The sequence below is a fragment of the Dermacentor variabilis genome, chromosome 2 (assembly GCF_050947875.1).
Source record: "Dermacentor variabilis isolate Ectoservices chromosome 2, ASM5094787v1, whole genome shotgun sequence".
Classification (NCBI taxonomy): domain Eukaryota; kingdom Metazoa; phylum Arthropoda; class Arachnida; order Ixodida; family Ixodidae; genus Dermacentor; species Dermacentor variabilis.
Window position 1 is genome coordinate 247,442,999 of NC_134569.1, and position 72,089 is coordinate 247,515,087.

Below are 72,089 nucleotides of genomic sequence, written 5' to 3' on the forward strand. Positions count from 1 at the left end.
CAGATGGTACGTCCGTCGTCTGCGACACTTCTAACGACGCACCTAGACCATACATTCCGGCATCCCTTCGCAGACGTCTATTCGAAACCGTGCACAACCTGTCGCACCCTGGCATACGCGCTACACAGAAGCTTCTTTCCAGCCGTTTCATTTGGCCTCGGCTAAACGCGCAAGTTCGCGATTGGGTTCGCTGCTGTTTGTCGTGTCAACGTTCGAAGATCCAGCGTCACCCCATTCCACCTGCGAAGTCTTTTCTTCCACCGGATGCTCGTTTTGACACCGTACACCTGGACCTCGTCGGCCCTCTCCCACTTTCGAAAGGTTACTGCTACATACTGACATGCATCGACTGTTATACACGGTGGCCAGAAGCTACACCTATACCTGACATCTCAGCGCCCACTGTTGCAGCAGCTTTCGTGTCTACGTGGATCGCAAGGTTCGGCTGCCCGTCCACAATAATCACCGATCGCGGTCGGCAGTTTGACTCAGCTCTCTTTAACGAGCCACTCAAACTACTCGGAACGACACGTTTTCGCACAACTGCTTACCACCCGCAGTCCAATGGAGTAGTTGAACGTTTTCACCGGCATCTCAAGACCTCCTTTATGGCGCATTAATCGCCGGAGAAGTGGGTCCTGCATTTGCCCCTCGTCTCACTTGGCATCAGAGCCGCACTCAAGAGCGACCGAGGTTGCTCCTGTGCTGAGCTACTTTACGACACTTACCTACGCCTTCCGTGCGAGTTCGTTGTCGCCACCCCCAAAACGCCTATGCCATCACCTGCCGAATACGTTGCCGAACTGCAAGCCTTCTTCAGCCAGATACGCCCCGTGCGTACACGTTCACAAGAAGCAAGGTCCCCGTACGTTTCTCCCGCACTCACCTCTGCTACCCACGTTTTCGTGCGTAAATGTGCCGTGCGGAAGCCTTTGCAACCACACTACTCCGGGCCATCTTGTGTTCTAGAGCGTCGTCCGATGACGTTTGTTGTGAATGTCAACGCCCGATCCGACACAATTGCACTGGAACGTCTCAAACCCGCCTACATCGAAGCACCCGCGCTATCAGCTCCACCAGTATGCGACGCGACCCTGCTCAAAGCCACCTAGAAAAAAATTTAAGGCCTCCGCACGCCGGTGGGACGTCACGCTAGTAGGATGGGCCGGACAGTCGACGCCGTCGGCGTCTCCGTGCCTAGGTTCGTTGCGCTTGCAGTGTGTCTCTTTGCGCGTCGCGGATACTATGGCATGAGAAAATTAGTGCTGTCCTTAAAGTGACAGCAACATATAAATTCAGACGCTTCGTTTCCAAAGCAAGACACGTATAGCTGACGCAAAAAATAAGGGGGAGCCGCTGGTTCACCGCAGTCAACACCACCATAGAAAGCAGCATTCTTTCATACCTTCCTTAGATTACTTGATTGGCAACATTTTTGTTTTTTGCGTGTATCGCAACACGACCTGCCTTATTGTGCTTGTGATGTTTGGTCGGGACTAAGACAAGCAAACTGCATGCTGCTTAGTCACTCAACTTTAGACGGAACGAAAGAAAGAGGAAAACTGCATATTGAAGACACAGAATATACTTAATTCACAAATGATAAGAACTGCATTCAGAAACAAACATTTTAAATCTTCCATATACAATTATCATTCTCACTCTTGCATCGCGTAAAACAGTCCTCGCTAGACACACGAATATCGAGGTTAATTTTATTGTGAAAATTTTATCATTCTAGGGTCACGCACAAGTAATTCTCAAATAGAATAAGCTTCCGTCTTTGTTGTACCATTTCTTGTGGTTATTTTATTTCCACCCGCCTTATTGGTCTTCATAAAATACTGAGATAATGGTGAAAAGTAAGTAAAAAACGAGAGGCCTACTCTCAGTCCTAAAGGAAAACATGAAATTAATGGATTGCGGTAGCATGGAGAGTTCGAATCATAAACAGGTAGCACAATACACTCAAATAACATTTGAATTGGCCAAAATGCACGGTTTAAATTTTGATAATGTAGGCAAATAAGTCCTAGTTACGCCACAGGTTTCTTTTTACAAGGGTTCTGTCAAGACAAACATGCGCAGATGTTCAAAAAAACAGAGCTTCATGAATAAAAAATAAATAATGAGAAACATCTCAGGCCTTCAAGGTCTGCAATTTTCGGTCGTTCTTGGCGTTGCGTAATTTGTCGTTTCCTGTGCGGCACAAGTTGTTCAGCAGTGTATTCGCTGCAGCACTTACAACCTGCCCCATTACCTCCTGTGCAGGATGACCGAATTCACACACATCGACATCCTCAAAGTCATGAAGGGTAGCGAACACAAGGCCGACAAGAGTATCTTTCTGCCTAGGAAGGCTGAAAAATCGTACGGCATATTCTGGTGTCCTGAGCTTGTCCAATATAATTTCAGTAAAGAGTACAGCATTAACTACAACTGCTCGTGGAAACTTCCGGCCACCCCTTGTCATCTTCGTGATTAATGCATTCTCAGGGTCATCTAGATCGACGTCTTGCATCACAAGGCTTTCACTGCAAGATGCGCATGTCAGCTTTTTTAGAGCTGCATGGGCACAATAGCCGGCAACATAGGTTAGTGCCGGTAGCCTTGACGTTTTTTTCTCAATGTCGGAGTCGGTCACAGTGACTTGAAACTGGCCGTTTCCTGAATGTACACTTGTCTCCAACGTGTTCGCGCTCGGTGGTAGTAGAATGTCCAAATCTGGCAGGTCCAGAACCTTCTGCAAACGCAATTTGTTTTCAGATTCACATATCTGCCTTATAGACACGTGTTAATTGGCACCAGACAATTGCCGGTACTTTCCAAAGCGATCCTCTAAGCTATCAGTTTGAAATTTGCCCGAAAGAACATACTCGAAATGAAGCTCTTTGAGACAGTATATGGCAAGTTCGTGCAAGGCATGGGCAGTGTGGCTGAAGGCTATGTGCGTTTCACGTGTCAAGCGGCCATTGTCATGTTCGAGGCTTCTCCAGTGATCAAGCCATTGAACTATTCTCTCTAAGAATTCTAGTTGAGGACATGACGATGAAACTATTGGACCTTGCAATTGATCTCGCAACCGCTGTCCTTTTCTTGGCGTCTTGACGTTAACAATGTTCCACCAAGTCAAAATGGCGTCGACATATTGAGAGGTTTCCTTTGCATGCTGGAACGTTGCAACACTGAGAGCAGCAACAGTAGATGAGTTAAAAATCTTTAAGGCCAGTTTAACGTTCTGCCGTTCCATGTTTGAGGGATTCAGTGCCTTCAAAGTGAGCGTTGGTGCTAGCTTCAAGAGCTCATGCTTTTCAGCTTCGTGCAGCTGGCATAATACCTTGAGAGATGCTGTAAGTATCTTTGGTTCAGCCTCATCACTCTTCGGTTCAGGAAAGTACATGCATTTGCCAATGTTTCTTTGATTCAGCCAGTTATTTCTTATACACTTTAGTATGTGAACTGGGTCCACCACAAAAAACAGGGGTCGTGATGGGTCAGCAGGATGCTGGTAAACAATGCTGACACTTGCCGGCTTAGCGAAGTAGGACATGGCTTTTCTGTTTATGGAGTTATTGTCCGAGATAACTGCGATTATTCTAAAACCAGATGCCTCTAGATCAAGAACAATCTTCCGAAGGAAGTCGTGCAGCGCCTTAGCATCGATTTGTGCCACAGGAAGGATGTGTACAACATCCTTGTTTGAAGAAAGCAGGCTCTGTATCATAAATACGTGGGCAGTTTTTGCTGCAGTCGATGAATTTACCGCAGTACCAGTAACTAACCCAGCATTGTAATCAAAAAATGATTGAAGGTGAATCTCATCAATCATTAACGTTACAGTCTTTTCATGCTCTTTATATGTGCTTACAATACGCTTTGCATAGGAAAGAAAGCTACATTCTTGCTGCTCCGTTTCAGGGCGTACATCGTACGATGAACACAGTCTTCTGATCGTATCAGGATGCGGCATCTTAAGCTTCATCGAACTTCTCAGGAATCTATATGCATGAGGTGAAATTGTGAACAAAAGGCTAGCAAAAACCAATAAATCGGGGGGATATCGGCCAGCATCATTCAAAACAAGATCAACTTGACTCTTCAAGAATTTCAGCACTTCCAAATGCCATTCTTGCAACTCGCATGCGAAATGTTTTCCACTTACTTCCTCTAGCAATGTCGAAACCAATGTCAGTAGATGACGGGCCTTTTCAGAACGCTCAGTGCTGATATCCTTACGTGTCTGTTCGATCATGTGTAACACACTTTTCAAATCTCTCAAGTCGCACAGCTTTTCAGGAACTAAAACATCACCACACTTCCTCACACCCGTTTCACCAAAAAATACTTCGACGCGCAGGTCTGTGGACACGATCACCGAAGTACGGACTGCAGGAGCAGATTGAAGTGACAAGTCCAAAAAGAAAACCTTGGAGCCCTTGTTCAAAACTGTCCAGAAGTCCGAGCACTGAAAGCTTGGCAAGGCCTTCAGCAAGTCCGCAAAGCTACCAACCAGATTTTTGGCGTCCTCTTCTGCTTGGGTTTGCTGAGAAAGCATTATTGCTTTTTGCAAATATGTGGCTTCCAAGCGCGCTCTTTTGGGAGCCGGCGCTTCTCAAACGCACACTTGCGGACGCGATAAATAGGCAGGGCAATTGGGAAACAAGCTCGGAACTGCAGTTTTCTTCAGACGGATGTTTTTCATGGCAACTTCGACCACTTTTCCTGTCTTGACGTCCGTGTAAGATGTCGTCTTCAAGTAATCCGATGGCAAGAAATGCTTTTCACAGAGCTGAAATTAAAAAAAAGCCGTTACAGGTATGAAGCTCGACGAAAATGTTGAATTTACAAGCGCGTCGACAGGTGCAGAGACCCATCTATTGTGCACGCGGGCACGAATGCATTGCGCACTATGCTGATGAAACCTATTCGTCTGGAAACCCAGAATAACAATAGAGAGAAGAAATACTTACCACTGTGTACTTCGTTGGCGAGAAGTCCTTCCGAGGAACTGCTCTCGTCCATGCTTCCCGAGTGGCTCGGTCCGATGGGAACTTGTGCACTCGGACACTTTGTCCTCCGTCATAATTGGACTTGCAGTTTGGTGCGCAACAACAGCCAGGCATCGTTGCGCTTCCGTGTACGACGAACCACGCACAATCGAAGAAAAGCAATCGCGTTTACGGTGCAGCATGCCCCACCAAAGCTACCAAGCAAATGCTCCACGCGTTGCCGCTCTAGCGTTGCCGCCACGGAGAAAATTTGTTTTAAGAACGCGCGCCGCGTTCTAGAAACACAGCGCTCCCCCATCCACTGCTACCATCCGACTCTCGTGACTTATTGACAGGGGAGAGGAGGTCATGCAGTGGCCTTAGTTTTTTCTAGGTGGCTTTGCCCTGCTGCATCCTTCGCCGCCGCCTGTGCACGTGACACGCAAGATCAACGCGTAGACACGCCGCGTCACGTGGACTTTCCATCGTTCGTCGAACTTTCCTCCTCTCTAGGGGGGGGGGGGGAGCCCTCTGTAGCGGCAGCAGCATCGGCGTCGCGCGAGAGATGACGTAGACGCCCGTGTCTACACGAGTCACGAACGGCTGGCACACTCCGGCACGGGCTAGCGTTCCGAAGGAGATTAAAAAAAGAATGCTACAAGAGATCAAGTGTCGGTTCTTCCTCTCCTGCGAGAGCCCGAGACTTTACCGGTCTACGTGGTCGCTCGTCGCCACAAATCCATCCCGATATGCTGAAATGGTCGGCAACGAGGTTTGATTGGCTGTATTAATCCTGCTGGCCTTGTCGGTGGTGTCTTGCGTCGCTGACAGTCTCGGCATGTCTTGACGTAACGGGCGACGTCGGCGGTCAGACGCGGCCAGTAATACCTTTCTTGTATCCTCGACGGCGTTCGGGAGAATCAGAGGTTCCCAGCGGTTCGATCGTCATGTAGGGCGTACAGTACATCTGGGACGCAGCGCTGACGGAACAACAAGAAGGTGCGGACTGGTGAGAAGTTCTTCTTTACGAATTCTTTACGAGCAGGTTGTTTTGTAATGTGAACGAAGACAATCCGCACTTAAATGCCTAGGTACTACGTCGGTGTTCCCTTCCAAATACTGGACGAGGCCTTTTAGCTTCGGGTCTGCTCGTTGCTGTTTAGTGAAGTCTTCTCCGCTTATTATTCCGAGGAAGGCGTCGTCATCCTCGTCGTCTTCCGGCGGGGGATCGATGGGGGCGCGTGATAGGCAGTCGGCGTCTGAGTGTTTTCGTCCGGACTTGTAGATTACCGTGACGTCATATTCTTGCAGTCTGAGGCTCTACCTCGCCAGCCGTCCTTAAGGTTCCTTTAAGTTAGCTAGCCAACACAACGCGTGATGGCCGCTGACGACTATGAATGGCCTGCCATAGAGGTAAGGGCGGAATTTTACTGTGGCCCTAATGTTGGCGAGGTATTCCTTTTCAGTCGTAGAATAATTGCCTTCCGCTTTTGACAGTGACCGGCTAGCATAAGATATCACCCGTTCATGTCCGTCTTTCTTCTGGACTAGGACGGCACCGGGGCACCGAGTAGGGGCGTAGCCAGGGGGGGGGGGGGCGCTTATGGGGCTTCAGCCCCCCCGCGAAATTTTTTCGTGTTGTCCATGCGCCGCTGGCCAAAACAACCCCCGGCGCCGGAAATCATGCTCAATTTTGTCTAGAATGTCCTTTCCACACTCGAAAAAACATTTTAGCGCGAACATCGCGAAATCGGGCTGGATTTCGCGGCAACGCCCATACACCGGGAGTCGCATATCGTAACGCAAGGAGCTACATCCGAGCACAAAGTTCCAACGCCGTGGCGGGCGGGCTCGTCGCGGCATCTCGCTGAGGCCGCGGAAACGGGAGCGCTTGGATTTAAATTCTGACACTTTATGGGTATAAAGTTCTAATAAACTTTTGATGCGAAAGGTGCATTGATATTTCCAAAGTCGTGCTTTATATTTTCAACGCCAGAACTTTGTGGGCTTAATGTTGTTATAAACATGTGACGCCAAAGGTGCATTGACTTTTCTAAAGTCTTAGATCGGCACATACAACGAGACAAGCCAAATCAACACACTATCAGACAAGTTGACAAAACACGCACAGATATACGAACAAACGAAGCGTTGTGGTGGTTCATTTGTGCCGTCATGTCGCATGAAAAAAATATCAACATTTTTTTTTTCACGTACGCCAAAGCATCCATGTCAAGACACTAAAAAAACCAGCCAGGGTAACTACGTTCTTATTTATTTTTTCTACTCTGACTTTTATTCGTGAGGACGCATTGAGCCTTTTATATTTTTTTTTATTCTCGCTACCTATACCCGCTGGCTGCCAGAGCCAGCCAGAGCGCATGCGTTTTTCTTGTGTTGCCCCGACCACCACGCGGCGTACTTCGGTGCGCGTGTAGTTTTCTCTGGCCGAGTGAATATTTGCCTAGCAGAGCTTTGGACGCCTTCTGGCTAGCAGACGAGAAAAAGAAACAATGGTCGCTCACCGCCATCACTGTGAAGACTTGACGGAATACACCATGTTCGCTTGAGCACAACGTCTCCGGAAAGTCTTGTCTCGCCGGTGTAAAATACCGAGCGTATGCGTATGGTTCCCGGTGGACCAATCGTCTCATGTTTTTTTCGATATGCATTCGGTAGCCACATTAGGTGCCCAAAGTAGGCATTGGATTGTGGCCAACATGCATTCCTCCGGCTTTTCTTTTTCATTTCGGTGCCCCCGCCCCACAAAAGGAAAAAAAATACATTGTTGCGGCGCAGCGAATTGTCGCATGGGGACAGTTTGTTACTTCTTTTGCGGAAAGTTCTCGGCCACGGCACGCTTCGGTTGCCGGATACTATTATTATATTATTTTGATAGCAATTATATGAAGACTCCAGGCGCATTCTTGTTGTCGCCGTCGCCCTCATGTTTCGTATGAAGTCTCAGGGCAATAACGTCGTGACCGCGCGCCACATGCTGTATGTGCGAGTCAAATAGTAGGGGGGGGGGGGGGAATGGGTGAGCCGATGATGGTGGCTCAGTCTTGCGTGCGCAAAGGAGAAAAGTGGGGAGCAAGCGCGCCGCCTTCCGTCGCGCGCGATACATCGGATGGAGTGGATGAAATGGGGGCGGGATCTAGGATTCTGTGAATCTGTGATTGCGCTACATGTTTATTTGCCTTGTTTCACGGATTATATACAGTGACTTTTTCTTAGATACCTAGATTTATTGGAGACTTATACGTATAGTTAAATATCTTGTTGCGAGGTTTTGCGTATACGTGCAGTGAACTTTCTTTCCAGTGACACTTTTTTGCCCTTTATAAAGCACTTGTATATTCCATTGTATCTTCGCATTTGTAATGAACGAGCGCGAGTTAAATGAAAGTGAGCCTACCCACCCCGCGCAATAGTGGTTCGGTTCATTATCTGCGAGGCATGCGCGCAGCACACAGGCATCTTTCATTTACAAAAGTGACACGCAGATGTGAGGGTAAATTTTCTTTATCGCTCTCATACACTGGATTGAACATGGTTGTGTGACGTAATGGACACTTCAGAAGTTGAGTAGCGGGGTGCCGTGAATGGTTTGACAGCTGAAGGTGTTTCCCAAAAGGAAATTATTCGCGTATAGCTGCCGTGTACGTTGAACATTGCATTTCATTGGCCACTGTGAAGCATTGGAGCAAATGGTTGAAAGAGGACGTGAAAGTTGCAAACACGATCGAAGGCCGGGCCAAAGCTATCGTGCAATCACCCCCTACACAATTGCAAAAGTTGATGAGCTGATGAGACAAGAACAGAGGATTAACATCGATGAACTGGCAGAGCATGTGAACATCAGTCGTGCTTCGGTTCACACCATAATTCATGAACATCTGGGTTATCGGCTCTTGTCTGCGAAATGGATGCCCAAGATATTGAACCACCGCCAGAAGAAGGTTCTGCGCTGCCTTGACTCATCTGATCCGGTATCACAATGAGGGTGACGACTTCTTGTCTGCAAATGTGATCGGGGACGAACCATGGTGCCACTACTACGAGCCTGAAACACGACGGCAAAGCTTACGGTGGAAACATTCGAATTCGCCGCCCCCAAAGAAAGCAAAGGCCGTCATTTCCGTCGGAAAGGTGTGGTTTACTATTTTTTTTTTCGATCGTCAGGGGCCGTTACTGATAGAATTTTCTAAAGCCGGAGAGACTATTAATCGTTTCCGATATTGTGAAACGCCGGATCGGCTGCGTGTCGCAGTCAACTACAAACGACGTGGAAAATTGACGAATGGGGTGATCTTGTTCCACGACCTGGCTATGGTGCGGGGCTGCTGAGCACGACGTCGCGGAATCGAATCCCGGCCACGGCGACTGCATTTCGATGGGGCGAAAGGCGAAAACACCCGTGTTTTTAGATTTAGGTGCACGTTAAAGAACCCCAAGTGGTCGAAATTTGCGGAGTCCTCCACTACGGCGTCCGTCATAATCAGAAAGGGGTTTTGACACGTAAAACCCCATAAATTAATATTAATTTTTGCACAATGGCCAAAGTGCAGAGTTAAGTGGCCACGTGACCACCTTTCAATGGGTGCCTAGTCATTGTGGTGTTTTTGGCAATGAACTCACTGACAGTGAGGCAAGATCGGCCTCCTCTTCCTCTGATGAAGTACGGATTGCCTACTCGCGACCTGACAACTCCATGATCAAGGCACTCATGCAGGACCTTACAAAGGCTTACAGAGCCCTATGACAACATTCACAGACGTCTACATATGATTGACCCAGACGGTAAATTCTGTTTGCCCCCGAAGCTTACACGGAGCAAAACATCATTGCTACATAGGATTCGGCTCGGGGTTGCTTTTACCCGTCGCTACGCGCACCTCATCGGCCAATCGAACAGCCCTGATTGTGAACACTGCCAGATGCCTGAAACACTGCAACACGTACTGTGCGACTGCCCAGCATATATGCTGGAGCGAAGGACGTTAGAAAGTTTCCTAGCCAGCGCTGGCAGGCAACCACTGTCGGAGGAAGCTATCCTCGGCCCATGGCCTGACACTGCAATTTCACTGCGTGCAACAAAAGTGTTGAAGTTTCTGCTGGATTCCAAGCTCGACGAGCAGCTCTAGCAAGACAACTGTCTCATGTACATAAGCACTCACCACTTCTCTTATCATCATCATCTATCCCAGTACTTTCACTCCCCTTCCCTCTTCCCCAGTGCAGAGTAGCAGACAAGAGCGCACTAGCTCAGGTCAACCTCTCTGTCTTTTCTATCAAGAAATTCTATTTTATATCCACAATGCCCGTCCCCACGTCGCTGATGTGGTTAATGCTCAATGCTCAATGCTGGTTAATGATGTGGTTAATGATCAAAACTGGTAAAGTTCAAATGGGAAATGCTGCAACATCCGACATACAGCTAAGACCTGTCGCCTTGCGACTTCCACATTTCGGGGCAAATGAAAAAACAGCTTAAGCGAAACAGATTCATGTCGAACGATAACGTGAAAGAGTCAGTTGCAGATTTGTTGAAGCAGCAACCTAAGGAGTTTTATGAGACGGGAATCACCCGACTCGTTAGTCAATGGGATAAATGTCTAAATGCTCATGGAGACTACTTTTAAATCAAGTACCCCTTTGTCATATATTTGCATTGACTCACTTTCATTTGACTCGCCCTCGTATATTTCGGAGAACGGCTTTATATAGGCGCTCTCTGTTGGGACAATAATTTCGGTGCAATTACTCACGATACACGACCGGTGACAGCTGCTCCTGCCTAATACATTAGAATATATGACAGCGTCATTGAGATTTTTCACTGGCCGTTTAATATGTACAAAAATGTAAACAACGTTGTTGAATGACAAAGTTTCATTTACATATTTGTGCTCAATTTGTTGATTTCATGGCCTTTAAATTTTTCATATCAGTGGCATGCACTGTTATGCTTGTTTCGAACTGATATAGTTCTAAGGATCGTGTGATATTTTCTTTACTTAATAAATAGACAAAAACATGGAAGCATTGATATCAGTTATTTGAGCGCAATTTCTTGCACATACGAGTATATCTTTTTATTAAAAATATATATATTACTTGTTTCGACAGTGCGTACGTTCAAGAATTCGTTCGTAGCATCTTTGGCAACGGCAATGCAGTTATTATTCATGTATTTGATCTCTCGACAAATTGTTTAAGAGGAAGCGTTATTTCGGGCCCAACTCCGAAGCGGCCTATTCAAATAAATGTAAAACGCAGAAACGCTTTTCTGAGATAACCTCTGGATCACTTTAATGGAATTTGTTGAATTTGAGAAAGTGAACTTCTAGTATCTGTTGGAAGCGGAAGTTCGATTTAGGGCCTGAAATTTGTTTAAAATATATAGAAAAATTTGAAAGTGCGAAATAAATAGAAGCACGACGTTTACAAACTGAAAGTTCTTCATCAAAAACAGATATCGCGGTTCTTCAAACAGCATCTATTATAAAAGTCTAAGCGGACAAATTTGGTATGTCAATTTGTATCTTACGTGAATTAGTTGCGTGGTGCACAAGGGTTCTGCAAAAGCCGTATTTCGATAATGCTAAATTGTTTGAGATTCATTTGTAACATATCAATTTTCTCCGCTGTAAATGTACTATTAGATGCGATTCACAGAATTATGATATTATTTTTCATTGTGCAGTTACAGAGTTTTAAACGTGATAGTTTCGGTTTCTGAAAATTTGAGATTTGTGCCAATTTTTAATAAAAGATTTACAACCTAAATGAAAAATTCGAAACCAGAAGCCAATAGAATTTCAGTTTTTCTTTTAAATGCAACAAAGAATCAAATTTTGCGCAGTGGTTACCGAGAAAAACTAATTCACCTTCTACATGTACTTAGATAGGCGCATTCCAGATGAAGGTTCCTTTTAAGGAGGAGGCCAAGCTGCAACTTTGCGATGGCAGCTGTCTTCTGTGGGTCGGGGCGTACTCCTGATTTGCTGATGACGTGGCCAAGAAACAAAAGCTCATCGTAAGCGAATCGGCACTTTTCCTGCTTCAGAGTGAGCCCTGATGACTTGATGGCCTCTAGTACTGTCGCAAGCCGCCTCAGGTGATCGTCGAAATTTCCGGCGAAGACGACGACGTCATCCAAGTAAATGAGACAGGTCTGCCACTTCAATCCTGCTAACACCGTGTCCATGACACGCTGGAACGTTGCAGGCGCCGAGCACAGTCCGAAGGGCATGACCATGAACTCGTAGAGGCCGTCTGGCGTGATGAAGGCAGTCTTTTCGCGATCTCTCTCGTCGACTTATATTTGCCAGTAGCCAGACTTGAGGTCCATCGACGAGAAGTATTTAGCGTTGCGGAGCCGATCCGATGCGTCGTCTATCCGTGAAAAGGGGTATACGTTTTTCTTAGTGATCTTGTTAAGTCGACGATAATGGACACAGAAACGTAGGGCTCCGTCCTTATTCTTCACCAGGACAACAGGAGATGGCCACGGGCTTCTTGACGGCTGGATGAAGTCGTCGCGGAGCATTTCGTCGACTTGTTGCCTAATAGCTTCACGTTCTCGCGTCGAAACTCGGTAAGGGCTCTGGCGGAGTGGTCGAGCGCACTCTTCGATTATGATGCGATGCTTTGCCACTGGTGTTTGTCGAATCCTCGATGACGTCGAAAAGCAGTCCTTGTATCGTCGGAGAAGGCTCCTGCGCTGTTGCTGCTTGCTCATCGGGAGACTTGGATTTACGTCGAAGTCTGGTTCGGGAAATATTGTCGTCGGGGTAGATGTGGCAGAACAGGAGAGAACAAACGCATTGCCAGGTTCCAGAATTTCCTCGATGTACGCGATCATAGTGCCCTTGTTGATGTGTTTGAACTTCTGGCTGAAATTTGTCAGCAACACTTTAGTTTTTCCTTCTTGCGGTCGAGCGACCCCTCTTGCGACGCAAATTTCACGGTCTAGCAGTAAACGTTGGTCACCCTCGATGGTCACCCTCGCCTTGTATTTCGGCAGGTGGTTCGGTGCTGACGGAAATGACAATGCCGGAGCGAGGCGGGATGCTTACTTGACTTGACTGCCACCACCACTGAGCATTTTTTCAGTGGTGGTGGCAACGGACGGAACGGCTCTACAGAAATCGCTATCCTCTGCTTTTGCAGTTACTGCGTTGGAACACTTCACTGTCTTCAAATCACCGCTTGCCTGCTTGAGCTTCCCGATAGCGGCCGCTACCACGTGTCAGCTACAGCTCTACGTCATGAGCCACGTCACCGCCATGCTGACTTAAAGACGACGAGAAGCCTTTGACGAGAGCATTTGCTCAGCGGTGGTGGCAACCGACGGAACGGCTCTACAGTGATCGCTATCCTCTGCTTTTGCAGGTTGGTTTAATTTCTCACTACCTTAACGTACTATATTGCTTCTGCCACCACCACTGCTCCGTATTGTTCCTTTACATTTTGGCGCTGAAGTGCTTTGTAGCTTCTGTTCTTTGAACCGAAATGTCGGAGTTGTGTTTGGTCTGTAATGAGCGACTCCCAGATAATTGTGTGAATCCAACGCGTTCTGAACGTAACTATAGTTACCATTTGGGTACATGCTCGGGCATAAGCAAAACTGCCTGCAAAGCCAAAGATGATACGTCAAAAAGAGCATAGAAATGCCAAACATGTCTTGTCTTAGCTGCCCGTGGCACTCAATGCGCAAGTGGTAACTTGCGGGATGAAAATGCAGTGCAGAAGGTTCTCATTGAAGTTAATCGAAAATTGACTCAGTTAGCTGCAATTCAGAGTACGGTGGATGCTCTTTTTTCAATTAAGGAAACGGTCGACGAAATGGAACACTCGATTGAGCATCTGTCTGAACAGTACAACATGGTACTTGCAGAAATGAAAAAATCTGCAGAAATCCTAAGCTTTCGGAAAAGTTTGAAGAGGTAGCTTAGCGCAAATAAAACCACGGACACAAGGAAGACAGACAAGGACAAGCGCTACTCACAACTGTTTAATGGAAGGAAGGATGGTGCATAAATATATATATCCTCTTGTCACGCATGCGCCTACCTGCGCCTAAAGAATCGATATGCTGGAATCCTCTAACAACAATCAGGAAATGTCTGAATTAAAAAGACAGGTCGCCGCCCTCGAACAGTACAGTAGAAGACAGAATCTAGATATTCAGGGACTGCCAGATGTTGAAAACGAGAATCTGCTCGCTAGGGTGAATGAACTAGCAAATAAACTTCACCTTCCTCAGTTGACCCGTACCGACTTTGAGGTCCTACACAGACTGCCTGCCAAGCCTGGCAAAGCCTTGGTAATATTAGTTCGTTTCACATCACGTGTCATGCACGATGAATGGATGACAAAGAAAAACGAGCTTACAGCTCCTCAATTGGCGATACATTTCAGAGACAATTTGACATCGCAGAATAAGAAACTTCTGCGGACGATGAAGACAAAGGCGCGGGAAATGCACTACGATTTCGCATGGCAAAAGGATGGAAAGCTTTTCATGCGTAGGGCATCTGGCCAGCGGGCAGAGCGCATCAATTGCGAAGCTGATCTTGATAAGGTTCGTTGAGCGGCCACAAGATTGCACCGCTTATAATTTTCCTTGTTATGATTTCTGCTTTCGATGGCTGACTTCACTAAAGTTATGTATCACGATGTTTCTTCCTTTAAATCCCTAGTACATACCCTGCGCAGAAAAAGCGATAACATGCCAGCTTTCCACGCAAATATAAGAAGCTTGAGGAACAAGCAACTTGAAAAAGAGGCATTTTTTGAATCCCTTGATTACATTTTTAACTTCATAGCATTTACGGAAACTTGGTTTCAGAATGTTCAAGATGTTGTACACTTTTCCGGCTATAGGTCTGAGGATGTTCATAGATCAGGCCGTAGAGGTGGAGAGACTTCATTGTGTATTAAAGATGACATTGCCTATAATGTCTTGTCGCAGTTTTTGGTATTACCGCGCATTATGAATCAATCGTTGTTAAGAGTGCTGGAACAGTCATTGCTTCAATTTATCGCCCGCCTTCTGATGAAGCTAAAGCATTCTCTGAATATAAAACGTCTGTTTTTGAATGTGTGCCCTCTGCAATGCTTCCCATTGTCCTGGTTAGCGATATTAATATTGGCTTACTAACAGACACATCACAGTCTGGACAATTTTTAGACATAATTGAGTCATTCTCTTGCACAAATATTATACGCTCACCGACAAGAATAACAGGATTAAGTGAAACTGATTGATATGTGCCAATGAAAAATCATGATTAAATCAATGAAAAGTCACGATGAAAGTGATTTTATACCTGGCATTTTTTCAGTCTATCTGAGTGATCACTTACCTCTATTCTGTATCTTTCCTGTTCCAAAAAACAAAATACATCCCGCTCGCATTCCCCCAGTACCTTATCGTAGTTTTAATCACATGAGTCTCTCTGCTTTTCACTCGATCATCGAGTGTGTTGACTGGTCGGATGTTTATGAGGAAGAAAACGCAAGCATTTCATACGACATCTTCCTACAAAAAGTTAAAGGTTGCTATGAAGAAGCTTTTCCTTCGCGTTATGCGAAAAAAGCACATAAAGATGTAGAAAACCATGGGTAACAAAAGAGTTATTTCAGAAAATAAAAGCCCGTGATATTATGTACCGCCAATTTATTAATCTAAAAGATATCTCTCTTCTAATTGGATATAAGAAAATTCAAAACAAGTTAAGCTTTGATGTCAAGAAAGCTCGATGTGAATATAACAAGAATAGGTTTATTGCTGTTTCTCATGACCCCAAAAAAATTTGGAACACATTACGATTGCTTATTGGTCAACAACAGAACAGCATCCCTGGTACACTAATTACTGATGGTGTCGAATACAGCAAAGAGACTTTGTCAGATAAATTCAATTCCCACTTTTTATCTTCAGGCGCATATTCATCTTCCAGCACTCAGCTAGGTGCAAAGAAATATATATCCTCTCGCATTACGAATTCTATATTTATGTCCCCTTCCAGTGAATTAGAGATAAACTCTTTTCATAAGACGCTAAATAAAAACACTGCTGCCGGTAATCATGACATTAAAGCTACCCCAAATATTCTCGTTGCTAACCTTTTATCAGCACCTTTGCAACATATTTGCAACAGAGCATATATATATGTCAATAGGCATTTTTCAGTTAATATGAAAATAGCTAGGGTTGCGGTCTTGCACAAAGGTGGTCCATTCAATAATCTTAACAATTATCGACTGATTTAGTTGTTACCCTTATTCTCAAAGGTTTTAGAGCACATAATAAAAACACGACTAAGCAAGTTTCTTGATGAACATGAATTGCTTATCAAGGAACAATTCGGCTTTCGCGAAAAAAAATCTACAGAAACAGCTTTACTTGGTATCAAAGAAAAATTAGCTAAGAATATTGATAGCAAGGTGTTCACCCTAGGAATTTTGTTAGACTTCCGAAAAGGATTTGACTCGGTCAAGCATAATATACTGTTTGAAAAATGACCACTTTACGGCATTCGAGGGGTAGCTCTACAATTATTACGCAGTTACTTAACAGACAGGCTGCAGTATACGTTTCTTCACGGGTATAACTCTCAGCTACAGCCATTGAAATTCGGTGTACAACAAGTTTCTAGACTCGGCCAACTATTTTTTTATTATCTACATAAATGATAGCGTGGCCGGTACCACAAACTTCCTCTATAGTTCTGTATGCGGATGGTACCAGCTTGTTTTTCTCTGGCAGCTGTTTAAGAGATTTACAAATCGCGGCGAACGAGTGGTTGATATCGCTTTCATACTGGCTTCAGTGTAACCAGCTGGAATTCAACGTTAGTAAAACTAAATATATTTTATTCAAAGGCAGAAATAAACGCGAAGATTACACCCTTTCTGTTAGATATCAATCTAATGACATCGACCGTGTCCCGTTGTTTAAATTCTTAGGTGTACTTTTTCATGAAAACCTCAGTTGGACACCGCAAATCAAGAAAGTTCATGCCACTATGTCTAGATCAAATTCTGTCTTATATAAACTTAGGTCTCTAGGTCTCTAGTACCAAACTGGCTAAAGCTCCAGTTATATTATTCACTAGTTCATTCTCATCTCAATCTGGGGTACGACTTCAGGAATGAACCTTGAACGGTCAAAAATTGTACAGAAGAGAGCTGATCGCTGCATAGAAAATCTGGAACTAACTGAACACACTGCGCCATTTTTTAACAAGCTTAAATTGCTTACTGTTAAACAACTTCTTAAATTGAAGTTCGCCTTGTATATTCGCAAGCAAATTCGAAATGAATTGAGTAGTTATATGGCTCAGTGCTACCCCACTAATGTTCCCTATGATCTCTGACACGAGCGATTTAGAATACCGTTATTCAGAACCGTTTACGGTAAATCAAACATTGTTCTACCTTTTACCTAACCTTCTCCGCAACAATAGTTATATCCACGAACTTATTGAAAAATGTACTTCTATCCACAGTTTAAGGCAAAATGTTACAATGTACTGACTATCTGGTACTGTGCCCTAAATAAGTTCTTGAGTTTAAAAAAAAACCTTTTGTTTGTCCTATAACTTCTGTGTTCTGCTGCGTTTTCTAACAGTTATACATCGCTAGGAATGGTTATGCTACATTTTGTATAACGTTTGCACGAACATTGTATTTTTAATATGTTGCCATTTATGTACGCGTTTGTTCTTGTTATGGGTGATTGCTGTTGCATTATTGTGTGATTCCGTTACTCAATTTAAGATGCCTAATCGCGATGTTACTTCTGTTCATGAAAATCTTTTTGTGGTGCTTTAATGTACAAAACCATTATTTTTCGTTTTTTTATTCTCACTGCTTCTGAGCAAATGTATGGGGGGAGGGACTTGGTCAGGCAGAGTTCATCTGCCTTTAGTCCTTTCAACCCAGGCAATGTATGTCTGAATAAACAAACTGAAACTGAACTTTCGAGCACACTTAAGGCATGGTGACTACGAGAGCCCTCCGGCGGTATCGCCGAATTCAGGTCTATGATTCCGCCGTGTTGGTGCAGGAAGTCCATGCCGAGAATGACGTGTCGTGAACACTGTTGGAGGATAACGAAGGTGGCAGGGTAAGTCCGGTCATGAACGGTAATTCTTGCCGTGCAGATTCCAGCCGGCGTAATGAGGTGTCCTTCACCGGTCCGAATTTGAGGGCCCTCCCATGCAGTCTTAACCTTCATCAACTGAGCGGCGATGTGTCCACTCATGACGGAGTAATCGGCCCCTGTGTCGTCTAAGGCGGTGACTGCGTGGCCGTCGAGAAGCACGTCAAGGTCTGTGGTTCTTTGTCTTGCGTTACAGTTAGGTCTTGGCGTCGGATCACGGCTGTGTCGCGTTGACCTGTGGCTGGTATGGGACGTCGTCAGGTCGTCTTTCGTCGTCGTATTCTTTGCTTCCACACTTCGTCGGGACGGCGGCGTGTCGTCATGTCATCGAGGTAGTTTCTTCGGCGTCTTCGTCGGCGACGGAAAATCTTCGCCAGTTCGACGAACAGCAACCGCACCTCCATCCGTTGCTGCTTTTAGTTTTCCGTATATGGGCTCGCTGACCGGCCCCGGGCAGGGCCAGTGTATGTTCGGCGCGTCGGCGACAGGTAGCGGCCTGGTGACGGTGAACGGGACGGTCGTCGAGGGCTCCACTGAGTAGCGGCGAGGTAGTCGGCGATGTCACGAGGGCGTTCACCTTCCCTCGGGCGCTGTGCGTTGACGGAGAAGCCTCCCAATCCCAGGTCGCGGTATGGGCATCGGCGGTACACATGGCCGGCTTCGCCGCAGTGGTACCAGAGTCCGTCTTCCTCGCGTAGGTGCGCTGGGCGACGGGTGGTCGCGATCGCGGCGGCGGACGACGGAATTGCGGCGTTACAGGGCCGTGAGCGGTAGCAGAGGGGGACCTTGACGGCGTGCGTCGGTGGCGTAGGTCATCGCTTCTGGCTGGGGATTCGGCAATTGAGGTTGCACCTCAGGAACTTCCAGCGATCGCTGAACCTCATCTTTCACGATGTTAGCGATCAAAGCTACTTGAGGCTGCGACGAAGGCAAGACCTTGCGCAGTTCGTCGCGCACAATGGCCATGATGGTCTCTTGAAGATCAACGGAACCCAGCGCTTGGATGGCGCACTGACGCGTCAGCACTTCACGGTTGTATTGCCTAGTGCGCCTTTCTAAAGTTTTCTGAATCATCGTAGCCTCTGTCAGGAACTCAGCTACAGTCTTCGGGGGGTTTCGGATTAGTCCGGCGAAAAGTCCTTACTTTGCGCCTCGCATCAAGAAACCTACTTTTTTCTCTTCGGACATTTCCGGGCTGGCGTGCCGGAAAAGACGGGTCATCTCTTCTGTGAAGATGGCGATGGTATCATTGGGCAGTTGGCCTCGGGTTTCCAGCAGAACTTCGGCCCTTTCTTTTTGGACAACGCTCGTGAACGTCCTCAGGAAGTTACTGCAGAACACGTCCCATGTTGCAAGGGTGGACTCCCGGTTCTCGAACCAAGTCCTCGCGGCATCTTCCAAGGAGAAGTACACATGTCGTAGCGTATCCTCGGATGTCCGTTGTTAAAGGTCGAGATCCTTTCGAAGGTTTCGAGCCAGGTTTCCGAATCCTCCGACGTAGCTCCACGGAAGGTAGGGAATTCTCTGGGTTGAAGTACGACGGGTGATACTGGGGCCGCCATTGTGGTTGTCTTGGCCACAATCTTTTTGGTCTTCTCAGGTAGAAGTCCGTGCTCCGGGGGCAGCTGTTTTAGACGACGGCTTGCTCGATGGTCCGGGAATACGTTGGTGCTCTCTTTGCGGTCCGGGCTTCGATCACGGCTTGTCGGGGGCGTCCAGTACATGGAGGAAAAGCACCTCCACCAGATGCCACGTGGTAGTGACGGTAAAGAACACAGTAGCAATACTGTGAAAGACAAAACTAGCTTTTATTGGGTGAACCTGTGCCCACAGCACAAGCAGCCCAGGGAGCGTCCGACTTTCCGCGGTTCAACATTCGAGGACCCGGAAACCTGGCTCGAGACGTATGAGAGGGTCGCTACGTTTACAGCTGGGCAAGCGACGACAAGCTAAGACAGGTCTTCTTCGCATTGGAAGACGCTGCCAGGACGTTGTTCGAGAACCGAGAAGCCACTTTAGTGACATGGTACCTTTTCCGGAGCAGCTTCCTGCAGACATTCTTAAGCGTCGTACGCCGAGAACGAGCCCAAGCACTACTAGAAACCCGAGTGCAGCTGCCTAATGAGACCACCGCTTTTTTTTACAGAAGAAATGAGCTGCCTATTCCGTAACGCCGACCCGGAAATGTCCGAGGAAAAGAAAGTCCGCCTACTGATGCTTGGTGTAAAGGAGGAACTTTTCGCCGGAATGGAACGGACCCCACCGAAGACCGTCGACGAGTTTCTTTGCGAAGTCACCAGCATCGAGAAGACACTGGAAAGGCAGAAGCGGCCATTAAACGGCCGCACTAACTCGACAAATTACGCCGGAGATCAGTCACTGGTCACCGACGACCTGCGCGAGACTATCCGAGCAGTCGTACGGGAGGAGCTACAAAAGCTCTTCCCTTCATCACAGCCACAAGTGGCTTCAATTGCCGGCGCCGTCCGTGAGGAGCTCCAACAACGACTCGGAGTAACCCCTGAATCGCCGCAGCCTCAGCCGCAAGCGATGACATACGCCGCTGTAGCCACCGTCACATACCCATGGCAGGGCCCAGTGACGACCCAATTCCGTCGTCCGCCACCACCCCCGCCGCCAGCACGCCAACACACCGCCCACGCAGCATTACAAAGAAGACTGATGTTTGGCGCGCCGGCAACCACCGTCCATTTGCTACCACTGCGAAGAAACCGGGCACATCTACCATCGATGCCTATACCGGGAAGGTGGGATTCCGAGGGTTTGCCGTTAACGCGCCCCGACCACAGATTGGCGAACGACCTTGCGATATCGCCGACTACCTCGCCGCCACTCAGTAGAGACCTCGACGACCGTGCCGTTCACCGTCATCAGGCCGCTACCTGTCGCCGCAGCGCCGACCATACGCCAGCCTAGCGCGGGGCCGCTGTGCCAGCCCATATCCGGAAAACTAAAAGCAGCAACTGATGGAGGTGCGGTTGCTGTTCATCGAACTGACGAAGGTCCACCGCCGCCGACGAAGACGGCGAAAAGACCATCTCGACGACATAATAACGAGACGCCACCATCCCGATGACGTCGGGAAGCCAAGACTACACCGACGAAAGACGACTTGACGCGACGTTCCACCTTCAGTTCAACGCGACGCAGCCGTGATCCGATACCAAGATCTAACTGCAACGCCAGACAAAGAACCACCGACCTCGACGTGCTTCTCAACGGCCACGCAGTTACCGCCTTAGTGGATACAGGAGCCGATTACTCAGTAATGAGTGGAGACATCGCCGCCCAGCTGAAGAAAGTTATAACTGCATGGGAAGGCCTTCAAATTTGAACCGCTGGAGGACACCTCATTACGCCGTCTGAAATCTGCTCGGCAAGAATTACCGTTCATGACCGGACTTACCCTGCCACCTTCGTTATCTTCCACAGTGTTCACGAGACGTCATTTACGGCATGGACTTCCTTAACCAACACGGCTCAATCATAGACCTGAATTCAAAATCGATAACTCTGTCGGAAGCTCAAGCGATACCGCCGGAGAGCTTTCGTAGTCACCACGCCTTGAGTGGGCTCGAAGATCAAGTGAGCATCCCACGCTGCTCCAGCATTATTATTTCCGTCGGCACCGAAACACCCGCTGACGTGGAAGGCGTCATCAAGGGCGACCAACATCTACTGCTCGACCGTGAAATTTGCGTCGCAAGAGTGATCGCTCGACTCCACGAAGGGAAAGCGGAAGTTATGCAAACCAACTTCAGCCAAGAGGTCAAGCACTTCAACAAGGGCACGACAATCGCGTACATCAAGGAAATTGTGGAAACCAGCAATGCCTTTGCCCTATCGGATTTGTTGCATCTACCCCCATGAGCATAGTCCCTGAACCAGACTTCAACGTGAATCTAAGTCTTTCTATGAGTAAGCAGCAAAAGATCAAGAGTCTTCTCCCACGATGCAGAGACTGCTTATCGACGACATCAACGATTCGACAAACACCAGTTGCAAAGCACGCGTAATAACCGAAGAGTGCGCTCGACCACTCCGCGAGAGCCCTTACCGAGTTTCGACGGGAGAACGTGAATCTATTAGGCAACAAGTCGGCGAAATGCTGCGCGACGACGTCATCCAGCCGTCGAAAAGCCCGTGGGCATCTCGTGTATTCCTGGGCCGGTATTTTGTAGCGATGCCTTTTCCGATTCTATGCTTTTTCAGGCTTTTCGCACGTGCCCAGAGGTCAGAGCGATGGTCTGCCCACATTATCAACGGGATCAGGCGGCCGTGTGTGGTGGATGATAACAATAGCAAAGAATAAGGCATAAGGCATCGTTACAAAATAGCGGCCCTGGCGAAGAAAAAGGACGGAACCCTACGCTTCTGCGTCGATTATCGTCGACTTAACAAGATCACGAAGAAGGACGTGTGCCCCCTTCCACGGATAGACAACGCATTGGATCGCCTCTGCAACGCTAAATACTTCTTGTCGATAGATCTCAAGTCTGGCTACTGGCTAATAGAAGTCGACGAGAGTGATCGCGAAAAGACGGCCTTCATCACGCCAGACGGCCTCTACGAGTTCAAGGTCATGCCATTCGGAGTGTGCTCGGCGCCTGCAACATTTCAGCGCGTCATGGACACGTTGTTAGTAAGATTGAAGTGGCAGATGTGTCTTGTTTATTTGGATGACGTCGTTGTCTTAGCTGGAAATTTTGACGATCCCCTTAGGCGGCTTGCGACAGTATTAGAGGCCATCAAGTCATCAGGGCTCACCGTGAAGCCGGAAAAGTGCCGCTTCGCTTACGATGAGCTTCTATCCCTAGGCCACGTCATCGGCAAATCTGGAGTACGCCCCGACCTGCAGAAGACAGCTGCCATCGCAATCTTCCCGCAGCCGATCGTCAAGAAGGCAGTGCGCAGATTCCTTGGCATGTGTGCCTATTATAGGCGCTTTGTCAAGGATTTTTCACGCATAGCGGAGCCGCTAACATCTCACCAAATGTGATGTCGAGTTCAAGTGGGAAACGCCGCAGGCCGACGCATTTCAAGAACTCAAACGACACATGCAGTCGCCACCGGTACTTGCACACTTTGACGAGGACGCCGATACCAAAATCCACACTGACGCCAGTAGCCTAAGCCTCGGTGCCGTCCTAGTCCAGAGGAAAGACGGACTTGAACGGGCGATATCTTATGCTAGCCGGTCGCTGTCAAAAGCGGAAGGCAATTATTCTACGACTGAAGAGGAATGCCTCTCTATCATTTTGGCTACAGCAAACTTCCGCCCTCGCCTCTATGTCAGGCCATTCAAAGTCGTCAGCGACCATCACGCGTTGTGTCGGCTAGCTAACTTAAAGGGCCCTTCAGGACGGCTGGCGCGGTGGAGCCTCACACTGCAAGAATATGGCGTCACCGTAATATACAAGTCAGGAAGAAAACACTCTGACGCCGACTGCTTATCACGCGCCCCCATCAATCCCCCGCGGCAAGACGACGAGGACGACGACGCCTTCCTTGGAATAATAAGCGCGGAAGACTTCACTAAACAGCAACGAGCAGACTTGGAGCTAAAAGGCCTCGTCAAGTATTTGGAAGGGAACACCGACGTTCTCCCTAGGGCATTTAAGCGCGGGTTGTCTTCTTTCACGGTACAAAGCAACCTGCTCGTGTGGAAGAACATCTCACCAGTCCGCGCCAGCTACCGTTTTGTTGTATTGTCAGCGCGGCGTCCAGAAGTACTGCACGCCCTACACGACGATCCAACCGCTGGGCGCCTCAGATTCTCCCGGACGCTGTCGAGGATACCGGCAATGTGTTTCTGGCCGCGTCTGACCGCAAACGTATCCCGTTACGTCAAGATATGCCGAGACTGTCAGCGAGGCAAGACACCACCGACAAGGCCAGCAGCATTACTACAGCCGATCGAACCTCCTCGCCGACCATTCCAGCAGATTGGGATGGATATATTGGCGCCGTTTCCGACGTCAACATCCGGGAATATGTGGATCGTCGTGGCGACGGACTATCTCCCCCGCTTCGCTGAAACTAACGCTCTACCAAAAGGCAGCGCAGCCGAAGTGGCGGAATTTTTCGTCGAGTACATCCTGCTGCGACATGGTGCCCCAGAAGTCCTCATCCCCGACAGAGGAACGGCTTTTACAGCAGTGCTCACCCAAGCCATTCTGCAATTTCAACAAGACAAGCCACAGGAGGACAACTGCTTGCCATCCGCAAACGAATGGTCTCACGGAACGCCTGAACCTCGCCGACATGTTAGCAATGTACGTCGACGTCGAGCACAAGAAGTGGGACGCGGTCCTGCCGTGTGTAACCTGCGCTTACAACACGGCGGTGCAAGAATCACGTCGATCACGCCGTTCAAGTTGGTTTACGGCCGGAACCCGACGACGACGCTCTACGCCATGCTGCCGCACGTCACTGACGACGAGAATCTTGACGTCGCTACCTATCTACAGCACGCCGAAGAAGCCCGACAACTCGCCCACCTATGGATCAAGAACCAGCAGCGTACCGACAGCTGACACTACAACCTCCGACGACGCTTCGTGGAATACCAGCCCGGCGACCGTGTTTGGGTTTGGACCCCGATACGCCGACGAGGACTCAGTGAGAAACTATTGAGACGCTATTTCGGACCCTACAAGGTCATCCGACGTATTGGCGCACTGGACTATGAGGTCGTGGCAGACGGCATTTCGCATTCACAACGGCGCCGCTCACGATCCCAAGTGGTCACGTTGCGCGTCTTAAACCCTTTTTACGGACGCTGACGAACTTGCCTTATTTTGTTTTCTTTGCTACGAGTGCTTCTTTATTACTTTCGCTATTACAAACGAGTATTGACACGTGTACTTGTCTTTATCGGGCGACACGTTTCACCGCCTAACAAATGTTATCGCACAGCGCAGGACGCGCCTGCATGTATCGGAAGTTTCTGGAATCTTATCGATGCTTCCATCCGCTGTCTGTGACCGAAGCTTGTGTAATCTGATCGCATGTGTGCGCGACGCGAATAATGTAGAACTTTATGAAAGGCACGCGGGTCCCAGCGATTACTCTGGAACATTCGACGACTGATGTATAAAAGCCGACGCGCTTGACCTGCTGATCAGATTTTCGACGATCGCCGACCGTGTTCGTCGTTATCGTTGTGCTATAAGTGTAGCCTGTTTTTGTGGGCACAGGTTCGCCCAATAAATGTCATGTCATCATCGGCTGGTCGTTTCTGAGCGCTCTGGAGCGCTGTCGCGAGCGGCGTTGTCTTAGGCTGGTTGAAAGAGGCTGCGCGCCCTGCGTTCGGCTGGTTCATCTCGATTGCTCTCCTCCATCTTGGAGCGCTCTGAGGTGCTCCCAGCCCTGTCGTCGGAGCAGTCGTCGAGATTGAAAAGTCATCACAGCGCCGCGTCGCTGCTGTTGGCGACGGCCCACCGTAACCTTGGCAACCTCGGCCACTGCATGCTGGCGTCTCAACGAACGCTCGTCGCGCCGGCGCGTCCGCCGGTTTCTCGGCAACACCGGGAGCTTTGGATAGGCGGGATAAGCGAAACGTTGGACGTTGACAGTAGTCACATGGTTTCGCATCTGCCATTTTTTCCTCCAAGAGCAAGTCGCACGTTCGGCTTGCGCGCCTGTCTTCTACCTCACCCGCCGTGGTTGCTCAGTGGCTATGGTGTTGGGCTGCTGAGCACGAGGTCGCGGGATAGAATCCCGGCCACGGCGGCCGCATTTCGATGGGGGCGAAATGCGAAAACACCCGTGTGCTTAGACTTAGGTGCACGTTAAAGGACCCCAGGTGGTCAAAATTTCCGGAGTCCTCCACTACGGCGTGCCTCATAATCAGAAAGTGGTTTTGGCACGTAAAACACCAAGTATTATTATTATTGTCTTCTACCTCCGAGCTCAAGGAACGCCGGATCTGCCCGACTCTGCTTCTGGGGATGGAGGCGGCCAGTCGAAGATACCATTAGTTTTGTCGTTCACAGTATTGCTACTGTGTTCTTCAACGTCACCGGCACGTGACGACATGCAGAAAATAAAGATAATGATCAATAGCCGGGTAAGAGAACGAGAGTTCAGGATCGCCAGACAGCCTCGAGAGTCTGTGAAGGAGTACGTTTACCTAGGTCAATTACTCACAGGGAAATCCTGATCATGAGAAGGAAACTTACAGAAAAATAAAATTGGGTTGTAGCGCATACGGCAGACACTGTCGATCCTTACTGGAAGCTTACCGTTATCAATGAAAAAAATAAAGGTGTACAATCAGTGTATTTTAGCGGTGCGACATACGGGGCCGAAACTTGGAAACTACCAAGAGTCTATGGGCACTTTGCTGAACTAAACTGCGATAGACGAAAGCCTATCTACGACTGCCTCTGTTGCTTTTTTCTTAACTGTCATGCGAACGGACACCGCCGTGGCCGCGAGCATGGGATGCAAGCACAGTGCGTGCGCTCTTCGGAGACATCTGACTGACCTGGCCATATTTCTTACTTTTTTGTTTCTTTTCTAATTTCTTTCTTCATTATTTTTTGTACCTAATTTTTTTATTTTCCCGTGCACCGCCGGTGGGATCCGAACCCATTGCGCTCTTTGGAGACATCCAATTGACTCGGTTTTTTTTAAAGCGAAAGCTTTACTACACCAGCCAGCGAGCCATTACAGCTCGTCGTGCCGTATGCCGTATGCATGCAGCCGTATGCCTATGCCATATGCCGTGGCCGATGAACGACCTTGAGCCGCCATTGCCTAGCAACGCTGCAGCCGCGCTCGAACAGATGGCGCCGCCGTCGACGCCACCGCCGTCGCCGCTCACTCCACCGTCCACCAGATGTGCGCTGCTGGGGTAGAGGGAGAGGTGTCGCCTCGCGGGGTATATATATATATATATATATATATATGCGCTTCCCCTCAATGTATTTAGTCGTTATGGAGAGCGTGAAAGAGACGCCATAACGACAGAACGAAGCGAGTAAGAGACAAAGCGCTCAACAGACGCCAGAAGAACACGCCGCACGACTCGAGAAGAGCTGTAACGAAGATGCTGCTGGAAGTCGTGCCACGACCCGGAGTGACTCTTCAACAACGGAAGAGACCGCTTTGAGTTCTCGAGAGCGTCGAAATGAGACGCTGCGTACACCTTACCTAGTCGTTACCTAGCCTAGTCGTTACTTGAACTGTGTCTTTTCGTGTCTATACAATGGAGCTAAACCAAACGCTTAACCACAAACTAACACCACAAGCGTAGTCATGCAGCTCTTGCTTTCGCAATTCAACTAGGGTTAACCACAGCTAAACCACAAACATTTTTTTATTTTGTTTGTTTGCTTTCTTTTTATTTTCCTGTTTTTTATGGGCTATGCGATTCTGAGGCAATATACGATCTTCTGCAGCGGGCAATGCTGCTCTGTGCGGTTCTGTTCTCGCATGCCTCGGAACCACCTGTCAAAGTTGATAACCCATTGTTCACCTAGGGTCATCCACCAAGTGCTGCGACAGCTGGCACCGGCTGTCATTGATGACCGCTTTCCTGCGTCCACCGTGGACTGTGCACGGACACTCATTAGCCACTAAAGACTTACGCCTTAAAAGCTTCAGAACAAGTTTCAGTTTCAGAAAAGCTTCAGAACAAGCTAAAAAAGCTAAAGCATAAGCAAAAGTGCATTACCAAGTATGCCACTGCTACGCTTAATCGCGAGCAGTGTGATAACCTATTGTAGTAATATACAAAAGAAATCCTAGGCAACCATAAGATTTCACTTAGGTGTCTCTTACTGGCACTCGCACCTCGGAGTTGATATTCTTTAGGTTAACTCAAAGCGAACGCAACGTACAAACCGAACTCGGAGGCAACTGTTTTCCATTAGCTAAGCGGTTAAATATGCACTTCTTATGTGTGGCGTCATTAGTGACGCTATTGTGGCGGCTTTCAACTTCCAGGTTTTGAGGAATTTCGCCAAAGTCGGGATCACGTAGCGGGTCTCTAAGGTCTACGATTCTGCGCTTTGAGTGTGGTAATTAATAATTTCTAATTGTTCTAATTATTCGACGCACTTCGGTGACTCAAATTGTAACAAAACTGATGCTCTGATATTATATCTATAATGAAAACATGAATTTACCGCTGTACTATTTTTTTAATATGTTAGTTCATTCATTCAAATAACTTTATTCAGTGCCCTGCGATTTGGTAGGGTGGGCCTGGACCCCGCCTAAGTTTCGGCCAAGGGTTGTTGGCCCTTGGCGGCTTCCTCGGCTTGCTGGACGGCCCAGAGTTGGTGCTGCATGTCCGAGCTGAGCAACGCAGACTCCCAGCGTGCGCGGAGGCTGTCACTGTTTGAGGCTGCATTACCGTTATCCTGTATTACAGCCGGACGTTCCCATAGGATATGCTCCAGGGTGGCTCTAGAGTCGCAGTGTTTGCACTTGTCCGTCGTGTATAAATCTGGTTGCATTAGGTTCATAATAGCTAGACTCTGATAGGATCTGTTCTGTAACTGCCGCCATTCGACAGAGTGCATGGTTTTTGCTTAATTTTGGATGTGGCGGCGGGAAAATACGCCTCTGCAATCTATGCTGTTGTGTAGTTTCTTGAAATCTGTTCATTTGATCTTCCCACTCCCACTCACCGGTAGTCGGTGAGGCGGGGCTAACCGAGGCTCGGTCCGTAAGCTCTCGAGCCATGCGGTGCGCCGCCTCATTGGTACCGTCTGGTAGTGTGTGAGTGGGTGTCCAGATGATATCGACATTTTTGTCGCGGTTATTAGCTAATTTTAGGAGTCGTAGTGCCTCTGCGGAGATTCTACTGTTGGCGATGTTTCGTATGGCCGTCTGGGAATCACTGATGATTATGCCCGCTTGTGTTTGTGCTATGGGTAGAGCAATAGCTATTTCTTCTGCGATTTATGTTTGTAGCATGACTGTAGCGCTCGTCCTGCATTTTCCCTCATAATTTATCACCACTGCTGTGTAGGCGCGCTGTGTTTGTGTCGAGCAGCGTCTACAAATGTGGTGTCCTTGCTCTTACTGAATTTCGTCTGTATATTGCGTGCTCTGCTTTCCCAGCTACCCTGATGGTGGGTAGGATGCATATTGTTGGGCATTGGAGGTATGGTCATCACTTCTCTGATGTGTCTGGCCTTATCTACTTTGATGCCATGTTGGGTATGATACCTTATACCTAGGCGATCCAATATTTTCCTACCTGTTTCAGTTTTGGAAAGGTGTTCGTATTGGTGCTATTCGTTGTGCCTCGATTACCTAATCCAGTGTATTGTTCCCGATTTATTTTCAACTTCGTCCCCGGTCGTTTCAGTGATTTATAAATAATTCTGATTATTCCAGACACTTCAGTAACTCAACTTGTAATTAAATTTACGCTCTGATGTATCCCATCTATAATGAAACCCATGAATGTTCTACTCTGCCATGTTTTTCTGTATTTTTTCTGCTTTATGAATTTCGTCCTGGTCGTCTCAGTGATTTCTGATTAATTCTAATTATCCCACACACTTCAGTAACTCAACTTGCAACTAAACTTATACTCTGATATCCTATCTACAATGAAACCCATGAACAGCGTACTGTACCAATTTTTGCAACATTTTCTGATTTATTTTCAATTTCCTTCCCGGTCGTCTCAGGAAGTGAACCGGAAGTGCTGCGCAACGAACAACACCGATGCTCGTGCCACTAAAAAAATATCGTAATAAAAAAAATGGGCGCAGTTTGCACTAGTGGTGCAAGGCTGCGTCACAGCGGAACTAATTCTGGCTTTTGCAAAGTATTTGCTAGGTTTTGTTAAATTTTGCGAGGTTATACATAGCTCTGGGAGGTTCATACCAAGTGTTGATAGGTTTTGCTAAGTTTCGCACGGTTATGTCTGGCTTGGCTAGGTTAACAATAAGTGTTGATAGGTTTTGCTAAGTTTCGCACGGTTATGTCTGGCTTGGCTAGGTTAACAATAAGTGTTCCTAGGTTTTGCTAAGTTTCGCGATGTTATGCATGGCTTGGCTAAGCTCACAGGAAACGTTGTTAGGTTTTGCTAAGTCTTACGAGGTTATGCTTGGCTTAACTATAATCATACTAAGTGTCGCCATTGCTAAGTTTCTCCAGGTTTTTGCGAGGTCATACATGGCCAGGCCAGTAAGCCACACAAACCCCAACAAGTCACATGCATACAAGCCACAGTATGCCCATCACAATTTATTATGCACAGTGCTTCAGTACCAGTCGTCATCATGGTCAATCCGGTCCTCGTCCTCGAAGTCCGACCGTCGTTGTCGTCGTCGGGGTCGGTGGCGGCGGGGAAGGCTTCGAGAAGCACTTGCAAGGACAGCTCTTCTGTTCAAAAGTTCGGCACCGAGCTCACCATGGAGAGATTCACGTCGAAATAGAGCTGGCCACAGACGCGGCAGCTTTGCTCGAACTGTATGCCGAGGAATTCGCGCTGGAAGCGGTCGTTCGCGCCTCCCATGGTTTTGCGGGCTTGTCGTTGGAAGTTCTCGGTGACGCGCAGGACCAGAACCGATGCCCGGCGACGCCGAGCATTCAGTCGGCAGCGTTCGTTATCTCTGGCCTGAAACTCAGGATACTCGGCTCAGCACAGGCGCTAGTCGCGATGCGCAGGATCGGCTCTCCTTCGTCGATCGTTGTCCCGCAAAGCCGCGTGCCGAGCTTTTTTGTAGCTCACAAAGGCGATAGCCGTGCCCAAACTCTATGCCCAGAAATTCGTGCTGGAATCGGCCGTTCGCACCCCCCGTGTCTCGGCGGGTTTGATGCTGAAAGTTTTCGAGCAGTCGCAGGCCGGGATCGTTTTCTCGGTGACGGCGAGCGTTTAAGCGCCGACGCTCGCTTTCCCTGGACTGAAACTCCGCATCCTCGACTCGGCGTCGCCTCTTCTCAGCCGCAGCTTCGGCGCGTTGCTCCCGATCAGCTCAGCGGCGACGCACCGCTTCTCGCTTGGCAGTACAGCGCTCTTCCTGGTAAGCCACTTTTTGGGCGTCCCGACTTTGTTCGGTCTTCCCATAGAAGCAGCACGTACGCACTGAGTAGAGGTCACGGGAGGTGTGCCGCCGCGCAGGCCCGAAATTTTACTCGCCTGTGACGTCACGACTCCGCTTTACGCGCGTGGGGTGCGACGAGCTTACACGGCTGGGTGCTTTCGCAGGTGGTTGCTAGGCAACGCGAGGCGGCGCACAGCTCGGCTGAGTTTTCTGCTAACGTTCCACGGCGGAACGAAAGCTTAAACAGCTCCAATGCTAAAAATTAAAAGCGGAATAGAGACTGCCTAATATGAATTGTGGCTTCACATCACGGGCTCTACAGGCAAACCACGTGAACTTATCACAGTTTCCTTCCATCCGTGCAGTGGGTAGGCCACTGCGGTTAGGGCTGCCAAAGAACAGCGCGCCTATTAAAAACCCCGTCATTAACAGAAGCTCGAATGTGCCCGGCGACGGCGGGCGGCACGTCATACGGACGAAGATAGCGTCGCAAACGCCAATCACATGTACCTATGATTGGATCAGCTCTACCGACTCCCCTCCCATAGTAATTGTGCATGAATTCAACATAGCCGTGTCTCGGCCAGACGGAAAGTGGTTCTTGGCGTTTCTCTTGGAAAGGTTTGGCATTCATTGTTACACAAACATCAGTGTGCCCACGACGCACCATCGGTAGTGTCTATAGACATTACATTGGCCAAGAACATTTCCAGTGTGGTCACAGAACCACTGACCGTATACATAGCGAGCATAAAGCGATAGTAACCTTGTTGACCAATTAACAAATGCAAAAAAGCAAACGAAAGAATGTTAAAAATAAAAAAGTCACTGAGTACGCAATTTATTAAAACAACAAAAAATTGTGAAAAACGATATGATTGTGGTATATGTGTATTTTAGCTTCAGCCAACATATTTATTATGAACATATTGATCATCATATATACAACGCTGGTCATCCGCCTTTAGAGAGTGGAATGGCTTAGAATTTTTAACGCATACGTCATTTGTAATGCACGCATGGCGAACATAATAAACTGAAACTAAACGTGGTGAAGCCAGGGATAGCCCGGACACACCTAAAAACATCGGAAATACTGTTGCCATACGAGTAGTGTATCTGAAGGTCAATTCACAAAAGCATGAACGTACCGTAAATATGAAGGCGTCAACGATGCTCTTGGGAAACATGCTCCTGAAAAGAACAATTGCTATGTTGTGACAAATTGTTGCGGTCGGGGATATGCGTGTGGATATTTGGGACAAAGATATTTGTGATTAGCATATATGTGACAAGGCTTTTGGGCGTTGGTCCAAGACGCCTGTAACGGTGCCAAAGTTGGCGGCACCTGTGCCGCGTCTCCCTGTCGCCTTCTGCGGAGGTTTGCTTTGCGGACGCATAGTTGCGAGCGGGATAGGTCAGAAGAATCTTATACGGGCTCAAATCACTGACTGCTGCCTTCTTTAACGCATCTCATGGACGGCAAAAGGCTCAGGGTCTGCTATGTCTCCGCGAGATCCGTAACTAATAGAAAAGTGGGAGGCTGAAGTGAAAAACGCCTCTAAACTGAGATCTCCTAGGTTTCTTTTCTTTTGTTGTTAGCTCCCCCGTTTTCCTGGTCCTCAATTCTTTCGCAATAAAAATTTCCGTCTATTTGTTCTGACAATATCTTTCACCAAGCTAAACTGAATTATTACCATGTTACGCATAGCATCGAGTAAGAAAAGAAATTATTAGTGGAGGTGTGGTCTGAAGCGTTATGCCCCATGCGGAAGCTTTAGACGAAACCAGAGTCTAAATTAGGTGTATAACTACAATAAATAAACATAATAAATACATACACTAAAGAGAAATCGTATTCTTCGATAGTTTTGGAATAGGTTAGCGTAGAACTTTTTTCGTGTACTAGTGGAGGTCAGTATACGCCTTAGATATAACACAGTGCAGCGCGACTAGACAAGGACAGAGAAGAATTTGACAGAGAATATATTGATGTGTACGTCTAATTCTTCTCTCCGCGCAGTTGCTCTGAGCTGCATTATTATGAAGGCCAGCCAAGTAGCCCACTAACGCGCTTCAGTAAGAATCCGGCGCCGATTCTTACTGAGGTTTTATCCGAGATACTAAAGTCTCGTCCAAGTAATGAATCGTGCGTGCATATTTGAAATTTTGAATGCGTTAGGCAACGAAGAAGAGAAAAAAAACATGCAGAGTCAACTCCAGTTAAAACTTACGTAAAGCGGAGTATTATTGGTGCTATTGGCTCACCAGCGATACGTGCGTGCATAGGAAGTGTGGTTTTCGAAGTGTTAATATTAGTATTAAAGATGAGCTGCCTTAGGAAGCAAATATTATTGCGGTAGCAATTATATGAACAGTTCAGGTGAATTTCTGCCGTCGCCGTCGCCGTGAGGTTCCGTATGAGTGAAAGCGTGTGAGGGTGAGCCGGTGAACGCGGCTCAATGTCGCGTGCGCGAGCGATGAATGCGGTGTGGATGCGTGCCCTCTCCAGCGGCGCGCGAGGCAAGCGGGGTTAGGAGAGAGAGGAGAGGCGTTCTTCGCCGGCGGCTACTAGGGTGCCTCGATATCCTTCTCGCCCGCCGCTCGACAGAGTGGACACACTGTGGCGTCTACTACGGTATTGGCCACGCGAATTGCGGACGCCGTAGGAGACGCCATTGGCGGACGCCGCAGGAACGCGTTGCCGGCGCTCGTGTGTCTTAAAAGCAATCTGCGACGTGGCCAAAGTACGCACCCGCGCGGGCCTCATCTTTAAAGCGATCTGTGATGTTTTCCGAGCGCGCGTAGTACTGGTAGCTTCCTATGCGCTGCGCATTCGACGTTTCGATCGCGTTGAAGCGATAGATACACGGATGTCAAATGTCTCGCCGCTGCCGCGATTCGTAACTCCAGCATTTTCACATACAGTTTGCGCTGTCATAGAGCGAGATGTGTTCAAGTTTACCTGTTCGCTCGTGACGCCGTGCTGGTTAATTTAGTTAAAACACGTTGACGGGCTAGTTGGTTCGAATCCATAATAGAATGGGTAAGCGCGACTGAACAAGGACATAGAAACCAGTAGACACACAAAGGTAGCGCTGTCTCCGTGTGTTTGTTTCTTTCTACGTCCTCATTGAGTCACGCTTACGCATTATATCATTCTTAATTTAGTTAGTAAGCGAATTTTTACAAGTTTATACGCCCAATAAAACTACTATCCTTACTCCGTACACCTATGTACTAATTCGCTATCGCCATTGGTTCCAAGCCTTTCGGGCGGAACTGCGAATTTTGGTACTTGCGATTATTTGAGACAGGCTGCCTATTATATACATAACTTTACTTGCAGTAGATCATACACATATTATTTCTTAAAATTTTCAGTGGAGGAGCCATAGCGTCGTGTTGCACTAGTGGGGTTTCTGATACGTCAGTTTCCTCTTAAAGGGACAATAAAGGTTACCAGAAACTCAAGTTAAAGTGGTAGAGCAATCTTCTATAACGTCTAAGGCGTCAATATAATCGCGAACAGAGCTTTAGTAACCGACAAATTCAGGTAAATGCATGACACGATTTGAGACCCCCCAGCGACATTCCGGTACTAGCCCGATGACGAAAGCACTCCTCATAATTTGTGTTACTAATACTCAACTACTCGTATTAAAAATATCATTTCATTCGACTATAAGACGGAAAAAATGCTACTTGTCTACGTCTATTCGATTCTAAAAAAAAATAACATTTTGACGTTACCCTTCAGTAATATGGGTGGTCGAAAGGTTTCGTTTTCGCTCGACTCTGCGCCGCTCACGCTTTAGAGTTTCAGTAGTTTCGTTATGGCTTCGTGCTGTGAGGGTTCTGCTGGCTCGCGAAACTTTCATTTGGAACAAGCAGCGAGAATGCCACGTCCATGTGATGTCGTGGGAAGCCCTCGTTGCTTTCCCGCTCCGGAGAGCCGGTGTCGAGGCCGCCGTCGTAGTACGCAACGACGCCGGCAGCGCGAGCCCTCAGCAGCAGGTCGCGCTCGCTAGTGCTCAAATCGCTGAAGTTGGGCCCACCATCGCGAGCCAATCTGTCGTTGACAGGGTCCATATTGCGACGAGCGTCGAAGTTTGCGTCACAGAATGAAGTACCAGCATATGCTCGCGCGTTTCTCCTTCCGCTAGCCACCATACTCCCGCTTTCGCTCTGTTGTCGGCTTTGTCTTGGCTCTGTTTCTGGCCGCGCGTTTGCGTTTTGCGCAGAAAAGCCGTAGTGCCGTCTGCGGACGCCGTTCTACTCACCGATGGCGCAACGTCACAATGAGACCATGATGTCAGTACTTCTCGATCGGAGGGCGGGTGATTTGAATTGCGCTAGAGGTACGCGGACGCTTCAGAACGCATTTTCTCTTAAAATAAGTCTCTCCTTGGCACGATACAAGCGTTTCGAGGTTTCTGGTATGGTATTTCAACAGTCCACGTTGACTTAATAGTAACCTTTAGTGATCCTTTAAGCAACTGCGGGTCGAAACGCGCCAAGAGTCTCCAGGCGCTGGCTTGCCCTTGAGGAAGGTTGTTTTATGCCGCTTGTCGAAGTGTGCGGCCACGGTGTCCAGCGTTAGAGGCGAAATACGTACGAATAACGACCTTTAACTCGGCATAAAAGCGCCGCTTTAAGAAAATGTGCAATGCCTGTAACGAAGGTCTCGTTGCACCCTTTGACTTTGGGACCCTCGTTCGTTTATCTCTATCCCATTCACTGTATATAAAGAATAAAAAGTAAAACTGAGTCACCTTAGCATACGCCAAAAAGGGCGAAGGCTGCGCGCTCAAGAGACATTCGTTAAATTACTTGGCAGGCTCATACAAATGCGTTGCTACTTGTTTTCTAACGCCAAAACACGTTGTATTGAGTGCCTTAATTGACGCTACCTGAGTTAATCGTGCTTTAATTAACTTCGCCCTAATTAACGCCAAAGGTCGTGGGTTCGACTCCTACCAAGGACCATGGGTTCGGGTGCCTTAATTAACTCTATATTAGTTAACAGCACCTTACTTAACTTCGCCTTAACACTAAACGTCGTGGATTCGACTACTACCGAAGGTCACCCGCCACGGTGGCTTATCGGCTATGTTGTTTTGTTCTGCAAAGCCCGAGGTCACGGGATCAAATACCGGCCACGGCGGCTGCATTTCGATGGGGCGAAGTGCAAAAACACCTCTGTCCCGTGCATTGTGCGCACGTTAAAGATCCCCTGGTGGTCAAAATGAGTCCCGAGTCCACAATTACGGCGTGCCTCAGAATCAAATCGTGGTTTTGGCACGTAAAACCCCACAACTCATTCAGTCCCACCGAAGGTCGTGGATTCGAGTGTCTGAATTAACTCAACCTTACCTAACTTTGACTTGTTTGGCATAATGACCGGCATGGAGCCAGCTGTGAAGCCGAAGCCGAACGCGAGAGGAGTGGCACGAGCGCGAAGGGCAGTGTGGGAACACTGGCACGGTGAGCGGCGTGGGCGCCAGCTGTGGAAGAAGACGACGTCGAACGCAAGAGCAGTGGAACGAGCGCGACGGGCATTATTGCAACATTGGCACGGTGAGCGGCATGGGCGCCAGCTGTGGAAAAAGACGACGACGAACGCGAGAGCAGTGGAACGAGCGCGAAGGGCAGTGTGGGAACACTGGCACGGTGAGCGGCATGGGCGCCAGCTGTGGGAGAAGACGACGGCGAACGCAAGAGCAGTGGAACGAGCGCGAAGGGCAGTGTGGGAACACTGGCACGGTGAGCGGCATGGGCGACAGCTGTGGGAGAAGACGACGGCGAACGCAAGAGCAGTGGAACGAGCGCGAAGGGCAGTGTGGGAACACTGGCACGGTGAGCGGCATGGGCGACAGCTGTGGGAGAAGACGACGGCGAACGCAAGAGCAGTGGAACGAGCGCGAAGGGCAGTGTGGGAACACTGGCACGGTGAGCGGCATGGGCGCCAGCTGTGGGAGAAGACGACGGCGAACGCGAGAGCAGTGGAACGAGCGCGAAGGGCAGTGTGGGAACACTGGCACGGTGAGCGGCATGGGCGCCAGCTGTGGGAGAAGACGACGGCGAACGCAAGAGCAGTGGAACGAGCGCGAAGGGCAGTGTGGGAACACTGGCACGGTGAGCGGCATGGGCGACAGCTGTGGGAGAAGACGACGGCGAACGCAAGAGCAGTGGAACGAGCGCGAAGGGCAGTGTGGGAACACTGGCACGGTGAGCGGCATGGGCGACAGCTGTGGGAGAAGACGACGGCGAACGCAAGAGCAGTGGAACGAGCGCGAAGGGCAGTGTGGGAACACTGGCACGGTGAGCGGCATGGGCGACAGCTGTGGGAGAAGACGACGGCGAACGCAAGAGCAGTGGAACGAGCGCGAAGGGCAGTGTGGGAACACTGGCACGGTGAGCGGCATGGGCGACAGCTGTGGGAGAAGACGACGGCGAACGCAAGAGCAGTGGAACGAGCGCGAAGGGCAGTGTGGGAACACTGGCACGGTGAGCGGCGTGGGCGCCAGCTGTGGAAGAAGACGACGTCGAACGCAAGAGCAGTGGAACGAGCGCGACGGGCATTATTGCAACATTGGCACGGTGAGCGGCATGGGCGCCAGCTGTGGAAAAAGACGACGACGAACGCGAGAGCAGTGGAACGAGCGCGAAGGGCAGTGTGGGAACACTGGCACGGTGAGCGGCATGGGCGCCAGCTGTGGGAGAAGACGACGGCGAACGCAAGAGCAGTGGAACGAGCGCGAAGGGCAGTGTGGGAACACTGGCACGGTGAGCGGCATGGGCGACAGCTGTGGGAGAAGACGACGGCGAACGCAAGAGCAGTGGAACGAGCGCGAAGGGCAGTGTGGGAACACTGGCACGGTGAGCGGCATGGGCGACAGCTGTGGGAGAAGACGACGGCGAACGCAAGAGCAGTGGAACGAGCGCGAAGGGCAGTGTGGAAACACTGGCACGGTGAGCGGCGTGGGCGCCAGCTGTGGAAGAAGACGACGTCGAACGCAAGAGCAGTGGAACGAGCGCGACGGGCATTATTGCAACATTGGCACGGTGAGCGGCATGGGCGCCAGCTGTGGAAAAAGACGACGACGAACGCGAGAGCAGTGGAACGAGCGCGAAGGGCAGTGTGGGAACACTGGCACGGTGAGCGGCATGGGCGCCAGCTGTGGGAGAAGACGACGGCGAACGCAAGAGCAGTGGAACGAGCGCGAAGGGCAGTGTGGGAACACTGGCGCGGTCAGCGGCATGGGCGCCAGCTGTGGAAGAAGACGACGGCGAACGCAAGAGCAGTGGAACGAGCGCGAAGGGCAGTGTGGGAACACTGGCACGGTGAGCGGCATGGGCGCCAGCTGTGGAAGAAGACGACGACGAACGCAAGAGCAGTGGAACGAGCGCGAAGGGCAGTGTGGGAACACTGGCACGGTGAGCGGCATGGGCGCCAGCTGTGGAAGAAGACGACGACGAACGCAAGAGCAGTGGAACGAGCGCGAAGGGCAGTGTGGGAACACTGGCACGGGGAGCGGCATGGGCGCCAGCTGTGGGAGAAGACGACGGCGAACGCAAGAGCAGTGGAACGAGCGCGAAGGGCAGTGTGGGAACACTGGCACGGTGAGCGGCATGGGCGCCAGCTGTGGAAGAAGACGACGACGAACGCAAGAGCAGTGGAACGAGCGCGAAGGGCAGTGTGGGAACACTGGCACGGTGAGCGACATGGGCGCCAGCTGTGGGAGAAGATGACGGCGAAAGCGCGGGCAATGTCTCGAGCGCGAGAGGCAGTGTGCGAACACTGGCATGGTGAGCGGCATGGGCGCCAGCTATGGAAGAAGACGACGACGAACGCAAGAGCAGTGGAACGAGCGCGAAGGGCAGTGTGGGAACACTGGCACGGTGAGCGGCATGGGCGCCAGCTGTGGGAGAAGACGACGGCGAAAGCGCGGGCAATGTCTCGAGCGCGAGAGGCAGTGTGGGAACACTGGCACGGTGAGCGGCATGGGCGCCAGCTGTGGAAGAAGACGACGACGAACGCAAGAGCAGTGGAACGAGCGCGAAGGGCAGTGTGGGAACACTAGCACGGTGAGCGGCATGGGCGCCAGCTGTGGGAGAAGACGACGGCGAAAGCGCGGGCAATGTCTCGAGCGCGAGAGGCAGTGTGGGAACACTGGCACGGTGAGCGGCATGGGCGCCAGCTGTGGAAGAAGACGACGACGAACGCAAGAGCAGTGGAACGAGCGCGAAGGGCAGTGTGGGAACACTGGCGCGGTGAGCGGCGTGGGCGCCAGCTGGGGAAGAAGACGACGTCGAACGCAAGTGCAGTGGAACGAGCGCGACGGGCATTATTGCAACATTGGCACGGTGAGCGGCATGGGCGCCAGCTGTGGAAAAAGACGACGACGAACGCGAGAGCAGTGGAACGAGCGCGAAGGGCAGTGTGGGAACACTGGCACGGTGAGCGGCATGGGCGCCAGCTGTGGGAGAAGACGACGGCGAACGCAAGAGCAGTGGAACGAGCGCGAAGTGCAGTGTGGGAACACTGGCACGGTGAGCGGCATGGGCGCCAGCTGTGGGAGAAGACGACGTCGAACGCAAGAGCAGTGGAACGAGGGCGACGGGCATTATTGCAACATTGGCACGGTGAGCGGCATGGGCGCCAGCTGTGGAAAAAGACGACGGCGAACGCGAGAGCAGTGGAACGAGCGCGAAGGGCAGTGTGGGAACACTGGCACGGTGAGCGGCATGGGCGCCAGCTGTGGAAGAAGACGACGACGAACGCAAGAGCAGTGGAACGAGCGCGAAGGGCAGTGTGGGAACACTGGCACGGTGAGCGACATGGGCGCCAGCTGTGGGAGAAGACGACGGCGAAAGCGCGGGCAATGTCTCGAGCGCGAGAGGCAGTGTGGGAACACTGGCATGGTGAGCGGCATGGGCGCCAGCTATGGAAGAAGACGACGACGAACGCAAGAGCAGTGGAACGAGCGCGAAGGGCAGTGTGGGAACACTGGCACGGTGAGCGGCATGGGCGCCAGCTGTGGGAGAAGACGACGGCGAAAGCGCGGGCAATGTCTCGAGCGCGAGAGGCAGTGTGGGAACACTGGCACGGTGAGCGGCATGGGCGCCAGCTGTGGAAGAAGACGACGACGAACGCAAGAGCAGTGGAACGAGCGCGAAGGGCAGTGTGGGAACACTAGCACGGTGAGCGGCATGGGCGCCAGCTGTGGGAGAAGACGACGGCGAAAGCGCGGGCAATGCCTCGAGTGCGAGAGGCAGTGTGGGAACACTGGCACGGTGAGCGGCATGGGCGCCAGCTGTGGAAGAAGACGACGACGAACGCAAGAGCAGTGGAACGAGCGCGAAGGGCAGTGTGGGAACACTGGCACGGTGAGCGGCATGGGCGCCAGCTGTGGGAGAAGACGACGGCGAAAGCGCGGGCAATGTCTCGAGCGCGAGAGGCAGTGTGGGAACACTGGCACGGTGAGCGGCATGGGCGCCAGCTGTGGAAGAAGATGACGACGAACGCAAGAGCAGTGGAACGAGCGCGAAGGGCAGTGTGGGAACACTGGCACGGTGAGCGGCATGGGCGCCAGCTGTGGAAGAAGACGACGACGAACGCAAGAGCAGTGGAACGAGCGCGAAGGGCAGTGTGGGAACACTGGCACGGTGAGCGGCATGGGCGCCAGCTGTGGGAGAAGACGACGGCGAAAGCGCGGGCAATGTCTCGAGCGCGAGAGGCAGTGTGGGAACGCTGGCACGGTGAGTGGCATGGGCGCCAGCTGTGGAAGAAGACGACGACGAACGCAAGAGCAGTGCAACCAGCGCGAAGGGCAGTGTGGGAACACTAGCATGGTGAGCGGCATGGGCGCCAGCTGTGGAAGAAAGCGACGACGAATGCGAGAGCAGTGGAAAGAGCGCGAGGGTCAGTATGGGAACGCTGGCATGATGAGCGACATTGGAGCCAGCTCTAGAAGAAGACGATGAACGTGAGAGCAGTGGCACGAGCGCGATGGGCGGTATGGGAACACTGGCATGATGAGCGGCATCGGCGCCAGCTGTAGAAGACGACGACTAAGGCGAGGGCAATGGAACGAACGCAAGGAGCAGTATGGTAACGCTGACATGATGGGTGCCATCGGCGCCAGCTGTGCAAGAAGACTACGAACGCGTGAGCAGAGGTACGTAGGCGTGTCTGCGCGAGGCGAATTCATCCAGGCACAAGAACAAGAATTCATGATTGCCAATCAGTTTGTAGAATACGTTTATCTATGCCAACTACGCACGGAGGGCTTTCATCATAACAAGTAAACTTGCATCAGAATAGAAAGGGATTGGAGCACATACGGCATACAGTATCAAACCATTGCCAGTGGAAACATCTGGTGGGAGAGGCTGAAAAAATGGGCCAGAAACGTGGAGGTTAACAAAGAAGCTTGAGGAGAAGTTAAGAACCGCGCAACTAGCCATGTATGTGTTGAGGCCACAACAACGAAAAATGCTACGCGCAACGTTAAAAAGAGCACGACAGCGGTGTGGACGAGAGGGCAAACGGGGATTGCCGACATTGTAGTTGACATTAGGAAAAAGGAATGGAGTTGGGCAGGTGCTCTATTGCGTAGGACAGATAACCGTTGGACCATTAGAGTCACCAAATGGGTCCCGGGGGAACGCGAGGCGCGTCTCGAGTGTACTTGAGCTCCACATTTTTCAATGTTGCGGTGGCAAACCTCATCGTGAACCATTGACAACCCACACCGACGGAACCGTGAAGTTACGTGGAATCATTGGAATCACTGAAGCCCACTCTTTCAGCCCTGCGACGTCTTTCCGGGAAGTAGAAATTTTAAACAGTCCAGTACCTCGCCGCGGAGCTCTTAAGCCTAACGCCGGCGCAGTGGTAGCAGCGGCGGCGGAAGCGCGGGCTCCGGATCCGGAGCTAGACTTTACTGTCGCCACGGGCGTGGCGCGAGACTCTGATACCACCAGAATAAGAGATCGTCAAGTTGGAAACAACGACCGAATGGACCTGACGGGGCCCGGCACGCCTGCGATTGGGCCCAACCACCACGTATAACTGAATGGAAACTTTCCACCCTCAAATTTGCTCGACACCGGAGCGACTGGTAGACGGTTTTGACATTGCGTCAGCGCAAACAACAAGCATTGGAACGCAAACGCGACAACTCGGCAGCCAAACTCACTTCGGAAACCAATACCACGAGACGACCGAAAGGAAAGAAGTTCCCTAAACTCCCACCCTTGCCGAAAGACGACTTTAAAATCATAATAAGATCACACCAGGGACGAGCCTTGCTGAACATCAAGCACGCACATTTGTGACAGCAGTCATAGAAGCTTTCTAACACAAATTTTCTTGGGACCAAATCAACCCGGTGTCTAACATAACTATTTTTCCACCGAGCACCAGGAGGTGGCAGAGAAAGGAAGAGGTATACGAAACCTAACGACCAGTGGTCACGCATACGCCGTGAGAGTGTACGCGGCCACCGGACAAGACGCGCCAAGAGGGGTTCACGAAATTCCGCGACACTCCCCACTCGATACATTGCTTGCAAATATGCGGGTACGCACGCATGGAGTAGAGCTCGTGCAGGCACGCATGATAGGTGACCGCAAGAGCGTCGCCTTGACCTTTAGCGGGCACGTACTACCCAAGATGGAGCGGAACTGTGGAGGGGAACTTTTGTGCCACCCCTTCCGCTCCACGATTCAAGTCTGCAAGATCTGCCGCGACAAAGGGCATCGCACGGATGTCTGCCTCTAGCCAGACCGGCTCATATGCAAACTATGTGGACTTGAAAATGCAACCGACGGATACCCAGTTGAACCTAAGTGCGACTCGTGCGGGGGGGGGGGGGGGTCTCATCCCACCGGTGACCGATGCTGCAACAAGTGACTGAAACAATGACTTCCGCGTAAACACCTAACCCTTCGACAGCAGCTGGCCAAACAACGACGGTGGTTCTCCTCGGAGGACAAGAACGAAGACTATGAAGGAAAGACTGGACGCAACAGAGGAATTAGAAGCGTATCTAGCCCAAGATCTCCGCAGCTCACAACCCCTGTTCTACCCAAGGCAGACGACCTGAAGCAGAATCGTGCGTGCTCGCTGACTCCAGTGATGAAGCCAGCAGGAACGCACCCCCCCCCCCGCACGTTTCTAGGACCCCTCAGAAGACATCGGCACAGGTAAGCTGGGCAGGCGTCTTTCACAGCGAAATAATCACACAGTGTGAAGAATATAAGCGCGTTCTTGCGGAAAACAAACAACTTAAAGTTAACTTACATGGCACCAAATGTGAACTTGAAATATTAAAGCACCAGGTGGAATCGCTGAGAAGGCAGATGGGACCACAGTAACCCCAACTACCCACATAGCAGCAACAACACCCACAACCCCTTCAATACGTTAGGGTCCCCCTACAGACCTCGCCCTATTTACCAATATCACCTGCGACACTCTTCCCGGAGCTGTAAACAATGCTCACAGATCAAATCGGAGTCATGTTCGCTCAGATAAAAGAGAAAGAACAACATATAAATACATATATACAACCCACGTACAAGGAGTTCCAAGAGCTCAAACAGTACGCGGATGAGTCTCTCCAAGGGGCTAAGAGGACACGCAAGCGACAATCCAGTATCGGCGACAATAGGCCGAATGTCAAATACATTATAACCACGGATACTGAGGAAGCAACTTCTGGCCCTCCCCAACAAGTCTAACAGAGCATCCAGATAACAGAATCTTGCTTTTTGGCATAACAAAGACGCTATACTCACACAAAACGTCAAGGCAGCCCTTGTTCCACACGACTTCAATTGCCTACAAGAGGTTAGAAAAGCACCGAGACCCACCGGAGGCTAGGCTTCACGTCGAGCCGAATCATCCAGCTCTATCGACCTCGGCAAGCAAGGACTTAGCCATAACCGCGACCCTAACACCGACGGTCGAAACGCATAATCAAACAATCACCATTTGGCCTGTAAAGAAAAGATGCCCTAAAGGTATATTGGAGCACGTGTACAGTCCACCCTGCGATCGCAGGACTGACTTTTAGACAATCCTGAACCATGCACCCACAGAGATTCCACAGTGGGATCGACTGATTCTCCTTGGCGACTTCGATCAATCGCACATCAATGGGGTACAAGCGAGATATTAACAAGGTAATCAATCTACTCCGCGTCACCCAGACCCACGAGTTATTGCTGCTCACACACCTGGGAGCTCCTACAAGTAAAGCAACGAATGGGGCTAGTTGGTGGACGTTCATGATCATATTGCGCTTAGTGTTGCACTGATGTACTTGGAGGGACAAGACGCGGACGTACGTAGCGCAAACTACCAACTTTTTAATACTGTTAAAGCAAACGCTTATATAAAAGGAGATGTGGCGCGGAGGGGGTGCTTATATAAAAATAGATATGGAAAGGTGACGATATGTAGCGATACTTTGGGCCGGATATACGCCGTTCACTTGCACTCGTTCGCCCTGGCAAACTCTACCTCAGCTTCGATAACCACGATGGACGTGCTTACGCACATTTTTTTTTTTTTGCTATCGCAAGTACCTCCCATATTTCTTGCTCCGTTTTGGTTTTTTATTTGCCAATGACTGTGATGCTTTCTAATAGCGGAGAGCATTTGCAATATTTGCAGTGCGCAGCCAAGTCGCTAGGTGCTGTCAGAACCTGGCACGTGTACTTGTGCTCCCGTAACTCTCGTTTAGACAGCGTCCAGTTTGCCCAATGTGCACTTTCCCGCAGTATAGTGGGATTTGGTAAACCATTGAACTAGCATATTGGACGTACTTTTTCACGTGCTTAGTCTGACAATGCAGCAGTTGGATTGACTTGCACATGCCTTTTAGTTTTTACGGAGCGCAGAACAGTACTTGAACACCATGGCTTTGGGGTGCCTTTATTTATTGTATGTGACAACCCTAGCATGTAAGACAACAGCACGTGTTTTTTATTTCAATTTTTCTTTTACCGGTGTTTTTTGGCCTTTTCTGTTGGCTCTGATTTCGGGCAACATGTTTTCACAAATTTGCACCACCGTACTTTTCGGGTCCCCACTGTTTCATAAGCGGCTTAATTGCAAATCAATGCTCTCCCCCACAGCATGGCGGCATGATTTTCATCATCATCATCATCATCATCATCATCATCATCATCATCATCATCATATCATCATAGTCGGGAAACGCACCCTGTAGATGCAGTTTTAGCAAGCTCACAAAACTAGAAATACTGCACTTGCATACGTGCTGAAACTTGGCGTAGCCGAACATGTCGATGGCTTCTTCTACGGCTTGGACCACCGCTGGCCTCGGGACACTGTAGACCACGTTCACGTCTGTTGAAAAACATGACGTCGGTGAGCCATTTATTTATTTATTTATTCACGATACCTTACAGGGCCCAGAGGCCATTCAGTAAGGGGGACGAACAAGGATATTATAAGAAATGCAAAATATACAGGTCAACAAAGCGAAAGGGAAAGCATTGCACAGGGCTAGTACAAAAAGAAAAGCAGCAACAAACATAAGAGCAAAGTATAAAAAATAATTTAAGTATACAAATACAGCACAACTGTCTGATACATGACTCAAGAAAAAAAATAATAAAGCAGGGGTTTACAAAAACACAATAGCCAAAAAGTGCGATATTTTATACAAGACAAGGTTTAACGTCACGATGTCACTTGAAAATATTCGCGCAGCTGATTATGGAATTATGGATTATGGAATGATTATGGATTATGGCCCATTAAAGATTATGCGTGAGGTGAATACCTAAATACTTATATGATGATGCCTGAGACAATACCGTGCTCTCTATGAGATACGAAAAGTTAGAATTGGTACGCTTGCGGCTAAAAGAGATAACCTTGCATATATTCGAGTGAAGTGTCATTTGCCATTTATTACACCAACTGGAAATTATGTTAAGGTCACTTTGGAAGGCGAGATGATCATCCATTGAATTAATGGAGCGGTAAATGATGCAGTCATCAGCAAAGAGTCGTAGATGAGAAGATATGTTAGCGGGCAGGTCGTTAATGTATATGAGAAACAATAAAGGGCCAAGAACGCTGCCTTGAGGTACACCTGAAGTTACGTCACAGAGTGATGAAGAAAAATTGCTAACTGTTGTAAACTGTTGGCGGAAAGAAAGTAACGCATCCATGAGAGTGTAAAAGAATCTAGGCAAATAGCAGATAATTTTGAAAACAAACGCGAATGTGTAACGCGGTTGAAAGCTTTAGCAAAATCTTGATTGCAAATCAATGCTCTCCCCCACAGCATGGCGGCATGATTTTCATCATCATCATCATATCATCATATTCGAGAAACGCGCCCTGTAGATGCAGTTTTAGCATGCAGATGCAGTCATTTTGCAGGTTGGCGTCCATGTTAAAATGCAAATCAGTCGTGAATTCTAGCAGTTGAATATCACAGGAAAATCCTTTTCGGAACCCATGCTGTTCAGGAAAAAGGAAGGAATTAAGTTCGAGGTGACTGTAGATGGGAGAAGCGATAATGTGTTCGAGTAATTTACAGCAAATGCATGTCAGTGAAATTGGACGGTAGTTTTCGGATGAATATCTGTTTCCACTTTTAAACACAGGGACGGTTTTGACAATTTTCCAGTCGGTAGGGAGCAAGCCAGATGATAGTAATTGTTGGAAAAGAAGGCAAAGAATCTGACTGGAAATTGATGCAGTGCTTTTTAATATTTTAGAGTTAATGTCAACACCAGCACTTGTAGAAATCTTTAGGTTATCAATGAGTTGAGCGATACCTTCAACGGTGACATTAATAGGGGCCATATATTGCCAATCATGATCAGGGACAACGGGTATGTTGGAATGATCCTCCCTTGTGAATACTGATGCAAAGTACCTGTTAAATGCATGAGGCCATTCACTATCAGAGAGTGGTAGCTGGTCATCATTGGCCAGTGAAGTATGATTACTAGCACTGTCGGGAGATATCACACGCCAAAACTTTTTGGGATTGGATTTTAAAAGAGAGGGGAGGTCGTGAGAAAAATATTCATCCTTTGAAACGCGAACAGCAGAACAGTAACACTTTGAGCATACATTGCATTTTTCCCACCTCGATGGTGTGGACAGTAGCTGGGCCTTTTTGTAGAGACGCTTCTTTTAATTTCGATGACGACGGAGAGCTATTGTCAACCATGGTTTAGATTTTTTATTTGTAATAGAAATCAAGTGAACATATGTTTATACTAGAATAATTACCATGTTCTTAAAGAGCACCCAGTTGTGTTCAACCGACCTATCCAAAAATGAGGGCAAGAACGTTTGAATAAAAAAAGTCATTAAGAATATTCTTCATTTCTTTATAATCGGCTCTATTAAAATCACGAATTTGCCTGGTTGTAGTACCTTGAAATGCTAATGGGACATTAAGCTCTAAATGAATAAGCTTGTGATCACTAAAACCATCGAAGTACAGAACTTCGCCAATAATTTCAGGTGCCCTGAAGAGACAAGATCTAAAACGTGGGAACCGTGAGTTGGTTGATTTATCACCTGAAAAAAAAAATTGAAGTCTAAAGTAAGGCTGATAAGCTCCGCTGATGTGCGACATTGGGATGACAAATTCTGCCAGTCAGTGTGCGTGAAGTTAGTCACTAACCAGGTAAATGAATTGAGCTGGGCATGTTTGGATGGCAGAAGTAATACTGGCATGAAGTTTAGTAATGAAGGAGAGATTAGAAAGTGGCGGTCGGTAGCAGACGCCAATCAATACCTTGACCGATGCCGTCGCACAGGCGGCCCACAGTAATTCCAGAGAGGAATCACTATGTACGCGGTATGATGCAAGCGCTTTCTTGATGGTGGTAAGGACGCCGCCACCTCTCTTAACGGAACCATCACGCCAGTATATGTTTTATTCATTTATTTATTTATTGAACATACCTTACAGGCCCCTTGACAGGGCATTGAGTAAGGGGGGGTAATAAAAAAAGTAAAAGGTAACTTGTCGGTGTATAACGTACGGCTCAAATTTGCAGTTTAACATGAAGGAGAGGAATCGATGATAATGTGGTATGGCGGTCAGTACAAAGTTGGGCGGGAAAAAGGATAACACGAAGAGATAAAAAGAAATATTGGCTGGCATTATACATATGGCAAAACTGGATACGAGAACTATAAGGTATAACGATTACAATGACAACAGTAACAAGAAAAGAAACTACAACCAAAGATAGACTGACAAATATGCGGAATCTAGGCGCATGAACAGTTGACAGGGTTTAAAATACGCATAATGGTAGGGCATGATGAAAACTCAGGAACTAATGGCGTGCAGAGTAAAAACATTTATCAGTAGAAGCAATGCAGTCGGGCACAAAGTGGGATACTGAAAAAAAAAAACACGTGCAGGGGTACAAAAAAATGACGGACGTCTTTGGTATTAAAGCTGTCAAAATAACAAATAAATAAATACATGGGTGGTATACAGAACATGGCACCGGCAGCGAAATAAAACTGGAAATACTAGTGGCAAGTTTTTATTGTGAAAAGAAAAGGTGCAGGAGTTGACGGAAATTATCGTGGTCTGGTTCGGATGCAGTGTTGTCTGGAAGACCATTCCACAAACGTATGGCGCGAGGAAGAGCAGATGCGTTGAAGGTGTGAGTTGACCCATATAATCGCGTGAAACTTAAGTGATTATGCAGCCGACGTGATGTGATGGAAGGGGCATCAAGGTGAAGTGGGAATGGTCTGTTGCTGTATGCGTATTTGTGAAAAAGGCATAAAAGGGCAATGTCGCGACGAGCACTAAGGGGTTCAAGTGAAATATTGAGCTTAATTTGCGTTATGCTGTTTAGGTTGTCATAATTGCGTGGAATGAAACGGGCAGCCCTATTGTGAACCGCTTCAAGCATGTTAATTAAATAATTTTGCTAGGGGGACCAGATAGATGTGGCGTATTCAAGCTGTGGGCGAACGAAGGTCTGATAAGCTAGATGACGAACGTGAGTGGGACAGTTATGTAAGTTTCGACGTAAATATCCTAAAGATTTCGAAGCTTTTGCGCATATGGTGGTAATATGGTGAGACCAGGCGAGGTTGGGTGTGAAATGAATACCAAGGTACTTATAAGATGATGCCTGTGACAGTTGGTAATTGTTAATGGTGTAGCAGTAGTTGGAAATGTTTTGCTTGCGTGTGAAGGAGATTATTTTGCATTTTTCTGTATTCAGCGGCATAAGCCATTTTTTACACCAGTTGTTAATGCGGTAAATAATAATAATAATATTTGGGGTTTTACGTGCCAAAACCACTTTCTGATTATGAGGCACGCCGTAGTGGAGGACTCCGGAAATTTTGACCACCTGGGGTTCTTTAACGTGCACCTAAATCTAAGCACACGGGTGTTTTCGCATTTCGCCCCCATCGAAATGCGGCCGCCGTGGCCGGGATTCGATCCCGCGACCTCGTGCTCTGTTAATGCGGTAAAGGTCGTTTTGCAGCGTTAAGTGGTCGTCGGCACAGGTTATTGGACGATATATGATGCAATCGTCAGCGAAGATTCGCATGCAGGAAAAAAATATTTTCTGGTAAGTCGTTTATGTAGATTAAAAACAATAGGGGGCCGAGGACGCACTCCTGTGGTGCGCCCGAAGTTACGTGAGAAAGGGAGGATTGGAAATTGTTAATAAGCGTGAACTGCTGGCGGAGTGAAAGGAAATTACGGAGCCAAAATAAGGTTAGCGAGTCTAATCGAAGAGCAGATAATTTAGAAATCAGACGGCAATGGGCGACGCGGTCAAAGGCTTTAGAGAAATCAAGAAAAATACAGTCAGTCTGGAGGTTATTGTTCATGTTGCATTGTAGTTCTGTACTTAATTCTAGTAGCTGGGTTTCCCAAGAGAAACCTTTCCTGAATCCGTGTTGGTTGTTAAAAAAGAAATTGTTAGATTCTAAGTGTCGGTAAACATGAGAAGCGATTATGTGTTCAAGAAGTTTGCAGCAGATGCAAGTTAGAGAAATTGGACGGTAGCTTTCGGGAGTATGTTTATCACCGGCTTTAAACACAGGCACTATTTCACCGATTTTCCAATCGGAGGGAAGTGGGCCTGTCGCTAAAGATTGCCTGAAAAGGTGGTATAAAATGTTAGCAGAAACGGAGACAGTGTTCTTAAGACTTTTAGAGTTAATATTGTGAATTCCGGCTGAAGTGGATAATTTAAGGTTTTTAATTATAAGTACTATGCCCTCTGCAGTTATTTCGATCGGTTCTATATATGGGAAGTCAAAATCGGGTACGTATGGAACGTTAAAGTGGTCTTCCCGGGTGAAAACAGATGAAAAGAATGTGTTAAATGCCGAGGTGCAATGACTGTCTGAAAGTGGAACATGATTGTCGTCTAGCAAAGATATCTGTTGCGGATCGTGTTCGGGGGATACAACTTTCCAAAACTTCTTAGAGTTAGATTTCAGAAGGGAAGGTTAATCACTAGAAAAAATATTTTTGCTTAGCAGATTCTACTGCGGAACAGTAAGTTATCATGAAATCATTCTATGCCTTCCACGCGGAAGGCGTGCTATGTCGTTTAGCTGTGCGGTATAAACGTTTCGTTTTGTTTCTAAGATGCCGGAGGGATTTTGTATACCAGGGGTTTGATTTATCATTTTTCACTGTTATTAGCGGGACGTACTGATTTGCTAGCGCACACAATTTGTCTCGGTAAAGCACCCAGTTGTCTTCGATGGAACGACTGCCGAAGGAGGGTAGGAATGTGTCAGTGTAGAAGGTTTCGAGTTCGGCGTTAATTTTGCTGTAGTTGGCTTTACTGTAATCGCGAATTTTTTTGCTGTCGGTGCCGGAGAATGGTGGCGGAATGTTAAGGGAAACTTGAAGGAGTTTGGAATCACTAAAACCATCCATGCGTACTAGGGCACCTACTGTTTCAGGAGCCGTCATAAGGATTAGGTCGAGGATATTTGAACCGCGTGTGCGTTGCTTCACTATTTGAAACAAGTTAAAATCTAAGGTTAGGTAGACAAATTCGGTATACATGCGGCAGGGGGAAGACAACTGGTTCCAGTCTATTGTAGGAAAATTAAAGTCGCCAAAAATGTAAATGGCGTCGGTGCGACATATCTTGATAGCATCAGTGATGCTACTGTGCAGTTCGTTCACAAATGAATGGCTACAGTCAGGAGGTCGGTAACAATTGCCGATGAGCAGAGTGGAAAACTTGGTTTTGCAGGCTACCCAGATAATTTCTATGTGAGAGTGTGCATTGATTACGTATGATTGTAGAGTATTTTTATAGCGAGAAAAACACCTCCGCCTCGCCTATTTGTACGGTCATTTCGGTATATGTGAAAATTGTTACCATCAGGCAGAATTTCGCTATCGGTGATGTCAGGGTATAGCCACGTTTCGGTAAGGGCAAGTATGTCACAGTCACTGTCGTCAAGGAAAGAACAGACCAAATCGCGTATCGGTAGTAGGCTGCGGATATTACAAGATGATATCGATAATGAGCAAGTGGCTTGATGTGACTCAGCTTTATTCAGATCTTGCATGCACGTGTTAGACTTTAGCTATCTGCTAGCTAGAACAACTGAGTGTTGATATCATATATGTAGGTGTTTTTGTTAATATGCAGACGGTCGACTGATACCTTGAAAGGCTTGTTTTGGGCTTTGGCAAAGCCCACTAATTTTCGCCTTGCTTGTCGTGTCGCTGGAAAAAAATCTTCGCTGATGGAAAAGGTCATCCCTTTTAATTTTCGTGCCGAAGACAAAATCTGCTGCTTGTCTTTGAAGAAGGTTAGTTTTGCGATAATTGGTCTGCTCTTTCCTTCGGTGAACTTGCCGAGCCTGTGAACACGCTCGAATTGTGAACTAGTAGTCGTTATTTCTAATCGTTCAGAGCAAAAGCTTATTATTTTTTCGTCGGCCTTGGCCCATTCTTCATCCACATTATCTTCAATCCCAAAAAAGAGAACATTTGATCGTCGCTGCCTGTTTTCAGCATCGTCGCAACAAGACGTAATTTCTGCCAACTGATGTGAAACCTTGAGCAGGCCGTCGTCAGTAGGACCTTCGGTGTTTCGCTGCAATGCAATCGTTGCCTCCAGGGCAGCGACTTTAGCGTTAAGTAACTTGATCTCATTTTTAGCCGTTTCTTGCTCGTCACTTTTTTCAGATGAGCTAACATTGTGGCATGATCAGCTACTAGTTTGTCGATGCTTTTTAAGGCCGAAGCAAAGGCATCAGCTTCCGCTTTACTCATGGGGCCCGGATTCGATTCAACATCGCCCGACAGCATAAGCAATATGTTTAGGACGTCAGAACACAGGTTGTACGGAATACACAAAAATCGCCTCAATTCATCGTAAAACTCTGGTGGGCACAACACCGCAATAAGACAGGAATGACTGCGCTTGGTACAGGAGGCACCCCTCATATAACTAACCTGTAACAGCAGTGGACGTAAGTCACCCATCCCAGATGCGGCGCCGTACCCAAAGCAGGCGGATGAAGGCTGGCGATTATATGCATAACAGCTGAAGCCACGTGTCGATGTCGAGGTTCCGTGTTGCCAGATTGAAGCGCCGATTTCATCCTAGTTTGGCTTCAGAAGGGTTGCAGTAGGCCAGGGAAGAGGCAGGCCATCGGGGTCGGTCAGCTCGCAGGATCCAGGGACCCAGGAGCAAACGGCCCAGGTGACCGCAGCCTGTAACAGCAGTGGACGTAAGTCACCTATCCCAGATGCGGCGCAGTACCCAAAGCAGCCGGATGAAGGCTGGCGATTATATGCATAACAGCTGAAGCCACCTGTCGATGTCGAGGTTCCGTGTTGCCAGATTGAAGCGCCGATTTCATCCTAGTTTGGCTTCAGAAGGGTTGCAGTAGGCCAGGGAAGAGGCAGGCCATCGGGGTCGGTCAGCTCGCAGGATCCGGGGACCCAGGAGCAAACGGCCCAGGTGACCGCAGCCTGTAACAGCAGTGGACGTAAGTCACCCATCCCAGATGCGGCGCCATACCCAAAGCAGGCGGATGAAGGCTGGCGATTATATGCATAACAGCTGAAGCCACGTGTCGATGTCGAGGTTCCGTGTTGCCAGACTGAAGCGCCGATTTCATCCTAGTTTGGCTTCAGAAGGGTTGCAGTAGGCCAGGGAAGAGGCAGGCCATCGGGGTCGGTCAGCTCGCAGGATCCAGGGACCCAGGAGCAAACGGCCCAGGTGACCGCAGCCTGTAACAGCAGTGGACGTAAGTCACCCATCCCAGATGCGGCGCAGTACCCAAAGCAGGCGGATGAAGGCTGGCGATTATATGCATAACAGCTGAAGCCACCTGTCGATGTCGAGGTTCCGTGTTGCCAGATTGAAGCGCCGATTTCATCCTAGTTTGGCTTCAGAAGGGTTGCAGTAGGCCAGGGAAGAGGCAGGCCATCGGGGTCGATCAGCTCGCAGGATCCAGGGACCCAGGAGCCAACGGCCCAGGTGACCGCAGCCTGTAACAGCAGTGGACGTAAGTCACCCATCCCAGATGCGGCGCCGTACCCCCTATTTTGGTTAGGGAAAATTTCAATGTCCATTACATCTTTATGAAGCGAGGTTTCTGTCAGTGCCACAACATCGCTGTTAGTATCATCCAAAAAAGAACACACTTCATCACGTTTAGGAAGCAGGCTGTGGACGTTAGCAAATGATAATGATGGCTGTGGACTAGTGCTAGATGGCCTAGGCAGCTCCTGAGTGCATTTGCCCTTGTCTAGCTATCTTGCTGATAGCACAACTGAGTTAGTCGTGCTATCAAAGACGTATGTTTTGTTGTCAATGCGCAGTTTGTCAGCGACCAGTTTGCTCTTCTTATTATGGTTTGTGGCGAATTCTAGAAGCTTCCGCCTAGCTAACCTGGTCGGCCAAGAAAAATCTTCGCGAATAGAATAAATAGTCTTTCAACTTGTGCGCGGATGCCAGAATTCGCTGTTTGTCCTTAAAAACGTTAGTTTTCCAATGATGGGCCTTTGCTTGTCAACAGAAAACTTCCCTAACCGATGTACGCGTTCAAACTGGGATTCGGTTACAGTGATTCCTAGATGATTAGAGCAAAATGTAATTATTTTCTGCTCCGGGCCATCCCAGTTCTCGTTCGCGTCATCCTGAAGACCAAATAACAGCAGGTTTGACCGACGCTGCCTGTTCTCGGCGTCTTCACATTTCACTTTAACTTCTTCTAGCCTTACAGTAATTTCACGCAGCGCAGGGTCAAGACCACAGTTATCGGTGTGGTCACGTGATTCTACCTTGGCCTCCAGCGTTGTAACTCTGTCGGATAGCTGCTTAATTGTCATATCTGTCGTATCTTGAGCCTGACTCAAGCCTACGCGTGGTTTCCAACAAAGAAGAAAGCAATTGCTCTTGAGTTGCTTGTTCAGGGGAAGTACCAGGGTTTGACTCAGTATCACCAGCAAGTAAGAGCAACAAAGACAGGGCAGAGGAACAACAACGCGACACTCGCAAAAGGAAGCCGTTCATCTTGGCGCGGAACTTAGTTGGGCACGACACCTCAAATAGACAATAATCGTCACTCTTAGGACAAGTAGCACCGTCGAGGTAACTAACCTGCACAATCAGAACTGTTACTTGATGCATTCCTGATGCGGTGTCGGGCCCAAATCCAACGGCTCCTTGGTCGCTTTTATATTCCTGGCTGGATGTGACGTCGATCATCGTCGGTGAACCACGTTGTCAGATAAATGAATCGGTGGCATCCGGAATCAGCGGAAGCGGCAGGAATCCAAGAAAAGGTGGCATCGGTGTTTCGCGACCAAGCTCACGGTGGGTAGCCGGCCAGCAAGTGATTCCACTACTGTTTAGTGTTGAAATAACTTCGTTGGAGTTGCGGATCAAGAAGGGGTCGTCAAAACATAAGCAGTTCTAACATGCCTGAAGGTAGTCTGAGATGCATCTTTGCCAGGTTCCGCGGTCTTCAATGATGGTCCTAAAAGGAATTCCCTCTTTGTGGGTTTCCATTTTTGTCAAGACCATGCTTTCACATGTTTTTCCGGCATGGCTTTTCAGTTTTGCAATTGCTTTGTAGGGAATGTCGTTTTTTGCAAAATTCTTGCAGACCCTAAATAAGGGACCAAAACACGCATTTGAACCTCCGGTAACTGCAGTGCAGTGTCAGCCACAGTTCGCTCAGTTGCGGAAAGGACCGCTGAACCAGAAAAAGTGACTTGCATTAAAAAAGTTTTCACGAGAGTGTCGAAGAAGAGCTTTGTGGTAAAACCCTGGCCTGCAGGAACAAGCAGAGTGACTAAGTACTTTAAGAAAGAAAATCTAAAACTGCTCCTGTTGGACAAAACCGGCGTGTTTGTCGTGATGAACACTCCTAAATACGAAAAATCCGCCCAAAAAGCGATCCGCAAGAATTTTGCAACATGCGACATTACCTACAAAGCAATTGGAAAACTAAAAAATCCTGAGATATGATTCTTGTCATTCTAATATCATAAAAAGAGGCATCGCCAAGGCTTGCATCATTCAAACAGTTGAAAAATCATGCCTCCATGCTATGGGGGAGAGCACTGATTTGCAAGTAAGCCGCTTAAGAAACAGTGGATACTCGTAAAGTATGGTGGTGCAAATCTGTGAAAACATGTTGCCCGAAATAAGAGACAACAGAAAAGGCCAAAAAAACACCGGTAAAAGAAAAATTGAAAAAAAAACACGTGGCGTTGTCTTACATGCTTGGGTTGTCACATACAATAAAAAAGGCACCCCGAAGCCATGGTGTTCAAGTACTGTTCTGCGCTCCGTAAAAACTAAAAGGCATGTGCGAGAGGGTGAACGCAGAAACCGAAGAAGTCAATCCAACTGCTGCATTCTGTCAGACTAAGCACGTGAAAAAGTACGTCCAATATGCTAGTTCAATGGTTTACCAAATCCCACTAGACTGCGGGAAAGTGCACATTGGGCAAACTGGACGCTGTCTAAACGACAGTTACGGGAGCACAAGTACACGTGCCAGCTTCTGACAGCACCTAGCAACTTGGCTGCGCACTGCAAACAATGCAAATGCTCTCCGCTACTAGAAAGCATCACAGTCATTGGTAAATCAAAAACAAAGACGGAGCAAGAAATATGGGAGGCACTTGCGATAGCAAAAAAAAAGATGTGCGTAAGCACTCCGTCCATCGTGCTTATCGAAGCTGAGTTTGCAGGGCGAACGGGTGCAAGTGAACGACGTATATCCGGCCCAAAGTATCAGCACATGTCATCACTTTGCTATATCTTTTAATATCTGCCTCCCCCCGCCACACCTTCTTGTATATAAGCGTGTTCTTCAACAGTAATTAACAGTTTGTAGTTTGCGCTACGTGCGTCCGCGTCTTGTCCCTTATGTGCATCAATGTAACACTAAGCGCAATACAATCATGAAGTTCCTACAAGGATGGGCCGTAGCGTGGCTCTAGACACTGCCCCAGATCTTAACTTTATCAATGAACATAACAGTGTTACCTGGAGTGTCCTCGAGGAAACCTTAGTCAGCGACCACTAATCTTATGCACGGCAAAGGTCCCTACCCTTTGGGGCAGCCAGGCTGGTGGCCTGGAAGAAATATCGAGAACGCCAGCAGGCAGCCCCCTCGACACCCACTACGGCAGAAAGATGGAGTAGCTTCATAAGGGAACTCTATTTTGTCACTACTATGGAAATCCAAACTACACTGAACATGCCGGCTATAGACAACCACCTAGCTCATCTCTTCGAAGCTCGTAGCACACTCAGCAAGATGTGAAGAAGACAGCGCCACAACCGTAAACAAAGGCGATGAATCGACCGGTTGTAGTAGAAGCAAACACCTGTGCTCGAACACTAAATAACCGCAACCGACACAAATTCTGTGACTCCTTTAGAGGCACACCGAGCTCCAAGAAGACATGGTCCATACTGCGATGCATGCTGGATCCGACCAATACGCGCACGGTGACAGCTAATGTCATGCGGTGACTTAGAGGAGAGTACCAATGGATGGAGACAGAGCTGTTGCAAGAACTTATGACCATCTACACCGGTGAGGCTCAAACACCTACAAAAGCACCCGAAGACTAGCATTGGCAAGACAACGAAGATCTGGACGCCCCCATCGCTTTCGCGGAAGCTTACACAGCCGCGCAGACTTTCAAAAAGAACATGGCGCCAGGACCAGACCACGTCACCAATGCTATGCTCCGTAATCTACGTTCTACGTAATGTAAGTTACACGGCCATCGGATAGTGTGTGCGTTGATCAGGTCTGAAAGGAGGGAGGTGGAGTACCAGCGCCATGGAAATCGGCCAACCTCCATCGTGATCCCAAAACCGGGCAAGCCACGAGAGATTGGACAGCTGTGGCCCATCTGGTTAATATCCTACATGAGTAAGCTTGTTGAAAGCCTCTTGCACACCCAGCTATGAGATCACCTCGAGCGTAACGACCTTCTTCGAACTCGATGTTCAGGTTTCGCAAGGGAATCTCTGCACAGGACGTCTTCTGCCTGCTGAAAGACGAGGTCCTCGGTCGTATCCCGGGCAGCCTAGACTTTATCCGGCTTTCCCTTCGCGTTCAAAAGGTGGATATTCGACACCATGGGTGCGATTTTGTTGGAATTCTACTACTTTTTTATGCCTTTTGCCGCCATCACCGCGTTGCCATTGGTCGAAAATCACCAGGCCGCGTCCATTTTGTCTCTCAATATCGCGACGTCAAGAACCCGCAAGGAGCAGAAACGTCAATATGACGTTACCCACTCATTATGCGGAGCATAAGGCATAAATTTTTGGCACGGCCAGAGGCAGGCTCGTCTCCTAAGGAATAAATAATTATTCAGATCCCGCGCAGTGTGGGAATTGATGTTAGCGAAGCTTTCTATACTGTTTGCTTTGATTGACGATAATTAGCGGTGATGTTGACGGCGAGTGTTTAATATTTTCAACGTTTTGTCAACGCAAGAATGGTGAGTTCAATCTAAACGTTACCTTGCGTGCACCACTGCCGTTTGTCTGCATACTGTACAAAATACATAGGGAGAGGTGTTTGCATGCGGTGGTGTTGTGCGCCGTATTTCATAACCTCTGAGACGGTTGAGCATTGTCACTGCCTCACGTCGCATTGTGGCAGAAGCATTAAACTGTAATTCGATTATAGGGCTGTACATGCCAAAGCCACAACCGGATTATGAGGCAGGCCGTAGTGACGCAGTCCGGATTAATTTTGGCACCGTTGTGTTCCTTAATGTATCCCTAAATCAAAGTGCGCGAGTGTTTTTTATCTCGCCCCCGTCAAAATGAGGCTGCCTCCGTCAAATCCGCGACCTCGAGCAATGCCATAGCCGCAAAGCTATCGCGGCGAGCACAAAGTATTCATTTGACGTGCGACCGCTTCCGTTGTTTCGCCTAGACCCTGCGGTACGCTTTAATTAATGTGGCTCTGATTCCGCACACCCTGCGTAAGTTATCCGCTAGGCATAATAGACAGGTTTAGTAACCCGTACGTGGAGGCTTTGCGTACGTAAAGCTTCTACGTGTAAGCAATGCGCATGCGTAGAATGTAACGGCCGCGCGGTGGTCTCATGGACGTACGTGAGATTCAATTCTTTGCGTGCATTTCTTGCGCACGTAGACAGCTTCGCGCGGGAGTTTCGCGAGATCACGAACAAGCGATATCGGGCCGTGCGCGCGCAGACGGCTTGCATCGAAACGCGGCCAACACGGCGACAGGATTGAATTTTTCAAATCAAATCAAACATGTTTATTTTGCAGGAAGAATACAAAATTTCCCTGCGGGAGGCAAAGACTACAGGCGAGAGAACCTGACCAGGTCTTGGCCCCCTGATCAACAAAACAGTCTACAGCAGTTGACATGACTCAATATACACTTCTTTAAGTACAATACATCTGCTTCTCTACATCGGATCACATAGGTATTTGTTTATACATGTATGTGCAACACGCTCTACAATACATTATACATTTAAAAAAGATACATTGAAATGGAATCTAACAATTTTGTTTAAATTTTAGCGATTTCCAGCAAAAAATAAAGAAATTCATCTCAATATATACAAAACATAATTTGACAACATTTATGGATCCATTATGAGGTTAGTAGTCAGATGGAATGATTTATAATGGCGCTTGAGCTTCTTGGCATGTAATGTAAGGTCAATATTCGATTCATGGAGGTTTTATAATTCCACTGCTTTATATTCAATGGCCTGTTTGCCATAGTAAGTGCGTATTTTTTTAGTTTTTCGGCTAGAGCTTCTGAACCCATATTTCATGGATACAGTGCTTGGGAAGGCATCCTGTAATTTGTGTTTATGTATGTGTTGCATCAACTTTAAGGTAGCGTTTGAGAAAAAGTGGTTTAGTGGCTAGGTCCTTGGCATGACCTTTATGTTTTTCCAGGATATGAAGCACACACTTCTGCAGGATTATTAACCTATCATGATTTGTTTTAGTTGTTGTTCCCCACACCAGCATTCAGTATAGTAGTTTCGAGCAAAATAACGTATGGTAGTGTTCTACCGTAGTGTTCATATTTCCCGATAGGTGGCGTATGTGGTTCCTCTTGGCGCGCGTCGCGTACGTGCAGCTAAAAGCGTTTCAGATGGCGTACACATAAGGTAAGTAGGCTTGTCACGTTTGCGTACGTGAAGTCTCTACGTACGTGTAACGAAAACTGTCTATTAAGGCGAAAGCCTTTAATGGCTCATGCTTGCTGTCGCGTCCGTCCGTGCGCTGGAATCGTGCCAACTGTGACTTCTCCGCGCAGCGGCGCAACCTCTTCCCCGCCTTAGCAACCGGCGCGCCGGTGGGGGGCAGCAGTGCATAGCAAAGCAGGGTGGTCTCCTTCACAGTTGGCACAGTGTGTTGCTGAAGTGCAACGGACAGAAGAGGGCTCGATGGAGCTACACTTGGCACGAGCAGCACGCCCTCTGCAGGTTTGTGACCAGTGCCCAAAACGCTGACACTTCAAACATCGACGCGGGTTTGGAATGTATGGCTTGACACGTAGCTTGCAGTAACCGGTCTCGATTGATTAAGGGAGAATGTTGGTCCCAAAAGTTATGATTATATGCCTAGTTGGTATTTCTTTGTCATCTCGTCTTATTTTATTCATTTGCACCTTGACAACGTTCCGTTTTTGCCATCCTTCTAGTTATCCACTTTCACTAAGTTCAAGGTCATCTTCCGAGATGACCCCGCGCACTGTATTCATCGTCCTGTGTAAGCCTACTGAGACGGGAATGTTCCCAAACGAAACAAGTTTCGAGAGTCTGTCGTATTGTCGCTTGTCGCGAACTTCGAGAAGAAGATCACCGCTTCCCATTTTTGTAACTTTATAACCTGGGCCTATTGCTTCAGTGAGGAATTTGGCTACAAGAAAAGGTGATATCGTACGGACTATATTAGTTTCGTGTTGACTACGAACAACGTGGTATTTAGGAAAGGACTCTTTAGGTTGCATAAAAAAGCTGAATGGTTCATCGGTGTGCCCCCTCTTCAGGGAGCGATCAGGCAGTGGGAGAAAAGTGCTTGTCATACAAAGTTTGGAAATTCGGCGGCGATGGTGGCCCCCCTCCACCGAGCCCAACAAGGGGACGTTACAAGGTCGGAGGAATACCTGCAGACGCCAGCCATGCATCGCCACTATAACCTAATATAAGATAAACAAGTTTGGATAATTACACCAGATTAACCGTTGCCAGGGCACAGAATACGGAAGTGGGAAGAAGTGATAAGGAGACAGGAAAGAAGAAACAGTGAGAGAGAAAGCAAAAGATCGAAGAGGAGGACAGGAAAAGGCGACTGCCGATTTCCTCCAGGTGGGTCAGTCTGGAGGTGCCGTCTATGTGAAGCAGATGCCGAAGAGGTGTGTTGCCTACGCAGGAGGGCCTCAAAGGTCCGAACACTCAGCATCGGCTAAACCCGCAGGATCCCCCTTTTCCTAGACACGGCTAAGCCGCGCACAGCTACACGCGGGAAGGGGCGGGGCAACCCTTGTGTGCTCGGGTACGTGGTCTCGCAACACACCAAACGCCTGCTGACGCAGACGCCCCTGCTGGGAACCTCTGTACAGTCACGCCTTCACTTTCACTTTATTGCATTAAAGGCCCCTCTGGGGCGGGAGGGAGGGGCTATTACAAAAGGAGTGAGTGTACAAAAAGGAAGGAAAGCACGTTCACCATTCAGGATGAGTAGTGAGCTCTTACAGCGTCAGAGAAGGCGGGTGGGTTGGCGCATATGGCAGCTTTTCTGGATGGATATTAGAGCGTCCCCTTTGGAACGTGGAGGTGGGTTGCGCCACCAAGCTCTTGCTACTGTACTGCCTAATATCCTACCTAGGTTAAACAATGAAAAAAATAAACGAAAACACTATGAACTTCCAAGCTCAAATTTTCTGATCCCCTATTGCGGACTGTGCTTTTGTACGTTTCCATCTTTTGTCGTTTCCCTACTTTTCTTCCACCAATCCTCCAGTCACCTCGCACTGTCTATTGCGGACATGTTTACTTTACCACTGCTCCCTCTGAACCCAAGGGCTTCAAGGAGGCCAGTGGTGCATAAATCGACCGCTGGCTAGACGTCTTCACATTCTAATAAAACATGCTCCATAGTTTCCCTGGCTTTACCGCAGCAAGCACATGCTTCTTCTTCCTTCTTATATCTCGCTTTATAGGTGCGTGTTCTAAGGCATCCCGATCTCGCTTCGAAAAGTAATGAGCTTCCCTTTGAGTTATCATAAATGGTTTCTTTCCTGATTTCGTTTTTTCCTCTTAAGTAGTTACTCATGGCAGGTTTCTTTTCCATTGCCGCCACCCATAAGATTAATTCAGTCTCTCTGACTTTCCGCTTGACCTTATTTGTTGCTGTGTTGTCCACCCTACAGGCCGCATACTTACTGGTAAGCTTCCTAGTTCTTTTCCTCCACTGTGAATCAATGTTTTTCCTGTACAGATACCTGAACATTCTCCCAGCCCATTTACTTTCTTCCATATTCCTCAGCCGTTCTTCATACTCAATTTTACTGCGAGCTTCCCTCACTTCAAAACTTGTCCGGCCCGTATCACCCTGCACAGCTTCATTTGTAGTCTTCCCGTGAGCGCCCAAGGCGAGGCGACCCACTGACCTCTGGTTCCCGTCGAGTCCTGATTGTACCCCTGATTTATAGCAAACAACCGCATTTCCAAAAGTAAGTCCTGGAACCATTACACCTTTCCACATACCTCGGAGGACCTCGTACCTATTGTATCCCCACAGCGCTCTGTGCTTCATTAAGGCTGCATTTCTCTTCCCCTTTACTGTTATGGTTTTTTCCTGTTTCCATATATCCATTGCCTTCGTTTATCCATATACCAAGGTATTTATATTCTGTTACCTGAGGTATATTTTGGCCCTGCATCTCCACTGTCCGTTCACTGTTTTCGTTGAATACCATAACACTTGATTTTCTAACACTAAATTTCAGACCTAAATTATTGCCTTCCAGTCCACACATATTAGCTAGACGTTGCAAATCACTTTGCTTGTTAGCTAGCAACACAATGTCGTCCGCATAAAATAAACCTGGGAGTTGCTGATCTATTACTGTACCCGACTGTTTCTATGAGAGATTAAACTCGATATTACTTCCTTCTAGCGCCCTCTCCATCCTCACCATGTGCATCATAAACAGCAGCGGGTATAAAGGGCACCCCTGTCTCAGTCCCTTGTTGATATGAACTTTCTCCTCGCTCCTCATCCCTTCTCATTCAACACAAACGGTATTTTCTAGGTAAATCTCTCTCAAAACCTGTAGATAATCGATACCTAAGCCATCCCCTTCCAGAATATCCCACAAAATGTTGCGGTCACCGTTGTCGTAGGCTCCTGTAATGTCTAAAAAGGCCACATACAACGGTCTGCTTTCTGCTTTTGATATTTCAATACACTGAGTAAGAACAAACAAGTTTTCATCCAAGCGCCTTCGTATTCTGAACCCATTCTGAAGCTCTCCCAGAATGCCATTATTTTCTGTCCATGCTTTAAGCTTTAATTTGATTACCTGCATTGCTAACCTGTATATTACCGATGTAATGGTCAACGGTCTATACGAGTGAATTCTGTTTTTCTCCCCCTTACCTTTATAAATTAAATTCATTCTACTTTGTCGCCAACTGTCTGGTATTCGTCTATCTTTTAAAGCTTTTTGCACTGCTTTCACCAGAGCTTCCGTAGTTTTTGGTCCTAGTTCATTCATCAGCCTCGTCTAGCCCCGTGTCTGTGCGCTTAGGAATTTTCTCTTCCGCTTTCTTGCAGTTGAAATTTGTCAGTACCAGCTCCTTTTCTACTTGGGTCTCTTTCATGCTCTTTTTTTCATCAAGTGCAACCTCGTCATTGCCTTGGAAACCTCGTCATTGCCGCGTCTCCTTCCAGTCTGTTTTCATCTTCGTCTAGTATATATTGTTGTATTGTTGTAGACTTCCTGCCTAATAATGTTATGTGGTTCCTAAATATTCTAAGTGCGGCCTTCTTTTTCTCACGTATTTCTAACAACCAACATTCACTTTCACCTTTTAATTTTGCTTGCACCAGTATTTGAACCATAGACTTTTTCTCCCGGTATATTTCCCATTTACTGGTTACTTCATCCTGTGGCAACTGCGCCTTATTTGCCTGCCTGTGCTCTCGAGATGCTTTCTGTCGTTTGGCGATCGCTTCTCGTATCTCCTTGTTTCACAAGCTTTTCGGTTTCTTTTTTCCTTTCCAACGAACATGTTGTTTCTCTTTCCGTATTTCTGTCGGTATTACACTTAGAAGCTCACCATATTCCCACTCTTTACTTGGCCATTTGCCAAGTTCTTCCTCAACTCTAGTGACTGTGTTTGCTATTTGTTCAGCGTTCAAATTTGTACTGGCGATTTTGCTCTCCTTGCTCTCTTTCCGAACTGCATATCCCATTTTCAAAATGATGCGTTTATGGTCACTCCCTATGCTGTTAAACCCTTCCTCATCGATGACCATTTCTCTCAACTTATCATGAATTCCTTCTATCATCAGACAGTAATCAATGGTCGGTTGCCGGTTTCCCACTTCCCGTGTGATCTGCCCTTCACACTTAGGCCTTGTATTCACGATCACGAGGTAATGTTGTTCACAAAGGTCCAATATTGACTTCCCGTTATTGTCGGTATAGCCATCTAAATCCTGTATGTGGGCATTCATGTCACCTAATAGGACAATTGCAGCACCACTCCCGAAACCCTTATTATCAGCGCTTATGCTTTCCACTAACTCTTTATTCTTCTCTGTGCAATTTTTTCCGGTCCACAAATACGTAACGCCCAGCCAAGTTTCTTTCCCACTCATTGTACCTGATAACCAAAGATGCTCTTGACATTGTGAATTTACTCTTTTTCATTTGGCTCCCTGATGGATGAGCGTTCGGACTCCCCCCTCCCTTTCTTTCCAACTTAGTTCTGTTGCACCCCTTCCCAAACGTAATTTTCAATAACTGGCGGCTCTTCTGAGTCTCTAAGGTGCCTTTCTGTAACCGCATACACCCCTATTTCATATCTGCTTAACTGCTGCTCAATCTCTGCCCACTTTTCCTTTCTTCTGCCGCCCTGCTTGTTTATGTAGCCCATTGCATGGCGAGCTCTTTTTCTTGTTTTACTCCTTTTCCTGTTATCGACGGCGATGCTCTTCTGAGGTTCTCCTAGGGCACCTTCTTCGTTACTACCTACTCTGGCCTCCTGAGCGCCGGCGGGCCCCCTATAGAAGCAACAGCGCCACCACCAAGTCGCCAGCCCACTTCTCGTGGATCCCGTCTCGTTTAAAACCAACACACCTTCTCACTTCCCTGTCCCTGTCTTCCCTGTCTCGGCTCATTTTCTATATTGCTTCATTAGCAGCCACTACGGCTCTTTGTACGTGACTGTCACGTACAGGCACCTCCGGCACCGTGCACACCACGATCTGCACCTGAGGGGATAGCCCACGCAAGTCGTCCACCCCTTTCGCCAAGCGCTGGGCTAGGCCTGGCCGTTTCCTGTTTAGGAAGTCATTTAGCCCACGTGCTACTACGACGAGGTTGCGCACGTGGGCATTTTCCGCGAGCTTTTCTTTTGCTCGCTCCATGACAGAACCCAGTGTGCACCCTGGAAATGTCCCTACCGCCACTCTTTCGTCGCCTTTCACCCTCTCCACAATTGCTTTTGAGCACCCAGCCAGGTTTGAATCGCCAGCGATTATCACCCTTTCACTCTCTCCTACCTCTCCCTGCTTCCCTTTGTGATTTTCCGCGTGATTCGGACTCGACAAGGGGCATTGTCCCCTGGGCTCCTGCTTCTTCTGCGTAGCGCCCTCCAGGTAGGTGCTGCTCTTTCCAGCTAACCCTTCATCACCTTGCCTGCGTTCCATGTATTTCTCTGACCCTTACGCGCCTGTCGCGCCGGGGGTCTGCTTTCCATTGTCAAGCACAATCTCGGTCACAATGGCCGCCCTGTTCAGCTTTTCTTCGGCTGCTTCAAGTCTCTTTTCAACTACCTTCCGTGCCTCACGCTCCCTGTCCAGCTCATTTTTGAGCTCATGCACCTGTTTGAGAAGCTCTTCCTGGAAAGCCTCCATTTTCTGCAGCCTAGTATCGACATCACATTGTGTGCTGCTTCATTGAACGCCCTCTCCATTCTCACCCGTCTCCTCATCTGCCTTGAGGGACGCCTCTCGTACTGCCTGCTTTACCGGCTTTCTCGCCATGTATTGCACGGCTTTTTCCAAACTATAATACTATATCAATGCAGAGCACGTGCCTTTTAGAAAAAACCGATGCACACAGGATCCAAATCCTTAAAATGCCGCAGAGCCAACTCTCACCACTGCTTCAAAAACAATCAATGCCGCGGAGACCGAAGGTATGACACGCTCTCGCACGCGCTAAACCACGCGGCCACGCTCTCACTTTTCTGCCAAACACGCACAGTAAAACCACTAATAGCTATTTGTCTGACCACTTCCAAGCTACTATTTAAAGACTGCAAACACTCAACGTCCCACCCGGCTGCACGTGTTGGAACACCTGGCACTAAAGGACGCTCTAATCATCCTACAAAACAAATGTACACAAGGACACGTACCAATAGCGCCTCAAGCGGCCCAGGCACGAAGCTAGAGCGTTTTCAATGGAACGAGCGGGTTTTTCGCCAATAACAAAAGCTGCGGGTCGATTATTGAAACTGCAGGTGACAGGCATTTTCTGTAAGAAAATACACACGAGCCAAATGCAGTGACCACTTTCTGGCAAGCAAGAATTTTGTTCCCAGAGTGGTTAAAGATTCAGCGATGGAAGCCTATGGAAACTTTGTACTCTATTGTCGATACAAAAACGGCAGCTGTGATAAAACAGTGGCGTCTATCGTAAAAGTCGCTGCATCGTATGTAGTCCGGAGAGTCAGCTTTCGATTCATGCCTATCTTGACTCTGTACACATGGCGTAAAACTTCCCAAAAGCGATTTTTGACACACAGTTGTGCAAGTTCACGTGGTATCTATAAAAACCAGAGCATATCTATTGCGGGAACGTTGTAAGCCGTGGCCGAGTTGTTTAATCGCTCGCACCTATCGTTTCGCGCCATGCTGGCAGCGGTTCGACGCCGCGATTCTTCTTTTGTTTTGTTTTAACGCCACCCAGGACTGAGTTCGACAGTCTTCCACCAGGTGGTCGAAACACAGAACTCAAAATTTGATTTCAGTATTGGTTTTTCCTGGAGGGCTCTTCAAATATTATATTTTCTATTTTTACTCCCTAAAGCGTAGGAATGAGTTGCTTCTTTGTTAAGTCATGGCTTCTATTATTACGTTTCATTCCTTGGACAAAGTAACAAGCATGCGCATATCTTTGTGTCACGTTAAAAAAGAATACTCTCGTGCCTTGTAGCATGGACATACTCAGGAATTCTGGACATTGCACCTTCACCATCCTGTGGAACTTTATGGCAATGCATATGCGTAAATTATTGAGCAATATGCTAAGCAAGTTTATTTCTATATAATTGCCGAGTATCAAAAAGTTTCAACTGTCGGCGCCATGACGGTAGTCTTTTGCAAGAACATACGCATTTATGGCACTTAGTCGGAAGATTGGTGGTGCGTTAAAGTAGTGTTGGGGTCGAGGATGGGCTGTTATGAGGCACGACAGAAGCGAATGGTCTTGCACCCTGTCTCCCAAAGGTCACAGTGACTTGAAGGATCTCGAAATTTAAACCGTGAAGCGATTTATTACAGCTGTAGTATTGAACGACAAATGCAGAGCGAGTGTTATTCAGTCTGTTTGCCCGCACATGTTGTTGTGAGTGAACAGGGAAAGAGAGGGAGTGTATATGGGTGTGCACACCTTGAGCGCGCGTGCTTGTGTCTCAGTATGAATATGCGTGCGCAAAAGTGCGTGTATGCATGTGCGAGCATATGCGTGTTTTGTGCCTATGTACGTACATTTTTGTGCATGCGTGCATTCGTGGGCGCGTGTAAATGTGAATGCCTGCGAGCATGTGTCGTATGTGCGTCTGTGCGTTTGTGTGAGTGTGTGCGAACGTGCGTGTGCACATGTGTGGGCGCGTGCAAACGTGAATGCTGGAGAGCATGTCTCATACCTCTGTGTGGTGCGTTTGTGTGAGTGTGCGCAAATGTGCGCGTGTGTGTGTGTATGTGTGTGAGCGATCAAGCGAGCGAGCCTTTCCCAGCTTACACCTACTCTTGCAGATGAATGGAATATAGAGTTTATTTAAACCCATATTTAAATATACCAAAAACAAGAACGAATGACATTGAATGTATAGTATTATCTCTCTAAAAGCAAAGTCAATGAAAAAAAAAGAAAATGCCGTTCCCTTCCACTCTGTGAAGAAGTATGAGCAGTGAAGCTGTGTATGTGGGTTCCTTAATGACGAACTGCAGCTCCGCGGTAGTTCGGCCCGGTATTGCACTACCTGCAGGATTTTGTTCTACACGCGGACACGATAACGGGGAAAGTAGCCCTTATAGGGAAGATTTAGTTCGGGAGCTCCTCTATAAATACATGTACAAGTAGAACTCGTTTTTGTCAACAACCTCTGCACCACATTTGAGGAAGTTTGTTGCTCCTAAAAGAAAGAGTTAAAATCTAGTGACTGATGGTCTCAAATTCTTGATTTAGGTCGTCATTTGTTTTTAAAAAAATTGGCGAAACTCTAAAATTTTCAGAAAACTAAACGATCAAGTTTAGAAATCTGTCTTTCGGCAATGAAAAATGATATCGCAAGTCTGTACATTGGATCTAACAGTACAACTAAAACTGACAAAATTGTTATCTTAGACATGAATCTGGAAAAAAGTTAGTGTTATGGAAATACAGCTTTTGCAGAACCCTCGTACACAGCGTAACGTTTACTCACGTAACATATAAATCGACATATTGAATTTTTCAGCTTGAATGATCTAATGGATGGTGCTTACAGAACCGCGACATCTGTCCTTAAAACTGAACTAAACGTTAGAGCGCAAACACCTAAGACGATCCACAAAAAGAAAGACTCGACAAACACTGGCGCTGACTAACAACGTCAATGAACGACTCAGGGAACATGCGCAAAAAGTAAACAAAAATGTAGATAAAGGAGCGCACCTGGTTGCCCATATAAACTCTTGCAGCAATTGTGAGGCGCGACTTGATCGGACGATAATTCTTGGAAAAAGCAAGAATGAACATGCGCAGTCTTGCCTTAGAGGCCTATCACATAAAAAGACAAGGGAATAATTGCATCAGTCACACATCTTTGTCTCTGCGCCCATCAGAATTTGAATTCCTTCGTTTGCGTATGCGATAAGTTGGCAGATGTCAGTAATGTATTCTCTGCGCCTGCGCGGTTGTGTGGCCTAGGTATATATATGCACCGACGACGAAAGGAAAAAAAAGTTGCTGGTCAGAGCCAGTGTGTGTCGCGTCTTTCTTTTTGTGGATCGTCTTAGGTGCTTGCGCTCTAAAGTTTAGTTCAGAATTATGTACTAACTAGGCCCAAACGAAGTGTTACTCTCCTTAAAAGGATCTATTAATTTTTAAACTTCGTGCTTCTATATTTTTACGCACTTCCGAAATTTTAACAAATTTTCGAACAGTATGCATGCCATAAATAGAAATTGCGCTCCCAGCAGTCATTAGAATTTATCTTTCTCTTTCGAATCCAACAAATTTCATTAATATCGGTCCAGGGGTTATCCCAGAAAAGCGTTTCTGCGTTTTATATCTACTTAAGCAGGCCGCGTCGGTCTTGGGCACGAGGTAAAGCTTCCTCTTAACGGCTTCGCTGTAAAAAATATCAGTGAGCAGCTACCAAGCTGTTCACTTTCGTTATCTTCCTTCCCTCGGTGGCCGCGCATTGTCTCGATGTCAGCGACGCACTAAATGTGTACCATCATTGCGTCATGCATCGCTTCTGCGACCAAGCAAGCTTTCAGCGGCACAGTTTCACTGCTATACTGACAGTAAATACTTAAACTACTTGCCTTCGAAAAAACACCGTGAGTAAAAATGGAAAGCGGACTGGCCACAAAGAAATGCTCACAAGGCCATACTATTGATGACAGCATAACAAAAGGCTAGGTGGGGTCAGGTTGACTTTACAGGTTTGCAAGAATTGAATGGCGGGCTAGTTGCTTCATTAGCACAGAAAGAACAGGGCTTCAAGTTGTTAGCGCAGTGTGTGCGTGGTTCCTGCTTTGTGTCCCGTCTTGAAGCGCTGTTCTTTCTGTGACTTTACACATGTTCTTTTTCTGCGTCAGTTACGCCTTCTAAGAGGGTTTACATGGAAAATTTTTGTTCGCATGGCTCTTGCAGAAGCATGTTTAATCGAAATTTCTTGACTCGGCTGGATAATATCGAGGAAGGGCTCCAAACTGCTCAAATTTTGTAGCCACCTAAGATCAGTTACTGAAAATTTAATTAACGTAGCTTTGTTAATTACGTACAAAACTACTCAGCTTACTCCGCACCAGAGGTTACCGATGTGAACGCTCGAATGATAAATTATGTCGCAAATAGTTGTATAGGTTTAATAGTTTTCTTTGGTGCAGTTAGGAGCTGCCGGCATGTTGGTGGTGCTGCAGGCTTCTTATAAAGCAAGTTTGAAAACTTGGACAGGTTACCTTGGCGCAAATCAACTTCATAAGCTCAAGTATATGTGCCCAGCCATGCATTTCTGCCTTTACAACTGATTCTCCTACATTGTACAAGAAGCACCTCAGTGTTACGTTACATCACACAAGGTGTGCGAAAGCTTTCTGCGAGCTTCCAATTATATTTCGAAGCTGCTGCTTGAAGGTGGTCCAATCGGAGAAATCAATCTCATGGTTGAAATACCAGGTCCTCGTCACACCCGTCAGATAGAACGAGACATGGCGGAGCTTGAGTAGGTCGTCTCACCAATTAGCAGAGCTTACGCTCTCGTAGTCGTCCTGCCAGTCCTCAACATCTTCACCGCGAAGACCAGCGAACATATGGGGATCTGGCTGGTGGCCACTGAAGATCACAGAAGGTGCGGCTTGCCGTGTCGAGATGGTTATAGTAGAAGCGCCAGGCTGCTCGTCCTGCGACATACTGGCGGACAGTCGGCACAAGCGGCAACCTGAACGAAGCTCCAGAGAGTATGCGAGGCGTGCAGAGGACGGTGGAACAAGAAGCTCCTCCACCAGTTGTGATGTCACAGTTAAGGGCCGACCTTTAATGAGCCTGAGAGACGCAGCGAAGGACCCTTGGCCCAGTTCATTATGATGATGCAAGTACCCGCACGAAGAGGAGTGCATACATGATGATGATAACGTACAGATGAAGAAGTGCACAAAAGATGCCCATATTTTTTATTTCCATCAGGTAAAAAATAAGTAGCTTGCGTTCAGTTATTTCCATCTGCATTTGCACTTATATTCGTTTTCACGGGTTTCTGTTTGCACTCCTGTAGATCACGAGCATGTATTTGCAACTGTGAATGGTCATCGGTACGCATGTAGGGTTTGCCTAGCCGAGTTCACGGCCGTCTGCGCACGTGCGATTCCCGAACTACGAGGCCAGAACCGTTTAGAAATCCTTCTATATTGAGTTACCCACCTCGATTAGGAAAACACTTCTATCGCGGATAAATAAACGAAGTTTTTAGGCATGTAGGGCCCTGTGAGCTGTACTTGTCGGCGATAAGGTATGCCTCGTCACCTATGGTATTATCTGACTTAGCTATGTCGAATGTTCGGTTGCCATAGTCGGAACTTCAATCCCTCTATGAGCCTTTTTTTACGATGGTGAGCTTGAAATTCACCTCCTCCAGTGCACATCTGCAGGCTTGGAGTGACGCCTGTCACCGGTAAAAGATGACGAGATCGAGTCGGGCTATACTAGTCCAGCTACAACAAAATTAGGAAGGCCCACTAAACTTCAACACTCCCTCACCAGAACAGTAATTGGCCTGCCTGCTGCAGTACTCCACCAGTCCCTCCCAAATGACTCAGTCAATTACCCAATGGCCCTCAGTCCCCAGCAGCTGCGGAGCACCTGACCAAGGCGGCGGTCAGACCTGTAGCACAAAAGAGGGTGCTAGGAATCTCTGGCTCCGGACAAGCCGCCAATGGAAACTGACCCTTGCAACGTTGAACACCCGAACCCTTTCGAGTGAGGCTAGCTTAGCAGGGTGATCATGATGATGATGAAAAACTTTCAATACATTGGGAGTTTGCAGGCCAAAAATGGCCCTTTACATAGGTGGAGTCCTTAGTCTGGGACCCCACTGGTCG

At 48.1% G+C, this 72,089-nt stretch overlaps 2 long non-coding RNA genes across 2 annotated transcripts; one reads left to right on the top strand and one right to left on the bottom strand.

Annotated features, from left to right (window-relative positions):
* Positions 1-3,840: 3,840 nt before the first annotated feature.
* On the bottom strand, positions 3,841-5,198 carry LOC142573222 (uncharacterized). Its single transcript, XR_012826253.1, has 2 exons — positions 4,971-5,198; positions 3,841-4,789 (listed from the first exon to the last, which is right to left on the bottom strand). It is a non-coding gene; the product is annotated as an uncharacterized LOC142573222 (long non-coding RNA).
* Positions 5,199-5,653: 455 nt separating this feature from the next.
* LOC142571245 (uncharacterized) lies at positions 5,654-59,207 on the top strand. Its single transcript, XR_012825813.1, has 3 exons — positions 5,654-5,997; positions 13,167-13,388; positions 59,058-59,207. It is a non-coding gene; the product is annotated as an uncharacterized LOC142571245 (long non-coding RNA).
* The last annotated feature ends 12,882 nt before the right edge of the window (positions 59,208-72,089 follow it).